We start from the raw sequence: 61,032 nt of genomic DNA on the forward strand, positions 1-61,032 counted from the left end.
AAAAACATTTTGCCTTTACAGAGAGGTATTTTTGCATTCTTGGTTCTGGCATAGAGCTGCAAACTGAACTAAAGAACTGAACATTAATACAAGTGCAAACAGCGGCTGGCATTCATCAAGGCTCTGAACAACAACTCTTCTGAGGCTGATCTTACTCATGCAGATGGGGCACTAATGTTGGAGTCACATGACAGGCTAGTGGAGTAATAGGAACGAAAATGATTACTGATCATTTGGCAGACAAGGAATTATGAGGCTTCAACTGAATTTTCTTGCAATATGATTGCGATGGCCATGGCGACTCCATGATAGTATTTCATCCTATCCGAACACAAATTCTTTACAAGTCAAGCTCTACAACGTAAAGGGTTGCCCCAGCCTAGAATATGGGATCCCCATTGACTTTACGTCGTCTATTCAGATTGGTCATCTCTGATTTCAAGGTCAAGGTGAGAGGCCCGAGGGTCTTATCAAATGATGCGGTCTATAACCATGAGGGTTGATTTTACATCTCACTACCATTTGTGGAAACAACAAGCAATAAAACTAAAGTAGATTATGACATCTTTAAATAATGCAGTGTGGGTTGGAAGGAACTGATTCTTCCTGCTACTTGACAAGTGGAACTAGCTAAGGCAAAGCATCATTGTGGAGAAGAGTGGGAATGCATATAAGGGAAAGCTAGATAATTACATAAGGGAGAAAGAAATAGAAAATAACATTGATGGGTTTCAGTGGGGCAGATTTACATAGTCCTGAACCACTAGCATAGATATAGCAGGCTGATAGGTCTGTTCTTAACTTATTATTTAAAGCACCATATGCATTGAATCTGTGACAGTTAAAAAAGTGGTTATCACTATTTGTTAAATCTTTCACTGTTCATTGGAATGTTGAACGCAGAAATATTATAGACACGAGATTCTGCGGACGCTGGAAATCCAGAGCATCACACAATAAAAGCTGGAGGAACCCAACAAGTCGGGCAGCATCTATGGAGGGGAATAAAGAGTCGACCTTCTGGGCTGAGACCCTTCATCAGGACAAGAACAGAATGGGGCAGAAGCCAGAATAAGAAGGTGGAGGAGATAACAGTGTACAAGCTGGCAGGTGGTAGGCAAAGCCAGATGAGGGGAAGATGAGTGAGCGGAGGAGGGGGGTGAAGTGAGAAGCTGAGAGGGGATTGGTAGAAGCAGGAATGGGCTGAAGAAGAACGAGTCTGACAGAAGAGGACAGTGGACAATGGAAGAAAGGGGAGGATAGAAGTAATGGACAGGTGAGGAGATGAGAAAGGACGAGAGGAGAACCAGAATGAGGAATGAAAAAGGCGAAAGGGAAGTGGAGTTAAGAACTATAAATATCAATGTTCATGCCATCAGGTTGGAGGCTACCCTGACGGAATATAAGGTGTTGCTCCTCCAACTTCAGTGGCTTCATACTGGCGGTAGAGGAGGTCATGGACCAACATGTCGGAATGGGAAAGGGAATCAAATTGAAATGTGTGACCACTGGGAAATATAGTCTTTTGTGGCAGGGTTTAAAGCACAGAAGGTGCTCAACAAATTGGCCCCCAATCTATGTCAGGTCTCCCCAAGATAGAGGAGGCCACACCAAGAGCACCAGATAAAGTAAATGACCAACAGACTCAAAGGTGAAGTGTCCTTTCATCTGGAAAGACTGTTTCGTGTTCTGAATGGTGTTGAAGGAGGAGATGTAGGGCCAGGTGGAACACTTGTCCCACTTGGACGACTAAGTACCAGGAGGGAGATCAACGGGGAGGGACAATTAGACAAAGGAGTCACATATGGAAAGTAGAGTGGGGGGAAGAGATAGATGCACTTAGTGGTAGGATCCTGTTGCAGATGGCAGAAGTTACAGAGAAAGGTCACTAGATAAGGAAGCTTGTGGTGTGGTAGGGAAGGACATGGAAGACCCTATCCCTGTTATGGTGGTGCATGGTTGGGGTGAGGGCGAATATGCGGGAAATGGAGGAGGTGCGAGTGAGGGCAACATCGATGGTGGTGGGCGGGAAACCCCATTCATGGAAAAGGGGGGGCACCGCAGATGTTCTAGAATGGAAAAGTTCATGCTAAGAACAGATGTGGCAGAAACGGATGAACTGAGAAAAGAGAATAGTGGGGTGGGAAGAGCTATAGTCAAGAGAGTGTCATTAGGTTTGTAAAAGATATCTGTAGATAGTCTGATTCCAGAGATGGAGACAGAGAGATTGAGAAAGGAGAGAGAGGTGTCAGAAAAGGGAATTTAAGAGCAGGGTGGAAGTTGGATACAAAGTTGATGAAGTTGACAAGTTCAGCATGGGTGCATGAAGCAGCACCAATGCAGTCGTCAATGTAGCATAGAAAGAGTTGGGGAGGATTACCAGGGAAGGTTTGGAAATGGGCTATTCCATATAGCCATCGAGAAGGCAGGTATAGCTGGAGCCCATGTGAGTGCCCATGGCTACACATTGGGTTTGGAGAACCAACGGAAAAATTGTCGAGGGTAAGAATCAGTTCCACCAGCTGGAGGAAGGTGATGGTGATGGGGAACTGTTTAGGTCTGTTGTCCAGAAAGAAACAGAGAGCATTAAGGCCTTCCTGATGGGAGACAGGTGTAACACAGTCACTGGCCATCCAGAGTGAAAATGAGACGATAAAGTCTAGAGAACTTAGTGATTGAACTCAAAGTTGTAAAGTGTCAGGGAGGAAGGAATTGAACTAAGGGGGATAAAATGGAACAACAAATGCAGATATGAGTTCAGTGGGACAGAAGCAGACAGAAACAATGGGCCTACTGGGACAATTAGCTTTGTGGACCTTACAGAGGAGGTAGGAATAGGCAGTGGAGGTTATGAGAACTATGAGATTGGTGGCAGTGAATGGGAGCTCTCCAGAGGTAATGAGGTTGATGATGGTGTGGGAGGGAATGGCCTGATGCCCCTTGGTGGCATCCTGTTCAATAGGTAAGTATGAGGATGTGTCTGAGAGGTGCTGCCTGCCCTCACCAAGGTGAAAGTCAGTTCACCAGAAACATTATAGGATCCTCTCTACATTCCCGGCTTCCAAGTAACTATCCCTCAATAAAAATTCTGAATGCTTTTTATTTCTGGTTGGAAATTCAATCAGATGTTTTTGCCTTGAACTTGTATAAATTGCTTCATATTTTAAAAGAAGAAATAATGTAATTATTTTATATATAATATGTACATGTAGACACCCACACACAACCACATATATATATCCCAACAAAACACATAGATACAGTACATAAATCTGTTACAGACATCCCTTGAACAAGTCATTGTTTCCTATAATGCTAAGCTATGAGGAGAGAATGCCAGTGATTTATTTACAGATGTTTCAGCCCCTTTTTAAATAAGAACATGACCCATGATGCTTGCACATGACCATTTCATGAGGCTATCCTTTTAACGTAGTCCGTCATGCTAGTATTACGGAAATAATTTTCCATGTTTATGCTACAGATGGCAACTCATTGCTGCCATTGGGAGAGGTTTCTTCCTGAAGATTTTGGTGTTCGTGCCAGTTATGAATAGTCTCCCAACATTTTTCTGGAGTGACCCTTGTATTTGCAGTAGACGCTGGATAGAGCACAACTCATTAATGGTCACTTTATACTTCATTTTTAAACTGTGTGAGTTACTCAACTGGCTATTGCCAGGGTACGCTGAGGAGAAGATGATGGCAATTTTGTTTTAAGAGCGGTCTAACATAATTAAGTGACTTACTGCAGCACTTCAAAGGGCAAACAAAAGTCAAACATGTTATTACAAGGCAAGAAACAAAAATAGGTCTGACAGGATAAAGGTGACAGCAGCAGATTTCCTTCTTTACAAAACAATGGTATCCAGACTTGTCATTAAAATAAATATTTTAACCTGCCACATTGTGATTGGAACATTGTCTGGTTTATAACTATATTTCACTAAATATATTAGCCTTGTAATGTAACCACTATGTTGCTGTATTCAATTACGGGTGCCATTATTAAACTGGCAGTCTCATTTAATAGCCTTTTTAACCACATCACAAGCTGTGCTATGCTCTGTATGGCACTGTCACTGAGCATTGAATGTCTGCATTACATTGCTTTAAGAAATTGATGCCATTATCAGAAAGACAGAAAAAACACAGTTAAAAGCACAGTGTGATTAGGAGCAGACTGGTACGTGGGAATTGAAAATAAGTGGGGGGGAATAAATAAGCTTTATGGAGAGATAACCACAGCACTGCCTGCCAGTAATAGTTTTCCCAGGCTCATCTACCTCTCCAGTTGATAAGAAGTCATACTCGAAGCCAAGCGCAATGGAGTTTCTCAGCAACTTTCTGCAGCAGACAGAAGCATTAGAGTTTGGCACCAGGAGTGGTGCTGCTCGAGGAACTTCTTGCGAATGTAACAGCTTAAAAACTTCTTCTTTTAAAAAAAGATCATCAAAACTGTTGGCACAAATCATTGAATGGACTGACAGAAACATGGAATTATTACAGTACAGAAGGAGACCACTCAGCTCACACCAGTTAATACTTTATATCTGTTCTTTCTCTCAAGTCCTCCCTTTATATTTCCCTTCAGAATTTACCCAATTCCGTTTTAAAAGCAATGAACCTGCCCCCCTCACTCTGAAACTGCATGAAGAAGGCTTGCCTCTTGCTCCCCTGCCAACTGAAATCTATGTTGCTTGGCCCTTCAGCCTTCCATCAGTTGAACCAGTTCCTCCTAATCTTTGGGAACACAAGAGATTGCAGAAGCAAAAGGAAAGCAGACTGCTGGAGGAACTCAGCGATCAAGTACCATTTGTGGAGGCAAAGGAACAGTCAGTGTTTCTGATCTGAGGAGGCAATAGGGTATTTGATGCCTTGGATCTAAGGAGGCTTTGGGATAGTCCAGCATCTGCAGCCTTTTGTTTCTACTTATCACTTTCCAGCCTCTGTCTCTACTGCCATCCTCCCCTCCTACCCTAATTTTTCACTTTCCTTATCAATCGCTACTTTTGACCAGCAACCACTACCTCCCAATGCGACCCATATCCCTTCCGCATTTAACCCCGCCTGCCCATCTTCCCCCTCCTCACCTGGTTCCACCTTTCACTTGCCAGCCCCTGGCTCCACGTCCCTCTCACCTCTTCATACCAGCCATCTTCCCTGTCCACCCACAGTCCTGAAGCAGGGTATCAACTCGAAACGTCTGCCTCCACCTAATATTTGTTTATATTCGATCCCTTAAAAAGTAAGAAACCATACATACATACTTAAAAAGAATTCCAAGAAATTCTAACCTCAGATAAACCTCAAAGTTTTGTTCCATGCCTCTATAATTGGTTTGGAATTTATTTTAAAATGACCCTAAGTTCATTGGATTGCATGTTTTCTTTCTTAACAAAGTAGCCAGGAATAAAGCAAGAAGCTGGAAATGAACGCCTTGCATTACTGGCTGTGGTGTCCCATGGGATTATCTGAGAGCGGAAAACAGCCAGAACTTTATAAACTTAAAAATTGCTTGACATTAAGACATTTTGGCTGGAAGTTTCTGCTCTATGAACATCATTAGAGCAAAATGGGTTTCATTATAGCATTCACCCTTCACCCACAGATTTGTGCCAATTCTGCACTGGCAGCTCTCAGTCGGAAGCTGCGTGCTCAGCCAGCGCCCTCTTTAAAGTTGCTCAAGTTCACAGGAAATGTATGCCTAATCCTGAAGGAATCTGTCCAGACTTCAAAGGTTCTGGAATAAACCAGTCACTTCCAGACAAGGGACATGAGTAAGCATTACCCCTGGAGCATTGCATGACCATAATGAACAGAGAGTATGCACAGCAGAGCAAGTAAGTGGATGATGAGGAGAATTAGCAGCTGAAGGCCATGTCCACCCAGTTTGGCAATGAACCTCAGCAAGGAACAGTGTGGGACGAACTTGACCTTCATAAAAACATCCTCTCTGAACTCCACTACCAGTTATAGTCACAAGCATACGCTCAGTGGGGAGTAGTGTAAGAGCATGCATCCCAGTGGCTGCCAAAGGCACGGTGGTCATAACACCTAGGCTCCTTTCCAGGCGGGCACTGGAGATAATCACAAAGTCTGAATTAGCAAAGTCACTGGCAGTCTCGATTCCAAACATTTCAGTTTTACCAGTGAGCAATAGACAGAACCAGAGCATATCGGAAAGAGATTTCACACTTTTTTTGCACAGCTGGTGAAGAATCCACATGCCTAACATTACCTAATGGCTTGGCAGCAATAGTGCTGCCTACATTCTATGGCTCTTCACTGTATTCTACACTTGAGCTGTACCACCAAGTGAAAGAATCACCACCAAGTGCTCGAGACAGGATTTTGAGTTCTACCCATATAGACCCAGCGTCTGACCTTCCATTATGTCTCTGCTGAGTGCAACTTTGATGATGTCCCTGATTAGTAGTGTAACTCCCCCACTTCATTTACCTCTCTCTTTATCTTTTCTAAAACACCGAAACCCTGGGGCCATTAAGCACCCATTCCTGCCCCTACCTCAACAAAGTCTCTGTAATGGCCACAACATTTGAATTCCATGTACTAATCCATGAACGACGTTCATCACCTTTACCCATAATACTTCTTGCACACACTTCAAACTAGCTATCCCATCTCATTCATCCCATTGCTCCTCCTGCTTGTCTTTACTGGCCCTGACATCTACCCTCCTCTCCATCACTTTACTGTCTGACCTGGTGCTCTGGTTCCCGTCCCCCTGCCAAACTAGTTTAAACCTTCCTGAGTAGTATTAGTGAAACTTCTGTCCAGGATATTGGTTCCCCTCCAGATTAGGGGCAACCCGTCCCTCTTGTATAGTTCACCCCTGCCCCAGAAGCAGTTACAAGGATCCAAGAACCTGAAGCCCTGCCCCCTGAACCAGTTCCTCAGCCACTCACTATCTGTACTGCTGTCCTATTCCTGCCCTGACCAGCCTGTCACATCGAGAGTAATCCAGAGACTGAAATCACAGGGCCAGCAGGGGCTGAGGGAGTTTGTGAAGGTGTCTCCATGCTTTGACGGTCAAAGGGAAGATAAAAGGCATTGATCTGGTCTGGGTGCAACGCCCTGTTGTCACCTATGTCACTTGGTTGCACTTTGTAGCAGCTGATGGTATTCAAGCCCAGTCACAGCTGTCGAGCATCTGTCAGTGATTCAAGTTTGGTCCGGAATTGTCACTTCACGTGCAACATGGTTTCCAGAGGTCATACTTGGACCTTTTGTATTTCACTTAGTTGCCAGACCTGGACACCAATGATATGGCCCTCAGCAGATCGCTGATCTCATGGTTCATCCAGGGCTTAGGTTGGGGAAGACGCTAAGTGATTTTGTGGGGACACACTCACCGACAACTGTTTTTATAAAGTCCAAGCCATGGTGTATTCACTCAAATCACCTGAGGAGCCCTTGACCATGAGCCAGTCCACTGACTGAAAGCAATCCCATAACCGCTGCTCTGCCTCCTGCGACCACCTCCTTGTCCTCATCTCTGGAGCCTTGCCCTTTAGCCTCTTCCTGTGTGCACGTAGGAGGAGGACAGCCATGCGATCAGATTTCCAGAAATGCGGCCTAGGGATCGAACAGTAGACATTCCTTACACTGGTATAGCAATGACTGAGGGTGTTGGGACCCCTGATGCTCAGGTTATATGTAATTCTTTACAGACAATAAAACTACCTGATACAATAGGAATGTGAGGCTGGGTCAGCATTCTAACCCAACAACTGACACAACTTGGTTGTTTCAACGGGAAGGACTAATCACAATATTTGTATTAACTGTTGAATTCTTGTTCATTCATTCATGTTAAGGATTAAAAGAATAGCAGGAAATGTTTGATGATTTTCCACTAGAAGTGATACACCAATAAATTATTCACTAAATAACTCTTAACTGAAAAGCAATTCGTTCCCCAGGAAGCTAATGGTAATGAGACTACTGTAAACATTTAATGAGAAAAGAGTTAGGAATTAAATGAAGGCAAGTTGATAATTGTTCTGTTCATCAAACAGCCATGTTTTCCTTGTAACACACACGCAAAATGCTGGAGGAACTCAGCAGGCCAGGCAGCATCTATGGAAAAGAGTACAGTTGATGTTTCAGGCTGAGACCCTTTGGCAGGACTAGAGAAAATAAGATGAGAAGTAGATTTGAAAGGTGGGGGTAGGGGAGGGAGAAACACAAGGTGACAGGTGAAACTGGGAGGGGGAGGGGTGAAGCAAAGAGCTGGGAAGTGGATCAGTGAAAGAGATACAGGGCTAGAGAAGGGGGAGTCTGATAGGAGAGAACAGAAGGTCATGGAAGAAAGAAAAGGAGGGAGGTGATGGGCGGGCAAGGAGATAAGGTGAGAGAGGGAAAAGGGAATGAGGAGTAGTGAGGGAGGCGAGGGGGAGGTGTGCATTACTGGAAGTTTGTGAAATCAATGTTCATGGCATCAGGTTGGAGGCTACCCAGACGGAATGCAAGATGTTGTTCCTTCAACCTGAGTGTGGCCTCATTGCGACAGTGGGGGAGGCCATGGATAGACATATCGAAATGGGAATGGGAAGTGGAATTAAAATGGGTGGCCATTGGGAGGTCGAGCTTTTTTTCTGGCGGGTGGAGCGTAGGTGCTCAGTGAAGCAGTCTCCCAATCTTCAGTGGGTCTCAGCAGTATACAGGAAACCAAACTGGGAGCACCGGACACAATATCAGACCCCAACAGACTTACAGGGCCACACCAGGAGCACCGGACACAGTATATGATTCTAACAGACTTACTGGGCCACAATGGGAGCACCGATCATATACCATATCCAGTGCTCCTGGTGTGCCCTCCTGTATGTTGATGAGACCCGACGTAGATTGGGAGACCGCTTCACTGAGTACCTGCGCTCCATCCATCAGAAGAAGTGAGATCTCCCAGTAGCCACTGTCCATTCCCACTCTGATATGTCAATCCAAGGCCTCCTTTTTTTTCCATCAATGCTGTCTGGCCTGCTGAGTTCCTCCAGCATTTTGTGTGTGTTACTCGGATTTTCGGCATCTGCAGAGTTTCTAATGCTTTCCTTGTCATGATTAACAATAATGTTATTATGTTACCACCATTCTACCAAATCTACTAATGATTTAGCAAATAGTAACTCAGGTTAAAATGTACTAATATGCATGCTAATAATGCATTTCTACTGATGTGAAATCATCTCGTTGTCTGTCTGGAACCACATCAGAGAAAGGAGAGGCTGAGTCCAGCTGCAGAAAACACAGCAACCACTAGAACCGATGACTACACAAGGAAACACAGCAATCGCTAGAACCAACAACTACACGAGGAAACATTTCCCCTTCTTCCATAATTCTGCATTGTAGCCTCTACATTTGATCAAATTTGCTTTCTTGATAGAATGGTGTCAAGATAGATAGATATATTTTATTAATCCCGAGGGAAATTTGGTTTCGTTACAGCCGCACCAACCAAGAATAGAGCGTAAATATAGCAATACAAAAAACCTCAACAATCAAACACCAAAATGCAAACTATGCCAGATGGAAAGTAAGTCCAGGACCAGTCTATTGGCTCAGGGTGTCTGACCCTCCATGGGAGGAGCTGTACATTCGATGGCCACAGGCAGGAACGACCTCCCGTGCCGCCAAGTGTTGTATCACGGTGGAATGTGGCCAAAGTCCAACAGTAAGAAATTCAATATCCAGTCTGCAAACACGTTCCTCAATCGTAATATGCCCCAGATTGCACCATCCGTTGTTAGCCAGAACAGTAAGCACCCAACTCCATTACACTTACCGCTCTCAGTGCACTTCTGGTCAGCCGGAACGGTACTACCCACCAAACTCCTCTTCTCCAAAAGTCTCTGTTGTCTCAACCCGGTCCTCTTTCCTCGGCTTTGTGATCCCCCTCTGTGTGTTTTCCTCCGGATTTCAGCAGGGGTGTCCACCACTCTGTTCGCTAAGCCGGCCGGTCTTTGCTGATCTGTGGAATACACAATGTGACCTTGCTTCTGTCCCGCGTGTTGGGATGTAACCATTTCCAGCGCTAAGAAAACTCAAATAAAACTCTCTCTACCAGCATGTTAGAGAGGGTGCAGCTTCGACGTGTTACCGTGAGAGAAAAAAATACAAAAAATAACGTAAATTAAAAAGTAAGAAGAAGAAAGTAAGAATAGATCAGAACGGCTGTACCAGGCTGCATGCACAACCAGCGCATGTGCACGTAGACAAGTTAATGAGACCAACGTTCATTACAACAGAGGGGGTACAATTGGATGATTGTGCATTTCAGCTTTTGTCTTCTGATGCCTTTACTGGAATCTGAACATTTTATGATGTTCAGAAAAACCTTAGGATCAAAATTAAAACACGTCATTTGATCTAATTTCTCTGACTATTTTAATAAATTCCTTTTGTATATTTCCCATGACTTTAACTTCTTAAAGCATGCATTCTAGCACCGAATTATCAAACACAGCCCTAACTAGTGTCCATAAAGGTTTAGTATAACTTCCATTTTTGTATACTGTGCATTTCCAATATATGTTTTTTATGATTTATCTTGTTTCAAAGTTCAAAAGTTCAAAGTTTGTTATTAAAGTACTTCATGTAAATGTCACCGTATACAACCCTGAGATTCATTTTCTTGTGGCATACCCAGCAAAGCAATAGAATAGTAACACTAGCAGATCAACCAGAGTGTAAAAGACAAGAAGCTGTGCAGGTGCAAGGATGAATAAATAGCAATAAATAATGGAAACGAGAGATAATGAGATAAAGAGTCCTTAAAGTGAGATCATTGGTTGTGGGAACATTTCAATGATAGGGCAAGTGAGTGTGGTTATGCCCTTTTATTCAACAGTTGAGGGGTTGTAGCTGTTGTTGAACTTGGTGGTGCAAACCTTGAAGCACTTGTACCTTCTACCTGGTAGCAGCAGTGAGAAGAGAGCATGACCTGGGTGGTGGGGGTCTCTGAGGATGGACGCTGCTTCCCTATGACAGTGCTTCATGTAAATCTGCGCAATGGTAGGGAAGGCTATACCCGTGATGTACGGGGCTGAATCCTCTACCTTTTATAGGATTTTCCATTCAAAGCCTTTGGTATTTCCATGCCCGGCCGTGATGCTGCCAGTCAATATCCTCTCCACTACATGCCAATAGAAATTTGTCAACGTTTAGATGTCATGCTGAATCTCCACAGACTCCTAAGTAAGTAGGGGCACAAAGTCCAGGGCAATGCCTAGAATTTCCCTGACTCCAATCTGTAGGAGGAAAGTGCAAGAAAACTTATGCCGAAGAAACCGGACAAGGCAAAAATCACTGTTTTAAAGTGGAGAGGAATCTGGAGAATAAAGTTAATATATAAGAAATAGACTAATCATAAGAAGCATGAAGACATGGGGAGGGCCGAACACAAAATTATTTGATTAAGTTAATGAGTAGAATAGATTAAACAAAGTCAGTTGCAGTTTTTGCTGATCACAACTTTAGCTTCTTACTTTAGGAAGAGGTGTCTCAGAAAGGCAGCGTCCATTATTAAGGGCCTCCAGCACCCAGGGCATGCCCTTTTCTCACTGTTACCATCAGATAGGAGGTACAGAAGCCTGAAGGCACACACTCAGTGATTCAGGAACAGCTTCTTCCCCTCTGCCATCCGATTCCTAAATGGATATTGAAGCTTTGGACACCACCTCACTTTTTTTAATATACAGTATTTCTGTTTTTACACATATTTTAAAATCTATTCAATATACGTAATTGATTTACATGTTTATTTATTATTTTTTCTCTCTCTTTCTGCTAGATTATGTATTGCATTGAACTGCTGCTGCTAAGTTAACAAATTTCATGACACATGCCGGTGATAATAAACCTGATTCTGATCCTGAATCTGATTCTGATTCTGATTCTGATTCTGATTCTACGGGACACACAACCTAAGAGTAATGAATGTAAAAAGATAATCCCATCTCATAGACGGGGAAAATACTCTACGTTGTTGCAAGTATTCGCACTGCTTTAATGAGTTTGTCAAAATTTATTACTGAAGGTTAACAAGGAGTCAGACAAATAAAATGTGCTGAGGGCATTATTTCCAAGGCAAACATTTAATGTTCATCCCTTGCAGTCTTGGAGGAGGAAACTTTTAGGAAGTCAGGAGACAATTCCCTCTCTAAAGTATTTGATCTGTTCTTACAAGCTGTTTAATTTTTTCAATGAACAGGTTCAGTGTTGACCTTCAGCATGCTGACAGTGAATGATATAATGATTCTTTAAGTGTACTCCAAATTGACTGAGGACTTGCACCTACAACACCAAGTTTCTCTCGAGGTAACTGGTTTGGATCATTGCCATGTCAATGACAGCAAATGCTGCAATTTAGATTTGGGACTCGTACTAACTCGAGTGTTGCCGTGGACAGGGTTATTTATAAAACCCCGTTCTTGCCTTGGTTTCTCAGATCTATGCCACCACTCACAAGTGGGCAGAGCTGGACTGTGGAGCTTCAATCTGGTCCATCAGCTGCGAGATTGCTTTGTTCTGCCCACAGTGTGTAATTTCCACTTTTTAGTACGCATGTGATCCTGTGCTGTTTATCAGATTGGCACTTCATTGCTAGATATCCGTCCTATAGCTTTGCTGAGTTCCTCTAGGCCCTGCTTTGAGCCTTCTTTAAAGCTAGTGACAGGAAGATTGACATAACGGGAACAAAGGTTACAAATTACAGTGGAGCTCGATTCCCCAAATGCCTCAACGATGCAGCTTTCAGTAGCTGGGCATTCTCTGAATCTATGCAATCAAGAGGACCAAAGTTCAAAGTAAAATTTATTATCAGAGTACATGTATACATGTCACCACATACAACCCTGAGATTCTTTTTCCTGCGGGCATACTTAGCAAATCTATAGAGCAGTAACTGTAAACGGAATCGATGAACAACAAACTGTGCAAATGCAAATATAAATGAACAGCAATATATAACGAATATGAAATAACAAGATAAAGAGTCCTTAAATTGAAGCCATTGGTTATGGGAACACCAGAAATAGTATGAGTGTAATTATCCCCTTTTGTTCTGAGCCTGATGGTTGAGGGCTGGTAACTGTCCTTGGACCTGGTGGTAAGATTCCTGAGGCTCTTGGATCTTCTTTCTGATGGCAGCAGTGCGAAAAGAGCATGTGCTGGGTGGTGAGGATCCCTGATGATAGATGCTGCTTTTCTACAGCAACGTTTCATGTAAATGTGTTCAATGGTTGAGAGGGCTTTACTATGATGTACTGGGTCAAACCCACTACCTTTTGTAGGATTTTCCACTCAAAGGCATTGGTGTTCCCAGACCAGGCCATAATGTAGCCAGTCGGCACACTTTCCACCAGACATTGATCAAAGTTTGTCAAGGTTTTTGATGAAATGCTGAATTTCTGCAGGCTCCTGAGGAAGCAGAGGTGATGTCGTGCTTTCTTTTCAATAATGTTTATATGACGTGTCCAGGGCAGGTCCTCTGAGATAGTGACACCCAGGAAATCAAAGTAACTGACCCTCTCCACCTCTGATCCTTCGGTGATCACTGGCTCATCGACTTCTGGTTTCCTCTCCTGAAATCTACAATCAGTTACCTGGTCTTACTGACATTGTGTGACAGGTTGTTGTTATTACACCACTCAGCGAAATTTTCAATCTCCCTCCTGTATGCTGATTCATCACCCCTTTGATACAGCCACAATAGTAATGTCATCAGCAAACTTGTATATGGTGTCAGAGCTGTACTTAGCCACACAGTCAATAGGTGTAAAGCGAACAGAACAGGGGCTAATCACACATCCCTGTGGTGCTCCTGTGCTGATGGAAATTGTAGAAGAGATATATTTGCCAATACAAACTGACTGGGGTTTGAAAGTGAGGAAATCCAGGATCTAGTTGCACAAGGGAGTATTGAGGCCCAGGTCTTGGAGTGTACGGATTCATTTTGAGGGGATGTTGGTATTAAGTACAAATTAAATAGCAAAGAGAAACAAGTGCCAGTTCTGCTGAGTGCAAAAGGTGGAAGAGCATACAGTTTGCTTAGAAGTTTAACTGCTCCAAACAAGCCAGCCGAAATGAGCTTTGATGATATTGTTAAAACAATGCAGGTACATTTAGAACCAAAACCATTGTTGATTGCAGAATGCTTTAGGTTTCATAAGCAGATTCAAAAGGAAGGGAAGTCCATTTCAGCTTATGTCATTGAATTGAAGAAATTGTCTGAAAATTGTCTTAATGGGCTTAACAATGTACTGAGAGATTGCTTAGTTTGTGGAGTCTTACAAGGAAGCATTCAAAAATGGCTCCTAATCGAAACAGAGCTCACATTTAAAAGAGCAGTTGAATTCACTGTTTCAATGGAAACCACACGTAGAGATCCAATTGAGTTATAGTCAAGAAATGAAAGTGAGCATAAGTAAAATTGCAATGTCTAAACAGAATCCTGCCTGACTGAATGAATTGAATTACCATTGCAGCAGAGGCTCACATACACCAGACCAATGCAGGTTTAAAGGAAAAACTTGCAGAAATGCAACAAAGTAAGACACATACAAGGAGCATGTTGGGCAGACTAAAATGAATGGACTGCACAGGGAAGAGAAAAGGCTAAAAAGTCAAGTTGCAGTTTCAAAATAGAGTACTAATCTGACTTATACCAGAAGTGTCTGGCATATTAATTAAGATGGAATTGGACACTGGCCTGGCTATTTCAGTCACTCCACAAAATAAGTTTGAACAGCATTTCAAAGATTCTGAACTGAAGCCAGCAGACATCCAAATAAGTGCTTATGCTGGGGGAGAAAAGTTAACTCCTGTGGAAATGGCATTCGTAACAGTGACATTCAACAACCAACAAGCCACATTGGGCTTGTTTGTGGTAAAAACAGGAGGACCAGCATTGTGAGTAGCTGAGACAACTACAACTTGATTAGAGATCCATCCACCACTTGCATGTCACATCTCCTGCAAAAGAGTCAACTGAAATCAAATTAAGAAATGTACTGGGTGATGTCACAGCAGTGTTCAAGAATAGCACTGGAAAACTCAAACATATCAAGGGTAAAATAGTGTTAAATGAAAATACCAAACACAAGTTTTACAAAGCCTGTCCAGTTTCTTATGCCATCCGTGATAAAGTAGCTCATGAGCTAGATTGTATGGAGGCTGAATGAATGCTTTCCAAGGTTGAGTGGAGCCCATGGGCAACGCCAATGGTCCTAATTGCCAACAACAGTAGGTCTGTGGTGATTTTAAGGTCACCATCAACCCTGTGCTGGAAGTAGATCAATACCCTATGCCCAGGAACTTTCCAACTGCTTCTGGAGGAAAACACTTCAGCAAAGTGGACTCATTTGAGGCCTACCTACAGATGGAGATGGAAGAACAGTCCAATGTGTTTCTCACCATAAACACTCATAAAGGACCTTACCGCTATATTAGGCTTACTTTTGGAATAGCATCTGCACCTGCACTCTGTCGGAAAGCTCTGGACCAAGAGCTCCAAGGCTGCCCAGGCACTCAGTGTTACCTGAATGGCATCATTGTTACCAGTGAGGATGACTAGAAACATCTCCAAAACCTCGAGGCAGTGTTAAAACGATTAGAAGTTACAACTCAGCACTGTGGGCACATGATTGACACACGAGGATTACACAAGTGTGCCAAGAAAATTCAAGATGAATGTCCCAGCTGCAATTCTTTTTGGGATTTGTCAACTATATTTATATTTGTCAAATATAATTGGCTCCTGCCACACCTGGCTACTGTGCCCCACCCCTTGAAGTCATTACTACAGATCAGGAAGAAATGGCAATGGACAAAGCAGTGTGTTGTGGTTTTCCAAAGGCAAAGGAAATGGTGATGTCAGATACTGTACTCACACATTATGATCCACACCATCCTGTGAAGCTTGCCTGTGACGCCTCACCATGTGGTTTAGGTGCTGTAATGTCACATGTTATGAACGATGGAAATGAACGCCCCATAGCCTTTGCTCATGTTCCCTTATCACTGTACAGAAAAAATACGCACAGATTGGCAAAGAGGCCTTGAGTCTGGTTTGGGATGTAAAATGTTTCAACCGGTACCTGTGCAGGAGAGAGTTTACCCCCATTACTGATCATCGACCACTGGTGTCCATTTTCAATCAACAGAAGGGTGTTTCACTAACAACAGCAGCATGATGCAGAGATGGGCTCTGTGTCTTGGAGGACATAATTACAAGATCAAATTCAAGAGGACAACTAATCATGGGAATGCAGATAGATTTATCCCGTTTACCTTTGGAAAACAAAATACCTGAAAAATCTACAAAAGAGGAGACTCCTCTTGATGTATTCTCTCCAATGTAAGTTGAAAGTTTCCCTTTTACGGCAGAGATGATCCAAAGGGAAACCAGAAAAGACCCCATCTGCTTCAGGTCTACAGAGCAACTCAAAATGGCTGGAATGTGCAACAGAAATTCTAGTTTGCCCATGTTTTTACCAGCACTGGGATGAACTTGACCTGGGCAGAGGTTGCCTTATATGGGGATTGACAGTTGTTGTACCATCCAAGATGAGAGCTAAAGTGCAAGAGGACCTATATGTCAGTCATCTAGTCATGGTCGAAATGAAAGTGCTGGCTTGTAGTTTTGTCTGATGGCCTGGGATAGATCGGTGGATTGAGCAGCTTGCCATACACTGCTTAGGATGCCAACACGTCCAGAAGACGCCAAGATCATCGCCTCTCCATCCCTAGGAATGGCCTGCATTGCCCTGGCAAAGGATTCATGCAGATTTTTCCAGACCATTCATGGACACACATTTCTTGGTAGTGATAGATGCAGCTACAAAGTGGCCAGGAGTGTTCACAATAGCCTCCACTACAGCCTCGCACACTGGTGATATGTTGCGAAGCCTCTTCTCACGGAATGGTGTTGCAGAACACTTAGTCAGTAACAATACGCCACAGTTTGTAGTGGAACTGTTTCAGTTACTCCTGAAAATGAATTGAATAAGACAAATTACATCTCCACTGTACCAGCCAGCTACAAATGCCTTGGCAGAAAGGTTTGTCCAGAGTTTAAGGAAAGCACTGCGAGCAATGTCCACAGAATACGCTACACCGACACTGAATCAGAACCTCACCAATTTCCTCCTCACATATCATAATGCAGCGCACTCCTCAACCAACAACTCACCCACTGTACTGTTCCTGGGCCATCCCTTATGCCCATGCTGGGATCTCCTCAAACCAAATCTCAGAAACAGTATATAGGACAAAGAGCAGAGACAAATTGAGAACCCCTCAAACAATGAAATTTGATGTTTCACTCCTGGACAAGCAATGCTGGCAAGGAACTACAGAGGTGATCGAAAGTAGGTACTCAGAAAGATTAAGGGCTGAACTGGACCACTCTCCTACACAGTGGAAGTTCCGTCTGGTATCATCTGGAGACGACACATCACTCAGCTGAGGAGAGCAGAGGCTATTGTTAGAGAGGAAAGATGTCCGGAGCTGTCAGAACCAATTCCTACAGTCCCAGAGGAGACCCCAGAGCCTGAGATTGTTTCACAGCCATAGATATATCTACCAAGCAGAATACCCCCCTTGCTGAGGAAGACATTATCCTACAAGAGTAAGAACTCCTTCACAGCAATTGAATCTTTATGCCTGAATGGAGCAATTTAAAATTTATTACTATATGGATGTTTATATAGCACTTGTATGTATGTGTGGGTATATAGAGTTTGTATATTAAATAAGTTGAGATGCATTCCATTTTAAGTTGGAGTTTATAGCTAGGCAGGGAGGAGTATTTAATATTTAATATTTTAGTAATATTTGAGTGATATTGCAAATATGTTGATTGATTAAGTATTCATTATTGTTTACATATTCATTACTGGTTATATGTATGAAGTACAGGAATGGCATACGACATTACACCACCACATCATAAGTGCATGCCTCACTAAAAGAAAAATGTACTAAATTCACATTATTCCCAGCTCCATGTTTTTCTTTCGATTAGTTTTATATTTTGGAGTTACAAAACATTACACCACTCTTGTTGATAGAGAAGTTCAGGATATTCAACTTCTTCCTCCTAAAGTGTATCCAGTGTCTGTCTCATCTAATGCTCAACATATTGCTTCATTGGCTGTTGGTTGGCACATGTTGTTAGTCCTTGCTCAAGTATGAAGAGTCAATACTGAAGACTCCAGAGGCTATTTTTTTCCTGATTGTGACACTGATTTTCTGCCATCTGCCCTCTCTGCAGTACAGCGAAGAGATGGAGCAGTTTAGGACATTGATTCTGTGAGTTTGACTGTTTCTGCTTGTGGCTTAGTAAATCCATGGGAAGACTCTCACAATTTTGGCACAGGTCAGCCTCGGCTTGTGGGGAAGACTTTGCAAGGCAAATTAACATCTGGTTTTATTTATATGACAGAATGTCGAACATATTGCTATTGGATCTCAAATTACTTATATACCACCCTGGTTCAGGACAACAGACTTCCTTCCCTAAAAGAAGGAACCAGTTGCTCTTTTAATAAACTGGTTTCACGCTCGAAAAATTGATTTATTTAATTAATGAAATCTAAATTCCACAACATCCATGGTGAAATTTGAGCTATCACTCCAATTCAGTTAATCTTCCCAATTATTCGTCTGGCGATATACCCATTTTACCAACATTCCCATATACAGCTATGGCCATTTTGTTGCACGTTGGCAATTCAATTCATTGTCAGTTTCCAATTAAACAATTAAAAAAACTGAACTTCTGTTTGTTGCATTCCAAACTATCATTTAAGGATGGATTTTAGCTGTTCTCTGGAATATTTAAGGGTTGATATTACTTAATTGCAGCTTTTGTTTTGCCTCTGTAATGTGAATGTTTCTAGAAAGAAAGAAACACATGTGGAAAATAACTTTGTATCAGAAGAGACCTTTCTGTGTCTGAAAATGCTCTTTGCGTTCAGGACAGAAATTAGCAAAAGTGAAAAGAAGAGTGACAAGGTTCCCATACACACAGCTGAAGTCATTAAACTTTCAAGAAGTCTGTACACATATTACTGTCCTCTGCCACTTGATACTTCCAAACCGATGAAATAAAATCCACCTTTTTAAGAGGTTTTTTACAAAATATTAATTGGAATTTTTTACCTAATCCAACCAATTGGCTCAAAGTACTGTGCAGATTGATTAGATTCTTTAGTCAGTGAGTGTATTGTCAATATTCTGAGCAAGGATTGAGAAACAAGGGCAGAGCGGTGGGATTCAGTGCTGCGTTTCAGAAATCCAATTCTCTTTGGGTGGTCCAGAGCCTGATCAACCATCTGCACCATCGAGTCGAGGACTGTGTCTGGTCGAGGTGCTGACCTTCCACAGAAGTTCCACTGGTTTACTCCTGTGGACCCTGTGCAGATGTTTTCCGTTTGAATGTGGGAATAACTAAACTTGCAGGATTCATTACTCCCTTCCCAGCTGAGGAAATTCATTTTAATATTCAACATCAAGGAAGTCTTGGCCTTACCCAGCAGGGTAGTTTAAACCAGGTTCCTCAGGCTGCATTAAGGGGTGGTGGGTGGAGGGGGGATGGTCTGAGGCATGCATTGGTACTTCCCCAATCAGGTCTCTATATAATTTAGGATGACATCTCATTCTGGTGTCATGACATGGCTTAAACCTTCACACTTAAGTCAGCGAAAGCAACTGCGTGGAATTTAAGTGCCTATCTAGCTTTCAGTTGAGTTTACTAATGCCAAAGAACACCACAGTTTCCACATTAATGCTTATCGCCTCCTTTCAGAAATAATCAAAGATGCAAAGATGTAAAGGTTCTCAAACGTCTTTTGAGCTTTCCTTTTCTGGGTTTGAGTTTAACTGGCAAAGGTTGTGTTATGTCACTGCTATTTGCTTTATTCCATGTGAATGTAGCCCATGCATTGTTTCCTCATGCAGCGTGAGTCTGTAATGGTGTACTTACAGCCAGTACATTCATCAGGAGGTAGTCACATTCATTAAATTAACTACTTCAGATTCGGTCTGTGGCCAGGGACAAGGGGGTGTGAATGCGAGTGAGGCAGGTAGGGGATCCAAGTGGTAGTGTGGGGAGGAGCCGCAGACTTAGAGCTCGCCCAGCAGTATTGAGAGTGTTGCTCCCTGTGAGAAGGTCAGTGGGGACAGCAGGATGGAAGAGCAACTGAACTGCAGCCCTGTGGTTCGGGGAGCCACTCAAGAGACAGGAAGAGAAGTAGTTGTAATGGGGGACAGTATAGTCAGGGGAGTTGACACAATTCTCTTTCACAAGGATTGAGAGTCCTGAAGGCTGTGCTGCCTGCCCGGTACCCGGGAACATCTCATCCGATCTGCAGAGGAGCTTGGAGTGTGAGGGGAAAGATCCAGTTGTTGTGGTCCACGTGATACCAACAATGAGGAAGAACAAGGAAAGGTTCTGCTGAGGGAATTTGGGCAGCTCAGGGCTAAATTAAAATACTGAAGCAAAAAGGCAATAATCGGGGTGTTATGTGAATATTGATTGCGGGTTAATAGGATCAGAGAGCTAAATGCGTGGCTCAATTGGTGTGAGAGAAATGGATTTGAATTTGTGGGACATTGGTATCAGTTTTGGGGAAGGAGGGAGCTATTCCAATGAGATGGGCTCCATTTGAACTATGCTGGGACCAGGGTCATGGTAATCACGTTATAGGGTAACATAATTGGTGGAAAAGTACATAATTCACCAACATTGAGTTGGAGTTTCATTTTAAGAGACTGGTCTGACATGATTATGTAAAGGGCTTTTTGTGTGTTTTTGTCTTCAGGTTTTGCAGTTCCATAAAAGGTGTCATGCTTTTTCTTAAACATGTAATGTCTCACTTTGTTTTATTTATGAAAACCTACATTGGTGACCCCAATGCTCGAGGACGATTCCAAGGTTTAGAAGGTGTGGGCCAATGCAGTAACTTTGAAACTGCTGGAGCTTTGGGAGCAAAATACCATCGCTTGGTTCATACTAGTCAAAGTTCAATCCGTGCTTCGAGAAATCTCTTCTGCCAACACAAAATATTTCTATGTGGTAGCATTGCTTAGTAATTCTATGGCTGTGAGAATGGTGAGTCTACTAGAACACCCAACTGAACACAGATTGTGTTTGGGTGTTGGAGTTCAATAAAAGATGTAATGCTTATTTTCTTAAACATGGAACGCCTCACTTCATTTTATTTGTGAAAACCGACAACGTTACTACGTCTGTGGATAACACCTTAAACTAAATAATTGGGGGCTGTGTTCAATAGTTCGGAAAAGTGAGGATATAACAAAAGGGAAGAAAAGTGCAAGAGAGGTTATTAAATTCTCCACAATAAATAAAGAAAAAAGGTTTAGAAAAGGAAAAGAATTTTACTTGAAAACAATGATGAATATTGGACTGAATGTTTTCTATTTGGATGCACATAGTATATGAAATAAGGTAGATGATCTTGTGGTGGATTTAGAAATTGTCAGGTATGATGTTTTCGGCATCAGAGAAGAAGTTCACAGGAAGAAGTTCACAGCTGGGAGCTAAATATTCAAGGATATATATCCCATTGAAAGGATAGGCAAATGGGTAGTGGAGATGGGGTGGTTTGTTGGTAAAACCAATGAAATCAAATCCTTAGGAAGAACAGATGTGATATAAGATCAGAAGATGTAGAATCCTTGTGGGTAAAATAGAGAATCTGCAAGGGTAAAAAGACCCTGATGAGAGTTAGATGCAAGCCTCAAAAGGGTAGCCAAAATATGGGGTACAAATTACAATGGGAGATAGAAAAAGCATGTAAAAATGGCAATTTTACAATAGTCATGGGGGATTTCAATATGCAGGTAGACTGGAAAAATCAGGTTGGTGCTGGATCCCAAGAGAAGGAATTTGTAGAATGCCAACAAGTTGGCTTTTTTGAGCAGGGTATGGTTGAGCTCTTTAGGGAAGAGGCAAATTTTGATTGGGCCCTGTGTAATGAACCATATTTGGTTAAGGATCTTAAAGTAAAGAAACCTTTAGGAGGTAGGGATCATAATATGATAGAATTCATCCTGCAGTTTGAAAGAGAGAGAGAGAAGGTAAAATTGGATGTATCACCATTACCGTGGAGTAAAGGGAACTACAGGGCCATGAGAGAGGAGTTGGTCAAACTTGATTGGTGGGAAACATTAGCAGGGATGACGGAGGAGCAGCAGTGGTCACTTAGACCAGTCCATTGCTAACCGACAATGAGGAATATCTTGCGCTTTCTGAACAGTCTTTTCAGATCTCATAATCTTGGAACAATCTGATTGTTAAATAAATAAATGTATGTAACATTTTGGGCAAACCCAACTGATTTTAATAAAAGTTTGCTCCAATTCATGATTTACTTCATTTTAAATTACAGAAAATAGGTTTTTAAAAAAAACTTTACTGAAGCATTCACAAGCAACAGTGGAGTACAGTAGTCTGTCTCTTTGTGAATCACAAGATATATGTAGGTATGTAAAAGTTTCCTTGTACTTAAAATTATCCTTGCTTAATATAAAAGTTTGCATGTTCTCAGACAGGCAAAAATGTCTTTATAAAATCTCATCAAATTTCAATAAATTTTGATTCGTCAGCATTGTGAAGGAATTAGTACAAAAAGGGCTCAACCCAGAATTACTCTTAAGTAATTTAACCGGTAAATTTTACTTTTGTTATTCATATCAATGCTGAATTTTAATTATTTACTTTACCTTTTATGAACTAGCAGTACATTGACAACAGTGTTTATATGTGATGAATTTAGCACAGAAAGTTGGCATCAGGAATAAAGCCCGAGGAATGAACCTCCTTTGTCAATAGATGAAGCTTCACAAGATAGTAATCCATAGTGTAAACAATTACTCATTCATTGGAAGCACCTTGAACCCATGTGCATTAACGTAAGTAAGAAAGATTGTTGCCCTCCTTTCAATCACGTCAATCAGCTTCTCTATTCCTCTGCGACCACCCTGGCTCTCCCAGTACAGCTTGTCCAGGAATAAAGACTGAAGAAGCCTCGCTCGAAGAAGTCCATTCCTCAAAATGGAGATAGCAGACTCTGGAAATCTACAGAAATAAAAAAAAAGGAATCTTAATGCTGCTCATAACCTCCTTCCTAAGTGCACATCATATGGAAGCAAACCATACCATATTTTGAATTACAGGATGAGGCAGCTACCTCCCAAATTCCATTGATTGATTGATTGATTTACTTACCTATTTATTTATCAAGATACAGTACAGAATAAGCCCTTCCAGCCCTTCAAACCACGCTGCGCAGACACTACTGACTTAACCCTAGCCTAATCAATGGCCAATTTACAATGATCAATTAGCCTATGAACAGGTACATCTTTGGACTGTGGGAGGAAACCGGAGCACCTAGAGGAAACCCATGCAGTCACGGGGAGAACGTACAAGCTCCTTACAGACAGCAGTGGGAATTAACCCTGGATCACTGGTTCTGTAAAATGTCATGTCAGCCAGTATGCTACCGTGCCGCTCCAAGCTTGCCACATCTAATCACGATAGCTTCAGTATCCTCCCATCCAAATTATTATAATCTCTGCTGCTCACATCCAATTGTGTTTGTCTCACTTACATTTTAGTGAATAGCTCCATTCTACAGATCTGAAAATAAGATCTGTGTCGTCAGTGTAATAACAGAAACATTTACTAATTTACTGGAATACTGTTGTTTGCTTCTGAGTAATATAAACTCCCAGCTCTTTCGAAGTGGGCATTAAATTGTGCAACACACACAAAATGCTGGAGGAACTCAGTAGGCCAGGCAGCATCTATCAAAAAGAGTAAATTGTCGACATTTTGGGATGACCACTTTGTATTTCTCCCTCCCCTCCCCCTCCCCACCTTCCTACTCTGATTTCACCCCTTCCTTTCCAGTCCTGATGAAGGGTCTCAGCCTGAAGCGTCAACTGTTTACTCTTTTCCATAGATGCTGCCTGGACTGCTGAGCTCCTCCAGTATTTTGTGTGTTGCTTTGGATTTCCAGCATCTGCAGATTTTCTGTTGTTTGTGATTAAATTGTGCAAGCTGGTGTTTGGTTCAGGTTCAAAATATTTTCCATTTTAATGCAAGAAATAAGAGCAAAAACAAGCCACAAGACTTTTTGAACATTACTTTTCTTTCAGTAAGAACACAGTAAATATTGTGTTTCTCCAGTACATGTTGCTGCACAGTACCTACATGCCTTGGTTGCCCAATATATCCTGTGGGACAATTCCAGGAAGGCACAGAAGTTCTATGTATACTGGTCAACATTTATCCCTCCACCAGCAGATTATCTGATCATTATTATGATGTTTCTTGTGGGAGCCTGCTAAGTGCATTTCTGACATTACAACAGTGACTACATTCCAAAACTAACAACCTTACACTTTGCAAGGTAAGACATGCCACACAAATGCCTCCTTTCCTTAGCATGGCAAACAAAAATTAATTATTTTGGGTTTTCCAGTAATTCTCAAAATAGTGGAAATAAGAGTAAAGTGAATTTACTTCTTTGTTTGCTCTTTTCAATAATGAAAATTGGTGAGGGCAGGAATTTGGGATCTGAAAACACTCTGAGTTTCAGATCTGATAATGTTCAGAATCTACTGTGTTTCCCTGGGAATTGTGAGTCTGCCACTATATTCTCCTTCTGAAATTTAGCATTTTAAGGGGATTTCATATTCTAATGGTATAAAGCATTTGTCCTAACTATTGTGGAAATTTATATATGTACATCATAACCCCATCTGGGCTACTTGCATGCTGGTTAATCCTCACAGCTTTTCGGACAATCTGCAGATTTCCCAGTCTCATTGGAATATTTTATTTTGAACATGGACATAAACACATTCCATTTTGCAATATTTCTTCCCCAGATGAAAACACAACTTGGCACAGATGAAATAGACTGAATATATTCTTTCTCCTACGTGCAGTATTAAGGGCTTAAGACAATTTTAAGATGTTGAATTTGGACCAAGAACCCGCATCTGTGCCATTAACTATTTCCCTCCACTATTAACTTAACTACAGTATTCCATTAACTATAAACTATTCTCTGCAATCCAATTGATATTTCCAGAATGGGATTCACCCTCCTGCTTTAATCTCATAAACTATTTTATGATGAGATGCTGCCCCTGGTCAGTAAATCTGTCAATAAAATTATTCCTCCTTCAATGCCATCACTTGATTAATGGTCCATGCTGATTCTCTCTCTGTCTTGCTTTCATTCACCAACCCACTCTGAGATTTTCCCTTGCATAAAGTCCCTGTTCCTCCTGCTGTTTGTTATCTCATTAGTTTGCTTCTCACCCCTTTTGTTTTCAAAATTACCAGACTGTCTCTGAAGCGTAATACTCAGTAATGACATACTTAACTGGGAACGAGGAAATAGAAACATAGAAACATAGAAAATAGGTGCAGGAGTAGGCCATTTGGCCCTTCGAGCCTGCACCGCCATTCAGTATGATCATGGCTGATCATCCAACTCAGAACCCTGTACCTGCCTTCTCTCCATACCCCCTGATCCCCGTAGCCACAAGGGCCATATCTAACTCCGTCTTAAATATAACCAATGAACTGGCCTCAGCTGTTTCCTGTGGCAGAGAATTCCACAGATTCACCATTCTCTGTGTGAAGAAGATTTCCTCATCTCGGTCCTAAAAGGATTCCCCTTTATACTTAAACTGTGACCCCTTGTTCTGGACTTCCCCAACATCGGGAACAATCTCCCTGCATCTAGCCTGTCCAATCCCTTTAGGATTTTATATGTTTCAATAAGATCCCCCCTCAATCTTCTAAATTCCAGAGAGTATAAGCCTAGTCGATCCAGTATTTCATCATATGAAAATCCTGCCATCCCAGGAATTAATCTGATGAACCTTCTTTGTACTCCCTCTGTGGCAAGAATGTCTTTCCTCAGATTAGGGGACCAAAACTTCACACAATACTCCGGGTGTGGTCTCACCAAGGCCTTGTACAACTGCAGTAGTACCTCCCTGCTCCTGTACTCGAATCCTCTTGCTATGAATGCCAGCATACCATTCGCCTTTCTCACCGCCTGCTGTACCTGCATGCCCACTTTCAATGACTGGTGTATAATGACACCCAGGTCTCGTTGCACCTCCCCTTTTCCTAATCGGCCACCATTCAGATAATAATCTGTTTTCCTGTTTTTGCCACCAAAGTGGATAACCTCACATTTATCCACATTAAATTGCATCTGCCATGAATTTGCCCACTCACCCAACCTATCCAAGTCACCCTGCATCCTCTTAGCATCCTCCTCACAGCTAACACTGCCACCCAGCTTCGTGTCATCCGCAAACTTGGAGATGCTGCATTTAATCCCCTCATCCAAGTCATTAATATATATTGTAAACAACTGGGGTCCCAGCACTGAGCCTTGCGGTACCCCACTAGTCACTGCCTGCCATTCTGAAAAGGTCCCATTTATTCCCACTCTTTGCTTCCTGTCTGCCAACCAATTCTCTATCCACATCAATACCATACCCCCATAACTTTCCAAAATCTACTCTCCAAGCCTCTTGAGGTCACACATTTTGGGTTATTGAATCTTCACATTAGGTAATTATCATGTGATAGACAGACTATGAAGACCTTGTCACTGGTTGCCTTACAGGTCTTCTGGAAAGTGATTTTACCTGGAAACTGACTAAGGATCAAGATACTATGTAAATATAAATATGTCACAGCAATCATTAGTCCAAAGTGGAATTATAAACTACTGCTAGACAGGGCATCTTATCAATGCTTCCCTCCATTAGTTACATCAGAATGCAGACCTGTTAATTTTGAACATAGGTAATATGCTAAGACATCTAAAACATTGACAAACTTCTATAGATGTCTCATGGAGAGTATACTGACAGGCTGTCTCACAGCCTAGTATGGAAACACCAATTCCTTTGAACAGAAAATCCTACAAAAAGTAGTGGATATGGGTCAGTCCATCACGGGTAACGTTCTCCCCACCATTGACCACATCTATGTGAAACACTGTCGCAGGAAAGCAGGATCCATCATCAGGGATCCCCACCACCTAGGTCATGCTCTCTTCTCACTGCAGCCATCAGGAAGAAGGTACAGGAGCCTCAGGACATGCATCACCAGGTTCATGAACAGTTATTACCCCCCAACCATCAAGCTCTTGAACCAGAGGGGATAATTTCACTCAACTTTACTTGCCCCATCGTTGAAATGTTCCCACAACTAATAGACTCACTTTCAAGGACTCTTCGTCTCATGTTCTTGCTGTTTTTTGTTTATTTATTTATTATTATTATTATTATTTATTTATTTGTGTATTTGCACAGCTTGCTGTCTTCTGCTTTCCGGGTGAATGCCCGAGTTGGGCAGTTTTTCATTGATTGTGTTATGGTTACTATTTTATTGAGAATGCCCACAAGAAAAAGAATCTCAGGGTTGTATATGGTGACATATATGTACTTGGATAATAAACTTACTTTGAACTTTTGAACCTTAATGCTTGTTGGATCCAATACATCAGTAAGACTCAACTATGCTTCACTCTTGGTAAAAGGCACCTTGCACAATTTGCCATATATTTATTCAAAATTAAGAAGTACTGAAGATAGAGTTCTATTTTAAATCAAAATGGTCTGGCATTCAAATGTTAAACATTTTGAAGAACCAAAGCTCATATCACATTATACTTATTCACATTTTTGATCATTTGATCATGTTATACTCCACTTATAAATACTTTTGTGCTTACATACTGTGTCCCAATGATGTATGTATTTGAAATCTATTGTTTAATAAAAAGCTGATGCTACTCCAATACCTTTCTAGTCTCAAATTTCAAAACATCAGATTGCTTTAAATTATGGGAAAAGACTTGCAAGGTTACTGCAAGCATCGCTAGGCATTCTGTATTGCTCTTTGGTGAAGCAAGTAACAAGGTGGAACTACTGAATTAACATCTTTTATGAAAAAAGCAATTAATGCCCTATAATTAGCAGCAATCAGCATATCATAAGTTATAGTTCTTAAGGATATAAAGTACTGTATACACATTCAATATATACAGTACTTCAGCTATTTATGAGTGTATAATTAAAGTTCTCTTTGATGAACATAATACTGAAACTTCCTCGTTTGTTTTGTGAAATTTCCAGAAGGATGCACGAAGACTTCTCCAAACAGAGATGAAAGCATTAAAACAATTTGAATACCGAGCTGTTTGGGTGTCAAGAGGAAAGGATGGGAGGGAAGAAGAGAGTATTCTGGTAAAAATATTTTCTAGCATTAATTGGAATGTCTTTCATGACTGGGATAGTTTTGGATATTGAGTGCACTTGTTGGCATGTCACATCAGCATACCGCTGATACTTAAGGCCCAGAGACTGAAATACTGTTTTCAGGCAAATAAACAAAGCTGAATATCCAACGTGAAGAGTACTGCACAACACTGGCTGCATGCCTCACACCATACCAGTGAGGGTACTCAGTAATTATCCCAAAAGTCTAGCAAAAATAGAGACTGGGCTCATTGTTAGTACAAACCTAGTGTCTATATGCTGTCAGATCGCTTTCCCATACAGGACTCCAGCACTTGTGTACCACTGTAACTAGGGTAAGCCAAGAATATGGAGCCAAGAGGGATCAGGACTTTCTCTCCTGACCCTGAATGGACAGCAGGCTGCTGCCATGTACCACTTATCTCCTTCCTGAACCTTAAAGGTAGCCAACACCTGTTACCCTGCTTTTGCCAACCTGATTCATGGAGATCTTTGCTGTGCATACCCACTCTAACCAATCTCACTCTTCTTTGTAATAAAAATAGAAAATGCTGGGCATACTCAGCAGGTCAGGCAGCAGCCGTGTGGAGAGAAAACAGTATTTATTTATTTATTTATCGAGACACAGCACAGATTGGGCTCTTCCAGCTCTTTGAGCCACACTGCCCAGCGACCACCAATTTAACCCTGGCTTAATCGCGGGACAAGTACAATGACCAATTAACCTACCAACTGGTACTTCTTTGGACTGTGGGAGGAAATCGGAGCACCCACAGGAAAACCCACGCATTACACGGGGAGGACGTACCGGCAGCAGTGGAAATTGTACCCGGGTCGCCTGTACTGCAAAGTGTTGCGATAACCACTACACACCTTCTTCAGAACCGCAATAATAAGAAAAGAAAGATATTTGCAGAGAGAAGGAGAAGGGGTGTAGAGAACAAAGGGTAGAGACCAAGTTTGTTTAAGTAATACAATTACTTTTGGTGCTGACTAGTTAATCTAGAGGAGTGGAAAAAGAGGGAGACGAAGGAGAGGCAGAAAGAAAATTAGCATGCTGAAACTTCGAGGTGCAAAACACAGAAGATGCTGGAAATCTCAAAAATAAAGAAATACTATAGTGCTGGAAGTGCACAGCAAATCAGGTGTCCCTGTGAAGATGGAAAAACTGAGTTAACTCACAGGTGGGTGGCCTTGCGTCAAAAATTTGCAGTTTCAAGATACACAAAAAAGGCTAGTTGTTTGAAATATTGAATTAAATATAGACTGCCAAAAGCTGAAGTGTTGCCAGGAGGAGATGTGGAGTTGCTGCCCTGAGTTTACATTAGACTTCATTGGCACAGAGCAGGGGGCCAAAAGTAGAGAGATGGGAATGAGAAGGGAATTGAGAACTACAGTGGCAAGCGACTAGAAAGCAATCATCCAACCCAAATCTGGATTCTCTTAAATAGGAATCTCATGATGAGCATCCAATGCAATACATTAAACTGTAATAAGTGCAATTGAACTGCTGCTTTGACCTGAAGGACAGCGCGAGTCGTGAATTACAATTCCCGCATCATTCAGCCAAAACATTAACTCGGTATTTCTATCTCCACAGGTGCAGCCAGATTTGCTGAGTATTTCCTGCATTAACTGTTATTTCAGCTTCCCAGCACCTGCTTTGTTCTGCCTCTCCTAGTTCTAGCATGATTGTTTCTTTGCCTCCTGCCTTTATTCATCTCCCTGTTCTTCAGACAGATCAGTATTGATTTCCCAGATGGTACTGAAAACAATTGTATCACCTGAATAATCTTTGTCCCCACCTACCTGTGTTCTCTCCACCCACACCCCCGCAACGTAAAGCATTCTTTATCTTCTCAACTTTCATTGACCTGTAATATTGATTCTGCTTCTTGCTCCACAGATACTTCGTAACTACTCAACTTCCCCAGTATTTTCAGCAGAACATTTAGATTTTCACTATCTTCAGTTCCTAACTTATAAATGTCTACACAGAGCAGAAAGGCAACACAGAGTTTCCTCACTGAAGCTGGTAAGGCTCTTGACCAGCAACTCATGCTGACCACCGGTCCCACATGGTCGCTTCCACACAGGAATTCTGATGTTAATACCCACGATTCCAGAGGTCTGTTCCTGTAGTGCCAAACTTCGCATAATATCCAGTGAACATTTTTCAATTAGTTGTGGGTGATTTGCCAAACAAAGTGAAACAACAGTAAAGTGTGAGAGTAAAACTGTGAGATTGTTCTGCAGTTCCTCCACAAGGCAGAGGCTGCTTCAGCTAAATGGGATTAATTGATATAAAATGCTTTGGTCAGCAAAAATACAATAAAAATGCTGCAGATGCTGGAAATCTGATATAAAATCTGTAAATGCTGGGAGTAGTTAGCAGGTCTGGAGAGAGAAAAACAGAGGTGAAGGACCTCACACCTGAATTAGGAAATGTTAGAAATATTAGAAATGGTGAAGTTGGTCAAATATCTATTTATTTATAGAGATACAGTGCGGAACAGGCCCTTCCAGCCCTTCGAGCCGCACTGCCCAGCAACCCCCGATTTAACACGACCCTAATCACGGGATAATTTACAATGACTAATTAACCTACCAGCCGATACGTCTTTGGACTGTGGGAGGAAACCGGAGAACTTGGAGGAAACCCACTCATTTATGGAGAGAACAGACAAACTCCTTACAGGCAGCAGTGGGAATTGAACCCGGGTCACTGGTACTGTAAAACGTTGTGCTAACCACTATGCTGCTGTGCCGCCCCAGTCTGGCCTGGTTGAAATCCCCCGCAATGATCGAGAAGCCACCAGGGTGTGCTGTTCTGTGGCTGCTCAGCTCCTCCAGTGCCTACATGATGTTGGAATGTACACTGCTAACAGGATGAGAACGATAAACTCCCTCAGAGGATAAAATGGATGATATTTGGCCACAAGATGATCTGGGTTTGGAAAGCAGGACTAAGAGAAAACAACCAGTCTATATACTGTGATGAGTTTATCATGAAACATAATCTGTCTCTACTACCTGTGTTACCCATAGCATGATCACTATCGTGTATCTATTTGGCTTCGACACAGTAAATCATCACCCTGAATAAGATACTTACTCAGTTATTCCTTCTAGTACTTTAAAATTTAGGTTATCCTCATTTCTGTCAAAATAGCCTTTATTGTCTATGAAGACCAAATGCCGCGGATCACGGTCTCTGTACAATATGTGAAACAAGTTGATGTTGTCTTGATTGCCACATTTCATTTTCAAGCCATTTTGAGCACAGGTATCCTCCTTTCTGGGCCGGAATCCACAGCAGTTTCTGTCCAGTCGATCATACACCTGGAAGAGAAAATTTCCCTGAGATTATACTGAAACTACAGTTTACCAACTATAAACATAGAACCAAAAAAAAACTTGCTTTGTAACCCTGTGCGTGTACCATTAGAGCACACAGTGATCATTTAAAATGTGTAAGAAATGCTGACTATGCCCCTGGTAGTTTGAACTCAAGATAAAAAAAATGCATCAGAGATATTGTATCACTGTTATTTTAAAACAACAGCTCACATTGGGATACATTGCACATGGTAGATCAACTCATTTTAAAATTTTTTTCTAGCCATTGTTTACAGTTCCTCCAATAATTGGAGCATCACTGAATAAACAGTTATTAATTTCACTTTCACTGTTTGCAAAGAAAGTAAACTTGATTAAAAAAAAACAGGTTTTAAAGCCATATAGGTGGCTTGCAAATGCCACACTTTGAAATCTTTGAGGAAAATGATATGCACGTTTAAGAATAATAATGGGCATCGATAATTGAATACCAATAAAGATTCTTGAACTGCATTTTGATTTCAGATCTTGACTATTTTACAGTAATGTCCAATGCTTTCTTTGGACACTTAATTATGGCGTCATTTGAGTACTACATTACTGACCTAGATTTTGCAATATTGACCTTAAAGATAATTATTTTCAAGAATCAGTTGAAATGTGGAAATATTTTTTCAAGTATGGTTGAAGCTGTACTTGTTCTTGTTCCCTGACCTGGAACAACTAACAATAACGTGCCAACTGTTCTAACTACCAAGAGATTTCTCCTCTGTGGTCCTGACCACAGCTTACATATCACCAAACACCAACGTTAATCAGGCCTTCGATATATTGAAAGCTGCCATCACCAAACAAGAAACATCCCATCCTGATGCATTTCAAATTGTAGTTGGGGACTTCAATCAGGAGTCCCTGCCTAATTATCATCACAAATAACCCACACCAGGGTTCCCAGCACACTCGACAACTGCTATACTATGATAAGAAATGCCTACTGTTCCATGCTTGGACCATATCTCAGGAAATCTGATCACTTGCCTGTCTTTCTCCTACCTGCATACAGGCAGAAGCTAAAGAGCAAGGCTCCAGAGACATAAGGACAACAAAGGGGAGGTCATGGGAGACAGAGGAGTGACTACAGGATTGCTTCAAGTGTATGGACTGGGCCATGTTTAAGGATTCATCAGGGGATCTGAATGAATACACTAGGGTCATCACAGAATTTATAAAAACAGTCGTAGACGATTGTGCTCCCATAGGATCACTCAGGTTCTTCCCCGACCAGAAACCCTGGATGAACCAGGAGATCCACAATCTGTTGAGGACCAGATCAGTAGCATTCAGGTCTGGCAAACAAGAAAGATACAAAAGATCCAGGTCTGATCTCTGGAAAACAATCTCACGTGATCAGAGGCAATTCTAGACCAAACATGAATCACTGAAGGATGCTCGACAGCTGTGATAGGTTTTGAATGCTATTACCTCTTACAAAGTGAAACCAACCAAAATATTGTAAGTTTCAACAAGGCTTCACTCCCAGATGCACTCAATACCTTCTATGCTCACTTAGACCATCAAAACATGGAGGAACCTTCACGAGCTCCCACACCTCCAATGACCCTGTGATTTCAGCTTCTAAGGCTGAGTGAGAGCATCCTTCAAGGGGTTCACTGAAAGCAGCCGGCCAAAATGGGGTACCTGGCCAAATACTAAAGACCTGTGCTGATTAACTGGCTAGAGTGTTCACCAATATTTTTAACCTTTCAGTTCGGCAGTATGAGCTTCAATCAGCTTCAATTGTACTGGTGCCGAAGAAAAACATGGTGACTTTCCCAAGAGACTATCATACAGAATCATGTACATCCATGGTGATAACTTGCTTTGAGAAGTTGTTAATGAAACATATCAAATCCTGCCTGAGAAGTGACTTGGATCTGCTCTCATCAGTATAACAGGTCAACAGCAGATGCCATTTCATTGGCTCTTCACTCAATCCTGGAACACCTGGACAATGAAGGTACATACATCAGGATCTTCTTCATTGGTATAGTTTGGCATTCAATACCATCATTCCCTTAAAACTAATCAATAAGCTCAAAACCTTGGCCTCAATATTTCCTTTTGCAATTGGATCCTTGGTTTCCTCACTTGCAGATCTCAGATAGTTTGGATTGGCGACAACATCTCCTCCACAATCATTATCAGTACAGATGCACCTCAATACTGTGTGCTTAGCCCCCTACCCTACTCATTTTATACATATGACTGTGTGACTAGGCATAACTCCAATGCCATATTCAAGTTTGGTGATGACTGCCAATGGCTGAATCGAAGGTGGAGCCAATCAGCATATAGGAGGGAGATTGAAAACCTGACTGAGTGATGCCACAACAACAACCTCTCAGTCAATGTCAGCAAGACTAAGAAGCTGATTATTGACTTCAGGAGAAGGAAACCAGAGGTCCATGAGCCAGTCCTAATTGGCGGATCAGAGGTGGAGAGGGTCAGCAACTTTAAATTCCTCAATATTATCATTTCAGAGGTTGTGTCCTGGGCCCAGCATGGAAGTATAATTACAAAGAAAGCAAGGCAGTCCCTCCACTTTCTTAGAGGTTTGCAAAACTTCGGCATGGCATCTAAAACTTTGACAAGCTTCTAGTAATGTGTAGTGGAGAGTATATTGACTGGTAGCACCATAGCCTGGTATGGAAACACCAATGCCCTTGAATGGAAAAGCCTACAGAAAGTACTGGATATGGCTCAGTCTGTCACAGATAAAAATTCCCCACCATTAAGCACATCTACACAGACCGCTGTCACAATAAAGCAGCATCCATCATCAACAACCCCCACCACCCAAGCTATGCTCCCTTCTCGCTACTGCCATCAGAAAGAGGGTACGGGAGCCTCAGGGCCCACACCACCGTGTTCAGGAACAGTTATTACCCCTCAGTCATCAGGCTCTTGAACCAGAGGAAATAACTTCACTCAACTTCGCTGAACTTCACTCGCCCATCACTGAAACTATGGCCTCACGTTCAAGAGCTCTCATCTCATGTTTTCAATATTTATTGCTTATTTATTTTTTATTATTATTATTATTTCTCTTTTTTTCCTATTGTATTTCCACAGTTTGTTGTCTTTTGCTTATTGGTTGTTTGTGCGTCCTTTTGGGTGTGGTTTTTCAATTATTCTGTTACGTTCTTAGGTTAACTGAGTAGGCCCACAAGAAAATGAACCTCAGGGTTGCATATGATGACATATATGTACTTCGATAATAAATTTACTTTGAACTTTGAAACTGTAAACACTGATTGTTGAAACTACCAACAGAAGCCAACAAACTGAATCTTGAGCAACAAGAGAAAGCTGTGCACGAGGGCATTGTTATATTGACACTGCTGACTCTCCTGTCAAATTACATGAATTATGTTTGTGTTTACATTGTAAGAAGTCTGAGCCAGATCCTCTACATACTTCCTACTGCTGCCAAATAACGTCCCCTCACCATAATGTTCCATGACAAAACCTTGTGAAATCAAACTACAGCCAAGTCCCCGTTTCACTCATTATTGCAGATTGCATGTACTACTGAACCTTTGTGAAAACTCTCCTGATTCACACTCAATTCCGCTGCAGGAAAAGAACCCACAGTTTCTTTCCATTCTCTGAATTAAACAATTTTTTTAAACTGTTTTTTTTTCTTTTCAGTAATTCCTTTCCTTTACGGCTCTCAAAAACCTTGTGGGAGTCTGAGAAACATCACTCTAATATTCTTCACCCCACTGAAATATTTAGCACATTAGATTTCTTACTCCCTTACACAAAGAAAAAAAATCCTATTTTCAAACATCTCTATTACACTGGCATACTAAATCAAAGATTCCTATGATCCTTTTTTAGACCCCCATAATTCAATATTTATTCTTTTTTTCCTACTTTCTTTTTAATTGGTCAAGGGCCTTGGCTGATTCACCTTCCTAAACGTTATGTATGCTTCCTTTTCTTTTTTGACTAAACTTACAATATTTCTTATCAACCAAGGGTCTCAATCCTTGCCATTTTTTATCTTTCATGCTCACAGGAACGTGCTGGTCCTGAACTCTGATCAACTGGACTTCAAAAGTTTCCCACATGTCAGCTCTGGATTTTCTCTTAAACAGCTGCTCCCAATGTAATCTCTCCCTTTTCAGTCTAATCAGCTTTCTCCCAAATTAGCACTTTTATCTGAGGGCCCATCTTATCCTTATCCATAACTATCTTAAAACTATGGTCACTTTTCCCAAAATGCTCCCCCACTGAAACTTCGATCACCCGGCCAGGCCCTTTCGCAATATATGATCCAGAAGACCCCCATTCCTAGTTGGAATTTCTACATGGTGTTTCAAGGCCCAAATTCTTAAACAGTTCAACTAGCAGAAGTGATCAGAATGTCAAGTTTTAGCCACCAAGCATCCAGCTAATTAGTTGAAAAATGTCAAAGAATTCTCACAACTATTAATTACCCACTCAGAATTTCCCGGTATTTAAATTTTAAGAATAGATAATAAAGAAGCACCGCTCTACTTTCTATGAGATTTTAACTTTTTTTTCTCCTCAGAAAATGCTCTTAGACAAAGCTGGGGAGTACAGTTTATATGCTTTATGTAAAATCTTGGAATCATGTTCTATAAAACTCAGGAAAGGGAAAGGATAGGGAGCTTTGAAAAGCTGGAAGTATTGATTAGTGGAACATTTTACACAAACTTCCACTCTGAATATGCCTGAAGTGTTTGAAATTTATTGTTTCTTAACACACAACTCATTTGTTACTTATCAGAAAGGAATTCTTGCTCAACCAATTGACAGCATATACTACGTACAGTACCTTTTGGCTTTATTTTGTTCTCTAATTTCCCATTGCCCTACTGAGAATGCAGAAAGTTAGCTTGGAATGCAAAATGAGAGTGGGTGGGGCGAGCTATTTTAATGTACCTACTCAATCCTGTAGAAAGTTAAAATTGCCTAGATCGTAAACAAGAGAAATTCTGCAGATGCTGGAAATCCAAACAACGCACACAAAATGCTGGAAGAACTCAGCAGGTCAGGCAGCATATGTGGAAAAGAGTAACCAGTCGATGTTTTGGGCTGAGTCCCTCCCTCAGGACTGGAAAGGAAGGGGGAAGATGCCAAAATAAAAAGATGGAGAGAAGGTGATAGGTGAAGCCAGGTAGGTGAGAAAGGTAAAGGGCTGGAGGGAAGGAATCTGATAGGAGAGGAGAGTGGACCATAGGAGAGAGGAAGGGACCCATGGGGGGGTGATAGGCAGGTCCCTGGTCAGAGTGGGGTGGCCTTAGAGGAAAAGGGGGGGGGGAATTGTTCTTTACTGGAAGGAGAAATTGATAGTCATGCCATCAAGTTGGAGGCTCCCCAGGCGGTATATAAGGTGTTGCTCCTGCACCCTGAGAGTAGCCTCATCTTGGCACAAGATGCATGTCTGAAATTTCTATTGATCTTCCATTGAGGTTATGATTTATTATCATTGAAGATATTGAGAGTAATTCTATAGACTCAACACATAATCTAACATTCTTAATAATTGCTAGGAGTTACACTAACCTGGATAGTCAACAGCTCAGCTATTAGAGCTACTGTCTGGTAACACCAGAGATGTGAATCCTGTGTGTGGAGTTTGCACGTTCTCCCTGTGACTGCATGGGTCTCTTTTGAATGCTCCGATTTCGTCCCACGGCCCCATGACATGCCGATTAGTAGGTTAATATGCCACTATAAATTGTCCACAATGTGCAGGTGAGTGGTAGAATCTGGGTGGAGTTGAGAATTTTTAAAATGGGATTAATGTAGGATCAGTGTAGATGGGTGGCTAATGGTCAGCATGACTTGATGGGCTGAAGAGCCTCTTTCCATGCTATATCTCTCTGTGACTCTTGAAAATTCCTATTCGTCTTTTTGTTCAGAATGGAAAAAGAGCTAGCTCACTCGGCAGGAGTTACTCAATAACAACATTGGAAATCAGAATCGAAATCAGGTTTAACATCACCAGCATGTGTTGTGACCCGACGCAGACTGGGAGACCGCTTTGCTGAACACCTATGCTCTGTCCGCCAGAGAAAGCAGGATCTCCAAGTGGCCACGCATTTTAATTCCACATCCCATTCCCATTCTGACATGTCTATCCACAGCCTCCTCTACTGTAAAGATGAAGCCACACTCAGGTTGGAGGAACAACACCTTATATTCCGTCTGGGTAGCCTCCAACCTGATGGCATGAACATCGACTTCTCTAACTTCCGCTAATGCCCCACCTCCCCCTCGTACCCCATCTGTTACTTATTTTTATACACACATTCTTTCTCTCACTCTCCTTTTTCTCCCTCTGTCCCTCTGAATATACCCCTTGCCCATCCTTTGGGTCCCCCCCCGTCTTTCTTCCCAGACCTCCTGTCCCATGATCTTCTCGTATCCCCTTTTGCCAATCACCTGTCCAGCTCTTGGCTCCATCCCTCCCCCTCCTGTCTTCTCCTATCATTTTGGATCTCCCCCTCCCCCTCCAACTTTCAAATCCCTTACTCACTCTTCCTTCAGTTAGTCCTGACGAAGGGTCTCGGCCTGAAATGTCGACTGCACCTCTTCCTAGAGATGCTGCCTGGCCTGCTGTGTTCACCAGCAACTTTTATGTGTGTTGCTTGTATTTCCAGCATCTGCAGAATTCCTGTTGTTAGCATGTGTTGTGAAATGTGTTATCTTTGTAGGAGCAGTACAATGCAATACATAATAATGGAGAAATAACGTGAATTACAATAAGTATATGTATATCAAATAGTTCAATTAAATAAGTGGCGCAAAAACAGAAACAAAAAAGTAGTGAGGTAATGTTCATGGGTTCAATGTCCATTCAGAAATCTGATGGCAGAGGGGAAGAAGCTGTTCCTGAATTCCTGAGTGTGTGCCTTCAGGCTTCTGTACCTCCTTCCTGATGGTAACAATGAGAAGAGGGGATGTCCTGGGTGGTGGGGGTCCTTAATGATGGATGCCGCCTTTCTGATCCTTCTATAAGGATTGGTTCATGTTCCCTTGTCTTACCCTTCCTGAAGTCCACAATCAGCTCTTTGGTCTCACTGATGTTAATTGTAAGCTTGTTGCTGCGACACCACTCAACTGATACATCTCACTCCTGTGCACCCTCTCGTCACCACCTGAAATTGTGTCATCAGCAAATTTATAGATTGCATTTGAACTGTGCCTAGCCACACAGTCATGGGTATAGAGAGTAGAGCAGTATGCTAAGCACACACCCCTGAGGTGTGCCAGTGTTGATCGTCAGTGGGGAATGGAGATGTTACTAATCTGCACAGATTGTGGTCTTCTGGTTACAGAGTTGAGGATCGAGTTGCAGAGGCCCAGGTTCTGTAGCTTTTCAATCAGGACTGGTGCATTGCAGTTTAGCAGGAGATTGATGGAACACTATATCTGGCTAGACATGGCTCCCATGCAGCATGTCTTAGGGATTTCAGTTGCACTGCAAGACCAGAAGACTGCAGAAAGCAAAAGCCTAAACGTTTGATTTGCTATTTGGACGTTCTTGCCCCCACATTCATATCATTTGCCCAGGCAATTGAAGATTTAACCGAGGAAGAAGTTGGTATATAGGTGACATCAAATATAAATATTGACCTTTCTGGATGGAGCAGTAAACCTATATAAAACAGACAGCATATTACCATGAAATCGTACCTTACCTGCAGTAGAAAATCGAAAAGAGCTAGCTTGCACCATTCATAGTGGTGAATGTCTGTACACCTCCAGTCTGGTTTAGGAACTTTGCCATGGACCCAACACTTCCATTTTAGTAATTGCTGGTAAGACATCCAATCCAATTTGACTGTAGACTGTGTATCATTATCAGCCACCAGCAAGGAATCATCCCAGAGAATAACAGGGCGAGGTAAGTCATCTTTAGAAAAGAGAAAAAAAAGATTAACTTATTTGATTTCCCAAAACCAGCAGATTTGTGAAATAGTTCAATACAGTCTAGTTCACGAGCACATGGTAACTGGGTTGAGGAATTAGATAAAGATTAAGGAGTGGGGGAATCATTAATAATGAAAAATTAAAGGGCTACTTTGTCTGCAAGATGATCAATTCCTTGGACTCTAGTTTCAGTTTCCCCACTAAGACTTGCTTAAAGGGTCACATTGTTTTCTGTCTCACACTGTATGCTCTTTCAAAATTTTGTTCCAGTGGTGTCCAGTAAGTCTACAGATGCTGGAAGTCTAGAGCAACACACACAAAATGCCAGAGGAACTCAACAGGTCAGGCAGCATCTGTAGAAATGAATAGATAGTCGACATTTCAGGCTGAGAACCTTCTTCAGGATTGAGAAGGAAAGGGGAAGATGCCAGAATAAAAAAGTAGGAAGGGGAAAGAGGCTAGTAGGAAGGTGATAGGTGAAGCCAGGTGGGAGGTAAAGGTAAAAAGCTGGTGAAAATAGAATCTGATAGGAGAGAAAAGTGGACCATAGGAGAAAGGGAAAGAGGAGGGGACCCAGGGACAAGTGATAGGCAGATGAGAAGAAGTGAAAGATCAGAGTGGAGAATAGAGGAAGGGAGGGGGACATTTGTTACCAGAAGGAGAATTCAATATTCAATCCATCAGGTTGGAGGCACCCAGATGAAATGTAAGGTGTTACTTCTGCACCCTGAGGGTGGCCTCAACTTGGCACAAGAGCGTACCATAGACCAACACTTCAGAATAGGAATGGGAATCAGAATTAAACATTTGGCCACCAGGAAGCCACACTTGTAGCAAATGGTGTGGAGGTGCTCAACGAAGCAGTCCCCCAATTTACAATGGGTCTCACCAATGTAGTATCGTTGATGTTTGATGTCACATTGAAAGCTGAGCAGCCTCTATGTGAGCGTGTGCATCCTGAACACTAAAGAAGTTTCCAAAAATATGTTGGAACCACTCATCAAGTCGGGCAGCATCCACGTTGAGAGAAACAGAGTCAATATTTCAGCTTGGCAACCTTTAACGAGAAATATTAATTTTGTTTCTCTCCCCACAGACATTAACTGGGTACTTCCAGTTTGTTTTTGGGTTTTATTTCAGATTTCTAGCATCTGCAGCTTTTTACTTTACAGTAAGTGTTGGACAAAGTTAAAAGTGTGTTATCTACATACCAATTAAGCAATTACTCAAGGGTATTTTTCATTCATGTTAATTAGATTACTGCACAAGGACTTCAAGCCATGAGGGAGAATATCAAGATCACCTACTTTCATCAAATAGGCCACAAGTTTACGAGAACAATTGAAGAACTCGTATGTATCCTGTGGGACACATCCTGTCTAACTGTGTTCCGGTCAATTATATAAGAAAGCCCAGCTTCCTGGGCGTGAGTATAAACACACCAATGCAATCCTTAGATAACCTTCTGAATAAATCTTTAATGTCAAAACCTTCATGCTGCTAGTTCTGATGTCATGTGACACTAGAACTAAATTCTCAGCAATTTAGGCTGCAATTATATCGAAGGAAACAGTTAACGTCAGTGAACTTTGATTAGAAATGCAGAATGAGATCACATGAAAGATCATTAAGCTGCTGACAGGAAAAGTACTAAACATTTTTCTTATAAAGATACGAAAGGAAGCCATTTGGTTTGTCGAGTCCATCTCAGCTCGCACAGGAAGAACCCCATTTTTTTCCTTATTTCCCATGTACTCCTGCAACTTGTCCCTCTCACACATTCTCTTTGATTCATTTTAGACCATAAGACCACAAGACACACAAGCAGAATTCAGCTACTCGGCCCATCGAATCTGTTCCACCATTCCATCATGACTGATTTATGATCTCTCACAACCCCATTCTCCAGCCTTCTCCCTGTAACCTTTGACACCCTGACTAACCAAGAACCTACCAACCTCTGCTTTCAATATACTCAATGACTTGGCCTCCACAGCCACTTGCGGCCATGAATTCCACAGATTCACCAGCCTCTGGTTAAAGAAATTCCTTCTCATCTCCTCTTCTCAATGGACGTCCCTCTATTCTGAGGATATGCCCTCTGATCTTAGACTCACCCCTTACAGAAAACATCCTCTTCACATCCAGTCTGTCTTGGTCTGGAAGGAGCTGTTTGACGGGGGGGCGCGGTTTGTGTGTGGAGGCAAACAAGGGGCATTCAAGAGTCTTTTAGATAGGTGCATGTATGTGTGGGAAAAAGGATAAGGCTGAAAGGATCCATTTAGTTGGGCATTCAGTTACGAATTTAGCCTTGCGCAACATTGTGAGCTGAAAGGCCTGTTGCTGTGTGTACTGTTCAACGTCTATTTGAATCTGAGCAAACCACCGAGTGAATAGTTGTTTCAGTTTGTATATTTAAGCTATTAAGTTTAAAGATTAAAGATTTCTACATTAAAGATTTATTCAGAAGGTTATCTAAGGATTGCATTGGTGTGTTTATACTCACGCCCAGGAAGCTCGGCTTTCCTATATAATTGACCGGAACACAGACAGGATGTGTCCCACACAATACATATGCAGTATGTATACAGGTATATTTACCTTTTTTATCACTTCTCCATTGATAGTTTTGAATATCGTAGGTTAAGACAATTGTGCACAAACCAACCATGCTTCTAAATTTCTTTCAATTTTAACCATAAAATATACAGGGTTTTTTTTTGCTTTTGTTCTTTGAACTGTCAAACCAATCTAAACAGTTCATTGGCCTTTTTTAGTTGCTGTTCACCAAGGTAAGTGACCCTTCTGGGGCTCCATATCACAAACAGATTTCATTTAAACGTTACAGAGTTCACACGGAGATCTAACTATCGTCAGTCTCTATCACTTGGCTAAACTCTTCACATTGAACAACTTCATTGATTCTGTCGAAAGCATAGCAATGGGAATTCCCAGAGTATGCCTGTCACTTTGCTAAATATATGCTTTTCATCACTTAACTTAAAGTGACACACACAAAAGACTGAAGGAGCTCAGCAGGTCAGGCAGCATCTGTGGAGGGGAATAGACAGTCAGTGCCTTTTGTGTGTGTTGCTCTGGATTTCCAGCATCTGCAGAAGCTCTCATTTTTAACATATCTCATTCTGATTTGGAGTGTATTTTACAGTATGGTAAGATAGAACATGCCCAACCTTGTAACCTACTCTAAGATCAATCAAACCTTACCCTTCTACATAGCCCTCCATTTTTCTATCATCCATATTGTTGTATATTTAATATGTCAATAAGCTTTGAGCAATCATGTGTGTGTAGTTTGATTAAGCATTCTTTCTCTATTAAATAATTCATTACAGGTTGTATCTATAAATAAGTGAATTGCACACACTATCACGAGATATGTGTATGCCTCGCTTAAACTGGAAGTTAGACTCACATTTCATGCCTCTGCGTCTTCCCTTGAGCTAGCTTAATGCTCTGAAGTTACAAAATATAACGTGTGCTGTTTCTTAAATACCCCTAATATATCTGCCTCCACTGCCACCCTTGGTGGGGTGTTCCAAGCACTTGGCACTTCCTGTAAGTAAACTCACCTACTCTGAGTTTACTTTGAACTTTGAGCACTTACTCCTTTACCCCTTCCATTCCTACCATACAGGGAACAAGACAAACCTTCCAGCCAAACAACGATTCATTTGACATTTCAATCTGCTCTGCTGTAGTGTACTGTACTGTGTGGAGAAATCAAACTCAGATTGGGTGGCCAGTGTGTAGGGCACCTCCATTCCATATGCTAGGTGACCCTGAGCATCCAATTGCCCACTGCTTTGACTCCCTTTCCCATGCTCGCTCTGACTCCACTGTCCTTGACTTTCTATTTGATGCCAAACGCAATACAAGGAACAGGAACTCATCTTCCACCTGCATAATTCACAGCCTTCAGGACTTAATATTACATTTAACAATTTCAGGTATTGTCACATCTCAAACCAGCCACCAAAAGAAGGCAGAGTTGATGAGACAAACCCCTTTTTGCTCAGCTGCCTATTAGGCTAATTATTAGTTCATTGTTATCACCTAGATCTTGTTTGTAGTCCTATATAAGTTCCTTTGTTTGTTATTTTGTTGCTTAGTCTTGGAATCATCTTTTGTAAGTGAAGACTTGCCTTTGTCTGTAAGAATACCTAGTTTCTGAAATGAGTTAATTTTGGGGGGTAGGGAATCTTGACTTTTTGGACCCTCTGCCTGTTCCTTGCCTGCTAAGGACTCCAGTAAAGCCTTGCTGGATTGCTTCCTCTAATTTTGTGTGACATGCCTGTGCAATTGGATTCACTGCTCATTCAGTGTGAGGGAAGTTCAAACTGAGGAAGTTACCTCGTCAGCAGTGGCAGGTATTAATGCTTCAGTTACTATTCATTGACAACCTTCACTGTTTCTGACTGCTTTAGTCTCCACCCTGTCACAAATAATCCCTCTGTATGCTCCATTCACCCCTTCTTTCCACTACTTAAGTACCCTTTATTTCTCATTTCTCTGGTTCTGATTAAGTCCTTGAGCTGAAATGGTCAGCTTTGTCACTTGTACCTTGAAACATGCAAACAATGCATTTTACTGTATCAGATCAGTGGAAATCATTCTGGGCAGCCTGCAAGTATTGAATGACTTCTGGCACCACATAGCAAGCCCACAACCCACTAACTCTAACCTGTACACCTTTGGAATGTGGGAGTGAACTGGAGGAGCTGAGTGGTAGAGGCAAATATGTTAAAGGATTTTCAGAAGGTTTAGATATTCACATGAATGTGGGGGAGGGGGGAATGGACATTGTGTGGGTAGGAGGATTAGTTTTTTTTTAGGGCTTTTTGACTTGCTCTTTAGCACAACATTGTGGGCTGAAAGATCTGTTGCTGTACTGTTCTGGTCAAAAACCTTTGAGTCTACATGAGTAAATAAAACACTACAAGCAGCTTCATCCCTCACTTATACAGTGAAGTGACATATACTACTTCCCAAAAGCAATTATTGAATCAAATGAACTTTGGAAGATTGTAGTTTAGGATTGTGCAACATTTTCCAGCAGCTGTAAAAACTTTGTAAGCAAACTATCTAACCCTGTGAAACAACTGCTCTGCGACATCATTACTTGTATTAGTTACTGTTTGTACTCATTAAAGTTCATACTGAATCTTATTTTCTTTGGTTTGTCCACTCCCTCAATCAGTAAATGCTCATGTAAAGTAGCAATTCAAAATGTATGCTATTTTGTTTTATTTAACATATTGCTGTCAATTTCTATTGGAAATACTGTACTAGAAACACAGAAAATCAGAGTGTAGATACACCAAATACTTAAGCAAGTGAAATGTTGGCTTCTATTCTAAGGGAATAATCATGAAAACAGAAGTACAATTATTAATGGGAACAAACCAGAAGTACAGCATACAGTCTTGATTTCCAATTTAATGGAAGGATATGCTAGCTTTGGCATAGCAATGTGGTTCTAGATTGATTCCTGAAATGGTTGTCTTGGGTGGGTGGGGTGGATTAAGTAAGTGAGATCAGTATTCTCTGAAAAGTACAAGAATGGGAAGATCTTACAAGAATGTATAAGATCCTGGCAAGATGCTTCCCTAGATGGGGGTACTGCAAACCAGGGTCCTTTCCCTCAAAATAAAGGGATGTTCAGGTAAAGATTTCCTTCTCTCAGGAAGGGTTGCAGATTGTTATAACACTCTACCTCAAAAAGCTGTATGTAGTCATTAAATGTATTTAAAAATTGAAGTAAGAATATGAAAGGTTATGGAAATAGGAATGAAAATTGTATCCAGATCAATGATTTAATTAAAGATTATCACACTGAAGCAAGCTAAAGGGTTTCACCTGTTCCCATCTGTTTTAATTCTACTTTGTCATCTTTTGTTCTTTGTATCACTCTAAAATCCCTGATTAAATTTGCATTGTTTGCTACTTTTAATCTTCAATTGTGTTTTAAGCTGCCTAAAGCTCTGGCAACTCTGGCAGGGTTTGCAAGACATTACTTCCTACAAAGCAAAACCCAATAGTATGAATGGCAGCGATGCTTCACTACCAGATGAACTCAACATCTTCTATGCCTGCTTTGAAAGGGAGAACACGACCACAGCTGTGAAGATCCCTGCTGCACCTGATGACCCTGTGATCTCTGTCTCAGAAGCTGATGTTAGACTGTCCTTTAAAGAAAGTGAACCCTCACAAGGCAGAAGGTCCTGATGGAGTACCTGGTATGGCTCTGAAAACTTGTGCCAACCAACTAGCGGGAGTATTCAAGGACATTTTCAACCTCTCACTGTTACGGGCAGAAGATCCCACTTGGTTCAAAAAGGCAACAATTATACCAGTGCCTAGAAAGAATAATGTGAGCTGCCTTAATAACTATTGCCCAGTAGCACTCACATCGACAGTGATGAAATGCTTTGAGAGGTTGGTCATGACTAGACTGAACTCCTGCCTCAGCAAGGACCTGGACCCATTGCAATTCGCCTATTGTCACAATAGGTCAATGGCTCTTCACATGGCTTTAGACCACCTAGACAACACAAACACCTACATCAGGATGCTGTTCGACTATGGCTCAGCATTTAATACCATCATTCCCACAATCCTGATTGAGAAGTTGCAGAACCTGGGCCTCTGTACCTCCCTCTGCAAATGGATCCTCGACTTCCTAACTGGAAGACCACAGTCTGTGCAGATTGGTGATAACATATCCTCTTCTCTGAGGATCAATACTGGCGCACCTCAGGGGTGTGTGCTTAGCCCACTGCTCTACTCTCTGTAAACACATGACTGTGTGGCTAGGCATAGCTCAAATACCATCTACAAATTTGCTGATGATACGATTGTTGGTAGTATCTCAGGTGGTGATGAGAGGGTGTACAGGAGTGAGATATGCCAACTAGTGGAGTGGTGCTGCAGCAACAACCTGGGACTCAATGTCAGCAAGAAAAAAGAGCTGATTGTGGACTTCAGGAAGGGTAAGATGAAGGAGCACATACCAATCCTCATAGAGGGATCAGAAGTGGAGAGAGTGAGCAGCTTCAAGTTCCTGGGTGTCAAGATCTCTGGGGATCTAACCTGGTCCCAACATATTGATGTAGTCATAAAGAAGGCAAAACAGTGGCTATACTTTATTAGGAGTTTGAGGCGATTTGGCATGTCGACAAATACACTCAAAAACTTCTATAGATGTACCATGGAGAGCATTCTGACAGGCTGCATCACTGTCTGGTATGGAGGGGCTACTGCACAGGACTGAAAGAAGCTGCAGAAGGTTGTAAACCTAGTCAGATCCATCTTGGGTACTAGCCTACAAAGTACCCAGGTCATCTTTAGGGAGTGGTGTCTCAGAAAGGCAACATCCATTATTGAGGACCTCTAGCACCCAGGACATGCCCTTTTCTCACTGTTACCATGAGGTAGGAGATACAGAAGCCTGAAGGCACACTCAGCGATTCAGGAACAGCTTCTTCCCCTATGCCATCCGATTCCTGGATGGACTTTGAAGCTTTGGACACTACCTCACATTTTTTAATATATAGTATTTCTGTTTTTACACATTTTTTAATAATCTATTCAATATATGTAATTGATTTACTTGTTTATTATGGTTTTTTTCTCAGATTATGGTATTGCATTGAACTGCTGCTGCTAAGTTAACAAATTTCACGTCACATGCCGGTGATAATAAACCTGATTCTGATTTTTTTTTTTTTTTTTTTTGCAAGCATAATTTTCTTTGTGTATTTAGTTGGTTTTCAGATGAAGTTCTGTTAGGAAGATTTCCTACTGGCTAGCTGTCATGTTATCTGTTTACATATCTTCCCAGTTTACTGTGGACAGTATCTGAAATCAGCCTTGCCCAATATTAGAGCTGCTTCCTGTTTTTCCCCCTCTCAATTATTATTTCAGACTTCCTCACACATTGGTCTCTATATCAGATAAATGTTCACAGACCATGAGTATGTTAGCAAAGTCTTGTTCTTTAAACAGCTAAATCTAAGCTGACCTGACAGTTGTTGGTTCAGAGATGTTTCATTACAGAAAGCTACTTTGAATACATTCCAGAAAAACACTATCTTTCAGACATTAGCTAATTTGCTTATCTCAGCCCATAATGAAATTTCCAATAAAGATAACTGTTTTTGCTTTGAGCATATCTAATTTCTCTAACAAATTTGTAGAACTGTGAAAGTGGCTGGATTCCATTCAGGAATGAGAAGAACAATTATAAAAGCGTGACTGGGTAAAATTAAACATTCTCATTCCATTTTTATTGCATATTAAATATGTATGCAATGAAAGAATATTTTAAATAATCCTTGTAAATTGTACAACTACTGTTGATTTTTAACACTGGCATTCAGGAAATACCATATTTCAAACTAATAACAGAATCTGTATCTTCTGTATTTTTTTCACAGCCAACAGTGCAACATTTTGTTGCTGAGTATCTGGGGTAGAAGTTCATCCTTCTGTAAACTGTCGGAAGATCAGTGAAAACTCAACAAATAGATTAAAATTTCATGGACTTTTACCAAGCCAGAGCAAATAAAGACAGATCTAGGAAATTGTTTATGCTTAAATGTTTTTTTTTTAAAAAATGGGGTGAAGGCAGGGGAGTGGGGATGACTGGAAAAATTGAATTAGCTCATGATTGAATGGCAGAGTGGACTCGGGCTGAATGGCCTATTTCTGCTCCTATGTCTATAGTCTTATGGTCTTGATGTTTAATAAACTCCCTTTTATGGATAAGTTGTTCCTTGGTGCATTAATTTAGTAGAATGGAATCGCCTGACAATATTCCCATTTTAAATATTTCAGTGTGGGATGAGCATTTACCATTCTCAGATTTCTGGGTTGATGATGTATGCAGTGACAATGCCAACCAAATTCCATTGAACTGGCTGAATCCCCCTTGGGTAATGCAACTAAAGATGCATATATACCCACCTTGGAAAGCTTGAGGTCTAGCTAAAAGAAGCCTGTTGAAATTATTGCCAAGGATCCTGTAACTATGAAACTCCCTCATCAACTGCATTGGCTGATTAAAGCACCAAGGAAGATTAAAATCATAGAGGCAAGTGCAGAGATCAGGCGCGTTCAGTGCTGTCTACCAGCATCTTGTCCACTGCTGCTGGTGGAAGGTGTCTGTGTGTGACGGTATCTTTCTCCCTCTCACTCACTACCCTGAAAGAAGGTCCCTATATTCAAATGATCTCACTCTCACACTCTCTCTGTTAGAAGGATGGTGCTGGAGCAAAGCTTAATCGATGAGGATTGGACTCCGTATTTCATGTTGGCTTTTATATAACCATATAACAATTACAGCACAAAAACAGGCCATCTCAGCCCTTCTAGTCCGTGCCGATCGCTTACTCTCACCTAGTCCCACCGACCTACACTCAGCCCATAACCCTCCATTCCTTTCCTGTCCATATAGCTATCCAATTTTACTTTAAATGACAATATTGAACCTGCCTCTACCACTTCTGCTGGAAGCTCGTTCCACACAGCCACCACTCTGAGTAAAGAAGTTCCCCCTCATGTTACCCCTAAACTTTTGTCCCCTAACTCATGTCTTCTTGTTTGAATCTCCCCTACTCTCAATGGAAAAAGCCTATCCACGTCAACTCTACCTATCCCCTCATAATTTTAAATACCTCTTAAGTCCTCCCTCAACCTTCTATGCTCCAAAGAAAAAAGACCCAACTTGTTCAACTTTTCTCTGTAACTTAGGTGCTGAAACCCAGGTAACATTCTAGCAAACCTTCCCTGTACTCTATTTCGTTGACATCTTTCCTATAATTCAGTGACCAGAACTGTGCACAATAATCCAATTTTGACCTTATCAATGCCTTGTACAATTTTAACATTACATCCCAACTCCTATACTCAATGCTCTGATTTATAAAGGCCAGCATACCAAAGGCTTTCTTCACCACCCTATCCACATGAGATTCCACCTTCAGAGAACTATGCACCATTATTCCTAGATCCCTCTGTCCTACTACATTCTTCAATGCCCTACCATTTACCATGTGTGTCCTACTTTGATTAGTCCTACTTTAGTCCTTAAAAGTGCCAGTACTTCCTATTCTTTAATCATCATAGTTTCCATAACTTCCTTACCTGTTTCCCTTACCTTACACAATTCAATATCCTTCTCCTTAGTAAATACCGAAGAAAAGAAATTGTTCAAAATCTCCCCCATCTCTTTTGGTTCCACACATAGCTGTCCACTCTGATTCTCTAAGGGACCAATTTTATCCCTCACTATCCTTTTGCTATTAATATAACTGTAGAAACCCTTTGGATTTATTCTCACCTTATTTGCCAAAGCCACCTTGCATCTTCTTTTAGCTTTTCTGATTTCTTTCTTAAGATTTTTACATTCTTTATATTCCTCGAGCACCTCATTTACTCCATGCTGCCTATATTTATTGTAGATATCTCTCTTTTTCTGAAACAAGTTTCCAATATCCCTTGAAAACCATGGCTCTCTCAAACCTTTAACCTTTCCTTTCAACATAATAGGAACATAAAGATTCTGTACCCTCAATTTCACCTTTAAATGACCTCCATTTCTCTATTACATCCTTCCCATAAAACAAATTGTCCCAATCCACTCCTTCTAAATCCTTTTGCATCTCCTCAAAGTTAGCCTTTCTCCAATCAAAAATCTCAACTCTGGGTCCAGACCTATCCTTCTCCATAATTATATTGAAACTAATGGCATTGTGATCACTGGACCCGAAGTGCTCCCCAACACATACCTCCGTCACCTGACCTATCTCATTCCCTAACAGGAGATCCAACACTGCCCCTTCTCTAGTTGGTATCTCTATGTATTGCAGCAAAAAAACTATCCTGCACACATTTTACAAACTCCAAACCATCCAGTCCTTTTACAGAATGGGCTTCCCAGTCAATGTGTGGAAAATTAAAATCTCCCACAATTACAACCTTGTGCTTACTACAAATATCTGCTATCTCCTTATAAATTTGCTCCTCCAATTCTCACTCCCCATTAGGTGGTCTACAATACAGCCCTATAAGTGTATTATTTTATAAGTGTATGAGTTTTGGTTTTGTTATGGACGATTCCGAATCTGGGCAGCCTGCAGATGACGAACACTGAGCATAACCAAAATATGCCTGGATTCTTTCAATTTTTGTGCTTTCATATTTTGTGTTTTTTAACCTATTTTGCGCAATTTGTTTTTTTAGCACTGGGAAGGCAGGGTTGATTTTTCTTTGAATGTGTCCCATAGTTTTTTTTTGTTTCGTGGCTGTCTGCAGGGAAAACTAATCTCAGGGTTGTATTCTGCATACATACCTTGATGATAAATATACTTTGAATTGTAAGACTCACCTATACACTAGGGAACAATTTCCAATTTCCAACCAGCACCTTTGGGATATGGGAGGAATCAAGCACAACCACAAAAGACATACAGACAGTATCAAATCTGGATTTAAATCCAACTTTATGAACTGTGGCACCAAGTCACCCACAATGCAAATGACATTTAAACTTTTGGTTTTACAAAAAACTAAGATTTATAGTCAAAAACTGAGGGTTCATGGTTGTGTCATTGAAAAGTAATCCTTGAAAAAAGTATCATAGTTTATTGGTGAGAAAATTGGTCACTCTGCATTACTACTTTAATGAATTGTCTATTACAAGCCTATTTATAAGTGTACATCCAAAGAATTAGGATCCCAGATGATAAAAATGTGCAAAAACGGGACACAAGGGAAATAAAATTACACATTTTGGAAATTAAGGCCTGTAGTTTTCACAAACTATGCAATCAGCATCCAAACAGATACAAATTCTAGATTTCCACTCAGTATGGCAAGTTTAACAGAATTTTTTTGAGCAGATTTCAGCTATGCAATTTTGATCTGTTTAAAACATCAACTATCCAGAAATAAGCATCGCAAATCCTTTAGAAATTCCTTACCCAATAAGGAAAGGCTTTTTCTATTCATTTATATGTTGAAGATTGAGTCTGCCAAGGCCAACATTTATTGTTGGCCCTTAATTGCCCTTGAAATATTGATGGGGACCAGTGCTTGAACCTGGAAATGAAAATGTCAAAGATCCTTCCACACTGGAGCTACAGGAAGATTTCCAAGATTCCAAGTGACAATGAAGGAAAAATAAGGTGTCTCAATCAAAATGGTGTGTGACGTAAAGGAGACTGAAAATGGTGGTGTTTCCATCTAAAGATAAGAAATCACTGGCTTGTGATTCCATCTGGAAGAAGATGGCACGAACGAACAACGCGACCATGGGTGGCACACTCCAGACGGTTCACAAAACTGCTTCTCGCACTACTTTTAAGTCTTTTTTTATGTATATATCAAATATGGATCTGCTACTGTTGGAGACTGATCTACATTTTACTACCTCTGAGAGGGTTCCCTTAGGTTTTGAGCAAAGGGTGTGGCCTCGAGGCCAAGAAGCCTGGAGACAGGGCATGAGCAGATGATGGACTCCTTCTTGCTGATTAAAGTGTTGAGGAAGATTGAAGTCATTGAGGCAAGAGCAGAAGGCGAGTGGGTGTTCAGTGCTGTCTACCATTCTCTCACTGCTGACAGAGGAAGGTGTATGTGTGTTAATGGTCTCCCTCTCTCTCCTTTGCACTTGCTGTTCCCGGAGAATATTTGATCTAATACTATGAGACCTCATGCAATCTGGAGTCAATGTGTAGGAGCCTCAGCATCATTCACTCTGGCCACTCTGACATTGGCAGTGTAGCATCTTTCATTCTGGTGGAAAAATTCATAACCATAAGCCATGATTGTGGAGACTTGACCCTTTCTACTGCCCATTATGCTGCTGGCATTTAGGGCGGCAATGAAGGTCCTCCATCTCTGGTGTTCAGGGCTTCCTTCATTGCATCAGTAGCTTAGTTTTCACTACTGGCAGTCATGCAAGTTCTGGGTGGCGACCAAAGAATTCCACTCTACTCAGATGTAGAAGGATTCTTCATTGTTGTTTCCATAAGTATTGAGGTGCACAAGCTTCCAACCCCTACAACAAGGTGGTGGTCCTCCTGGAGGTTGGAAACTAGGATGCTGGCTAAAAGGTGTGGGTTCTTCACTAAAGTTATGTTAGGCTACAGATGATTGGTCTGTGTAGACAGCTCTCTTAATTTGTAAGATTGATCAGGCTGGAATTGTCTTTGTCTGATTCTCATTCATGTTATTTTAAGTGGTTCATCTGGTTTTAATGTTATCTTGTGTGAAAATTGAGTTCAGCTTGGTGACTACCTGGACAGTGAACACTTGAGTTCCTATAGGTCAGCCCAGTTAAGAACATCAAATTTCTTTCCCCATGGCCAATTGTGAAACAAAGAATGTTGGAGATTGAATACGAAAGCAGATTAGGAAAGTGTCTTTTGGTTGCTACGTAGCTACATATCAAATCTCTGATCCATTGATCCAGAATCACAGATCATAATCCTATCATGCAGCTGGAACATTTGAACTGTAATGGTAAAATAAATTTGTAATACACTATAAAGAACAGGTAGTCTCAGCTACCAGGATCTGAAAACCATCAGATTTTCATTTAAAGAAAAAAATCAACTAGTCCACTCCAAAGGAAATGAGCCATTTTTAGCCACTTTTTTCCCCCCCAAAACAATCAACACAGTTGAAAACTGCCTCTCATTTTAGGGGCAAATTAAGATGGGCAATAAATGCTGGCATTGTCAGCAATGACTACATCTCATAAACAATTCATGACAGTGCATAGCAAACTGAAAAGATAATGTCCAGAACTACAATAGTTTGTATTTTTGCAATTTATGAATGAAAATCAATGGAGAGCATCAGCTTGCAGCAAACCACAATACAAAAGTGAATACATAACTTAAAGTAATTGAAATCTAGCTTTTAACAAGCAACCACAACTGACTGGTCTCAACAAAATGGTGGAAGAACTCCAAGCATTATGTCAGTCCTCATTGAGGAAGATAACAACAGTGTGTCAAAAATTCAAGAGTGTCAAAGGACAGGTGTGAGTGTAGTTGCTATTACCAAGAAGGTGCTTGGAAGCTGAAAGATCTGAAGGTATACAAGTCATTTGGACCCAATGTACTACACCCCAGGGTTCTGAAAGATTGTGGTGGCATTAGTAATGATCTTTCAAAAATCACTAGATTCTGGAGTGGTTCCAGAGGACTGGAAAATTGTAAATGTCACTCCACGCTTCAAGAAGGGAAGGAAGCAAAAGACAAAATTGTATGCCAGTTAGCCTGACTTCAGTGGCTTGGAAGATGTTGGAGTCCATTATTAAGGATGAGGTTTTGGGGTACCTGGAGGCGCATGATGAAATAGGCCAAAGTCAGCGTTGTTTCCTTAAGGAGAAATCTTGCCTGAGAAATCCGTTAGAATTTTTTTTGAGGAAGTAACAGGCAGGATAGATAAAGGAGAGTCAGTGGATGTTGTTTACTTGGATTTACCTTTTACAAAGGATTGGCCTTTGACAAAGTGCTGTACATGAAGCTGCTTAACATAAGAGCCTGTGGTGTTACAGGAAAGATACTAGCATGGATAGAAGGTTGGCTGGTTGCAGGAGTCAAAGTCAGAATAAAGGGGGCCTATTCTGGTTGGCTGCTGGCGAAAAGTGGTGATTTGCAGGGGTCCTTATTGGGACTGCTTCTTTTCACATTGTACATCAATGATGTGGATGATGGAATTGGTGGCTTTATGGCCAAGCTTGCAGACGATATGAAGATAGGTGGAGGGGTAGATAGTTTTGAAGAAACAGGGAGTCTACAGGACTTGGACAGATTGAGAGAATGGGCAAAGTAGTAGCAGATGGAATACTGTGTATGGTCAGGCACTTTGGTAAAGCAATAAAGGCATAGACAACTCTCTAAATGGAGAAAGTTCAAAACTCAGGTGCAACTGGACTTGGGAATCCCAGTGCAGATTCACTCAAGGTTAACTTGCAGATTGAGTCAGTGGTGGGGAAAGCAAACATAATGTTGGCATTCATTTAAGAGGACTAGAATAATAAGAACAAGAATGAGGCACTGGGGCCTCACTTGGAGTATTGTGAGCAGTTTTGGAATCCTTATCTAAGAAAAGGTGTGCTGGCATTGGAGAGAGTCCAGAGGCATATATTTCTACATTGTTTCAGTGGCCTGAACTATACTTCATCTTCAAGTGTAGCCCAGTCAGGGCACTGTTCAGTGTCAACATGATCTCTGGTTTATTCCCATCTCACACTAGTTAGACACTGGGCAATGAATCAACTCTCACTTGGTCAGGTTGTAATGTTTTGCACCATTAACACTTCAAAGTTGATTTTAGATTTAAATGATATCCATTGACCCTGATTTTGCACTCAGCAATAACGATAGGAACACACCCCCGATCTCAAAGAAAGCTGCCATAATGACAGGGTTGGTCTTCCTGCACCGTTCTGCCTCCATGCATTTTCATGGACATCTGCTAGCCCCAAGGCAAAAATAACCACCAATGAAGTAAAAGGTTCCTCCAACCTGAAGCCACACTCAGCTTGGAGGAACAACACCTTATATTCCGTCTGGGTAGCCTTCAACCTGATGGCATGAACACTGACTTTTCAAACTTCCGCTAATGCCCCACCTCCCCCTCATACCCCATCCATTACTTATTTATATACACACATTTTTCTCTCTCTCTCTCCTTTTTCTCCCTCTGTCCCCCTGACTATACCCCTTGCCCATCCTCTGGGTTTTTCCCTCCATCCCCCTTTTCCTTCTCCCTGGGCCTCCTGTCCCACGATCCTCTCATATCCCTTTTGCCAATCACCTGTCCAGCTCTTGGCTCCATCCCTCCCCCTCCTGTCTTCTCCTATCATTTTGGATCTCCCCCTCCCCCTCCCACTTTCAAATCTCTTACTAAGTCTTCCTTCAGTTAGTCCTGGCGAAGGGTCTCAGCCCAAAATGTCAACTGTACCTCTTCCTAGAGACGCTGCCTGGCCTGCTGCATTCACCAGCAACTTTGATGTGTGTTGCTTGAATTTCCAGCATCTGCAGAATTCCTCGTGTTTACCAATGAAGTAAATATTTCCTGGTGTGTCAGCAGAAAGACCAATGTGGACAGTAGCCGAAACAAGGCCCAGAAATTGACAATCAGGTAGAACAAGCCACCAACTAGCCCGCATTAGATGTGAGCCCTACAAGTGACATTCCTGAAGGGCCTTGCTAAGTGTAGGTATGTTAATTTACTGGGTGGTTTATCATGTAATTAATGAACTGCCAGGGTAGATATATTTCAAGGCTAACTAACAGCACAGGTGTCATAAGAATGAGCTTTTTCTGAACACAATCTTCCCGCCAGCTGCCTGTAAGGAGTTCATACATTCCCTGATGACAACATGGGTTTCTTCCCACAATCCAAATTGTCCTGCAGTTAGGCTAGGATTAAATAAGGGATACTGGGCAGCACCACTCGAAGGGCCAAAGGGCCTATTCCACATTTGTTTTATTTTATTGAGATGCTGGAAATCCACAGTAACACTAAATGCTGAAGGAATTCAGCAGATCAGATAGCATCAATGGAAAGGAATAAAGAGCTGACATTTTTTGCCATGAGTTGGCTCTTTATTTCTCTTAGCCCACTGCTCTACTCCCTCTATACCCCAAGACTGTGTGGATAGGTATAGGTCAAATGCCATCTATAAATTTGCTGATGATACAAACATTGTTGGAGGCATCTCAGATGGAGATGAGAGGGCATACAGGAGCGAGATATACCAGCTAGTTGAGTGGTGTTGCTGCAACAACCTAGCACTCAATGTCAGTAAGACAAAAGAACTGATTGTTGACTTCCGGAAGGGTAAGACAAAAGAACATATACCAATCCTCATAGAGGGATCAGAACTGGAGAGAGTGAGCAATTTCAGGTTCGTGGGTGTCAAGATCTCTGAGGATTTAACCTGGTCCCAGCATATTGATGCAGCTGGAAAGAAGGCAAGACAGTGACCATATTTCATTAGGAGTTTGAAGAGATTTGGTTTGTCACCTAAAACACTCAAACTTCTATAGGTGTACTGTGGAGAGCATTCTGACAGGCTGCATCACTGTCTGGTATGGGGGGGGGGGTGCTACTGCACAAGTTTGAAAGAAACTCCAGAAAGTTGTAAAGTTAGTCAGCTCCATCTTGGGTACTAGCCTCCATAGTATCCAAGACATATTCAAGGAGCTGTGCCTCAAAAGTGACATCCATTATTAAGGACTCCCATCACCCAGGACATGTTCTCTTCTCACTGTTACCATCAGGAAAGAGATACAGAAGTCTGAAGGCACACACTCAATGATTCAGGGCCAGCTTCTTCCCATCTGCCATCTGATTTCTGGATGGACATTGAACCCATGAACACTACTATTTTTTAATGGTGCAAAATAGAAATATATATAATCTATTCAATATACATCTATATTTGCTGTAGTTGATTTATTTTTCTATATTATGTATGGCTTTGTACTGCTGCTAAGTTAACAAATTTCACAACATTTTTATCCATATGTTTATCAATATTATTTGTATCCGGACTTATTTTAACATTTTACTGCAACTGTTAAAGTGAAATCTAGGTTCAGAATCCCTATCCCAATTTAGCTCCTTAAATCATGTTTGGCTCCACTTTAACCACATGTAGGATGCAGATAGTTGAAAGTTCTTGAATTTAACTTCAATTTACGCATACCGGCTCTATCCGCTATAGTTAGGACAGCAAAGGAAAAAGAAATACATTTCCAAGGTAGAATGGGATTATTTTAAATAAAATGGACTAGCATAGCTAGGCAGCTTGGTTCGCATAATCAGTTCTGTGCCGTGTAACTAGATCAATTTATGCCACCAACATGCTCTACCAAATCATATATGACAAAATACAAGAGATCTAGCCCTAATCCCTGTGGCACACCACTGGTTGGAGGTCTCCAGTTTAGAAAGCAACCCGCCACGATTTGAAAAGTAATTGCTCTGAGCAAGGGCGCCATCACCAGGTGGGCAGGAGCATCCGACTGGAAACTTCAACCAGGACACACAGACTGCAGATGGGTTTCTCACACGAGTAGTCTGGAGGCTACTTTCTAAAGCATCCCAAAGTAACCTGGTGCTCACCTTTAACAAAATGAACCCTTCTGGCCACGGCGGGAAGAGTCCTGTTCAACCCCAAAATGCGGTCCAGATGGAAAGCAAACACTTCGCTGACATCCACGGGTTTCTTCAGAACCCCGCACCGCAGTCGGCAGCCGGTCGCTTTTGGCAGGTCCCGGCGTCCAGCATCAACCTCTCGCCAATTAACTGGGTGCTGATCTTCGCCGACTCCTTCAAATAAGATCAGAGGTCGGCGTCCAGTTCGGGGCACCTTGTGGATCTGAGTGATGCTGGAATCGGCTAGGAAGCGCATGGCATTGATGTCCGCCGTGCTGAGCCAGAAAGGAGCGCGGTCGCTGTAAATCCTAATATTGCTTCCAGTGTCTGGATTTCCCACTTGATGGGATCTCCTTTCTCCTGTTTCTTTTGAACTTTTCAACCTACGTTCGACCTTAACTCTGGCGAGAGGTAAAAGGGTCGAGTCATCCGCTTCCCCCAGTCTTTGGTCTGTCGGTTCATTGTCCTGACCGGTGAATAAACTGGGATCACTGTATTGCGCAGCTTGTGCGCGTTTAGTTTTCCATTTCTTCCTGAGCTTGGGCCTCACTGTTCCCCTGATGTTGGCCGGTTTTATCCTTTTTGATCTGAGTGTTATGTACACGACATTGGGGTTGAAGGTAATCCTCTCTTGCTTGTTTTCCCCGGCTCGAAGGCTGCCGGGGAATCGACTAACGGGCTCGGCGTCCCTCTTGCCGTCATATTCAACGACCCAGACCTGGAATAATACGTTGCACTGCATCACAACGAAGGCATAAAGCAAAAAGGCTGCGGCGATCACCAAACCCCTCCTGATCGTGGGACGTCTCCCACTTGCTATCCGGACACAGGAGGCAGCTAACAAGAAGCAGAGTTTGCCAGGTTTGAGAGAAGTCATCCTGTCGGCGTCCCAACATGATGGACAGAGCTGAAGGTGACAGGCAAGAGGTTTCCAAAGATCAGGTAGCCAGCATACTCCTTAACTGCTCTTTAAAATGCCCGTGACAGGCAAAGAAGGAACCTGACAGGCAAAGAAGGAAATGTGAACAGCCGCAGGCTTGCGCCTCTCTGTAAATGGTATGAAGCGATTCACAGCGAATGAATGGAGAACCTGAGCACAGAGAGAGAGAGAGACGCACTGAATCAGAACAGAACTACGCTAGCTGTGGAGGGCGTTTTCTTTCCATTGGAGTTCTGGAGGGTTGGCTGAAACTGTCACCTTTTCATTCTAAACAACTTTCACTGTAAATAATTTTAGCCGTTCTATTCGAACAGTCCCATCACGTATTGAACGTCCTCTTTGAATAAAATAATCGCAGGGAATCGCCGCGCAGGTTTGGCATGATCTGCTCTTTGACATTTTGAAAAGATTAAATAATAACATGAGAGATGAACGTTCTCACTGTTTGCTCGCCTGTTTGGAAGAAGTTGGTAGGCAATCGTGTAATTTTGTCAAACTGTGTAAATCTCATAGGGTCCTCTGTCACTGCTAAAATTGATAGCCCCTTGAAACATTGCAAATTGGGTCAAAGGGGGTCAAATGGTCAATTTTGCAAGGTTAGTTGATATGTATCAACGACAAGGGAATGAAACTATACGCAGGTCATGTTTTACATTTTCGGAGGGACACCGCAAATGCAGACGTTCGATAAACTAGTATTTTGGGAGGAAGCACCGGAACAGCGATTTCCAACAAACCAGGATCCGATTTAGTAGTTAAAGTCACAGAATTCCTCCAGCACAGCCATTTGCCATCTGCAGAAACGGAGCAGGAATCTGCGGGGGGAAATAGTAAGGATTCTTTCAAACTGACAACTTTGTACTGGCATCATTACCTCTTTGAGGAATGCGAAAGATCTCATTTATTGAAGCGTTATTCGTAAATCAATATCAGACGTAATCTGCAAGCAAATTAAATGCAGCTGAAATGAATAGCTTTTGCATGACTAATAAGATGACATCTTGTACACCGACCTGGCAATTATATTGAGGACTCTCAAAAACACGTTTGAACCAGCGCTTTGGTGCATGGAAGCGCGGGGTCTTTGCTGCTCGCCAGAAAAATAAAGTAGCCACAACAGGTGGAAACATTTCAATTTTTATAATGACTAATCGTAATTAAATTGGAGCTAGGAACTCGATAACCCATAACAAAATCTGAACATTGGGAGAAACTAGCGTTAGCTCATGCTGTAATTTCCGGGTGAACATAGGGAAACTGGCCCAGGCACTCCCCGGCGCGCCTCTCCTTAGGACAACCAACGATCCCTGGCACTTGCTTCACAATTTGTTCCGCCTATGTTTCCTCCCTGATCGACTTAATTTGGAGTTCTTGGGTGGTTTAAAGCATTTGTTGGAAATCGCTGGGGCGGGGAGGGTAAGAGCGCATCAGAAACCAGAGAAAATCTGCAGATGCCAAATCCAAGCAACACACTCAAAAGACTGGAGGAGTTCGGCGGGCCAGGCAGCATCTATGGAAAAGGGTAAACAGTCAACGCTTCGGGCCAGGACCTTTCATAAGGACTGGAAAAAAGATGAAAATCAGGTTAAGAAGGTGGGGGGGGGGGAGGAAGAAGTACTGGGTAGTGGGTGAAACCGGGAGACGGAACGGTAAAAGTAAAGAGCTGGGATGTCTATTGATGAAAGAGACAAAGGGCTGGAGAAGGGAAATCTGATAGCGGACAGAAGGCCATGGAAGAAAGGGAAGGTGGATGCGCATCAGAGGGAGGTGATGGACGGGCAAGGAACTAGATGAGAGAGGGAAATGGTGACCGAGAGGTGAGGAGGCCATTACCAGAAGGTTGAGAAATCGCTGTTCATCCCATCAGGTTGGAGGCTACCCAAACAGAATATAAGGTGTTGCTCCTCCAACCTGAGTAAGCCTCTTCACGACAGGTGAGGAGGCCGTGCACTGACATGTTGGAATGGAAAAAGTGGAATTAAAATGGGTGGCCACTGGGAGATCCTGCTTATTCTGCCAGACAGAGCATAGGCTCTCGGTGAAGCAGTCTCCCAATCGATGTCAGGTCTCACCGATATGTCAGTGTAGTCTCACAATGGGAGCACGAAATGACCCCAACAGACTCAGGTGAAGTGTCGACTCACCTGGAAGGACTGTTTAGGGCCCTGAATGGTAGGGAACGAGGAGGCGTAGGGCCATGCGTAACACTTGTTCCGC

At 41.8% G+C, this 61,032-nt stretch overlaps 1 protein-coding gene and 1 long non-coding RNA gene across 2 annotated transcripts; one reads left to right on the forward strand and one right to left on the reverse strand.

Annotated features, from left to right (window-relative positions):
* Nucleotides 1–12,821: 12,821 nt before the first annotated feature.
* Nucleotides 12,822–59,675, reverse strand: gask1b (golgi associated kinase 1B). The gene is made up of 4 exons (XM_072255990.1): nt 57,843–59,675; nt 39,440–39,654; nt 31,477–31,703; nt 12,822–23,130 (listed from the first exon to the last, which is right to left on the reverse strand). Exons 1-4 carry the CDS (start codon nt 58,750–58,752, stop codon nt 22,923–22,925), a joined length of 1,560 nt encoding a protein of 519 aa, XP_072112091.1. The 5' UTR covers nt 58,753–59,675; the 3' UTR covers nt 12,822–22,922.
* On the forward strand, nt 24,374–32,977 carry LOC140196565 (uncharacterized). Its single transcript, XR_011885748.1, has 3 exons — nt 24,374–24,469; nt 28,239–28,349; nt 32,764–32,977. It is a non-coding gene; the product is annotated as an uncharacterized lncRNA (long non-coding RNA).
* Nucleotides 59,676–61,032: the final 1,357 nt, after the last annotated feature.

Source organism: Mobula birostris, chromosome 4 (assembly GCF_030028105.1).
Source record: "Mobula birostris isolate sMobBir1 chromosome 4, sMobBir1.hap1, whole genome shotgun sequence".
NCBI classification, from domain to species: domain Eukaryota; kingdom Metazoa; phylum Chordata; class Chondrichthyes; order Myliobatiformes; family Myliobatidae; genus Mobula; species Mobula birostris.

What these genes read in the sequence shown, in the direction of transcription:
- gask1b (XM_072255990.1), bottom strand. Translation starts at nt 58,752, where the DNA reads ATGACTTCTCTCAAACCTGGCAAACTCTGCTTCTTGTTAGCTGCCTCC. An exon ending in AAGGGTTCATTTTGTTAAAG is followed by an intron (nt 39,655 to 57,842) that starts GTGAGCACCAGG and finishes TCTTTTCTAAAG; the next exon opens with ATGACTTACCTCGCCCTGTT. An exon ending in GTACTAGAAGGAATAACTGA is followed by an intron (nt 23,131 to 31,476) that starts GTAAGTATCTTA and finishes TTATTTCTGTAG; the next exon opens with ATTTCCAGAGTCTGCTATCT.